This window comes from Aquarana catesbeiana, linkage group LG13, assembly GCF_042186555.1.
Source record: "Aquarana catesbeiana isolate 2022-GZ linkage group LG13, ASM4218655v1, whole genome shotgun sequence".
Lineage (NCBI taxonomy): Eukaryota > Metazoa > Chordata > Amphibia > Anura > Ranidae > Aquarana > Aquarana catesbeiana.
In genome coordinates, this window is record NC_133336.1 from 206379001 (window position 1) to 206451089 (window position 72089).

Genomic DNA, 72089 nt, shown 5'->3' on the forward strand with positions numbered 1-72089 from the left:
GGATCTGAAATTGTGGAATGTGTGCACTGTTAAATCTTGTTTGGATGCTGAAGTCAAGCCAGAAATAACCTTGGTTGTGAAGGGTAAATGGGTAACATTTCTCTGTGATACTGGGGCTTGTATGACCCTAATACACCCGCTGGATATGCCCCCAGGGGTAAAGAAAAAAAGGTGTAGTATATGTAAAATCTGCAAATGGGTTGATGTACCAGGAGGTCGTGTCTGAAGGCCTTACTGTGGAAGATCCACAGACAGGTAAAAAGGCTCAGTGTAAAATTGTAATTTTGACTAAATGTCCTGTAAATTAGTTGGGTAGAGACATGTTGCACGCTCTTGATACTTCTGTCGTACCAGTGGATGGAGGTCTCAAAGCGCATTAGCTGTGTGAAAAACAAATCACAGCCATGGATAATGAGCCCCGATACTGGTACAGCCTGGAATTTGCAAACTGAGGGATTAAATATACCCAAAACCCTGGCAGAAATAATTTACAAAGAGCCTATGAGGAAAAGGTATAAAGTCCAGACAAACCTCTATTGCACCATGTACTACAGAAAGACCTCTGGGCCCGATAAGTCCTATGAGAAACAGTTAATGAGTCTCACTAACACTGAAGTGTTCTTAAAAAGCCTGGACTGTGATAAGGAAGGAAATAGCGTGGCTACTTGTCTCCTACCACAGCCTATTCTCCAAATATACAGGCAGGATACTGTACCTTGTATTTCGGTCACCTGGAACCCCAAGGTATCATGGCATGAGCTAGGAGAACTTATCACAGACTGGGTCCAACTGACAGATGAGAAACTAAAATCCAGAGGGATTCAGAGGTATAAGAAGCATAAGGGCATGTCCTCCTGAACGACCTCTACTCAGAGAACAAGGTATTTTCTGTCATCAATATCAGTAATGCTTCTTTTCCATTCCCTTACACAAAGACAGTCAGCATGGATAGCAAATTATGCTACGGAGGTGGCACCTCTTTCTGATCTCATCTATGGTTCACTAATGTCTGCAAAAAATCCCATCCAGTGGAATGTGCAAGCAGTGGATGCATTTACGAAGGTAAAGCACCTCATTGTGGGTTCCTCTGTGCTTGGCCTTCCCAATTACAGTAAAACATTTTATCAGACTGTAGATTGTAAGGAAGGGTACATAACTTCTGTTCTCACACAGGTTTATGGGGACAAGCACAAACCAATTGCATTCTATTCAACTAAATTAGATCCAGTGGCCCAGAGTTTGCCCCACTGTGTTCAAGCTGTAGTAGCAGCCTCATTGGACATACGGTCCTCTGCACTGATAGTACCGTTCCACCCCCTGGTTCTTAAAGTCTCACATGCCATTTCAGTAATCTTACTACAAGACAAAATCTCCTATTTATCTCCAGCCAGGCATCTATCATGTATGACTACTCTTCTGGGACAGCTGCTCATTACAATCAAGAGGTGTACCACATTGAACTCAGCCACACTGTTACCAACACCTAGTGATGGGGACCCACATGATTGTATAGCTCAAATTGATGAACGGGTACTCCCTAGGAAGGTTCTCACTGATGTTTCCTTTCCAGATGCTGACATTACCTTTTTGTTGATGGGTCTTGTAAAAGGACGTAAAAGCGGTAAATCAGACAGCTAATACGCTTTCTCTACTATACACATATTTGCCCAGCAATGGAAATATAGAGGTATGATCACGTCCACAAGTAAACCAATCTCACATAGAGATCTTATGCTTGCCCTTCTAGAAAATGTACAAAAACCAGCACAAGTGACTATTTGTAAATGTACAGCACACAGAAAGGGAACAGATCCAATGACTCTAGGGAATGCACTAACAGACAAGACCGCAGGGGAAACTGCTACAGGACAGGAAATAACATACATATACTATACAGGTCCCCAAGAAAATGGTGAGGTACAGAAAGCTATTGATAAAACATGGTTATCAGAAATGCAGAAAACATGAGGAATGGGAGGTGAGGACGTGAGAACGTAGCGTCCGTCACGGAAGAGGGGTCCCAGTGTGGCAGCAGGAAGCCGCCTCGAGGAACGCTCTGTGAAGCCGCGGTGTATACATCACAAAGAGAGGAGAACCTCTGCTTGTCAGCAGGGAAGATGACAGCTATATGAAAAGAAAAGATACCGCTGGAGAAACATCCCAGGACATTTAGGAACGGCCGGAGCAATAAGATAAGTGTAAACCGAAAGTGATCTGTGAAACAGCTTGTAAGCCCCGGCATCCCCCCCCTCCTCCTCCCCCTCGTCTCCCCTGTCTTATGAACGGCTGGATGTCTGTGAAATAGCTGTGAGACTCGGCATCCCGTTCCCCCCCTCCTCCCCCTCGTCGCCCCTGTCTCCCAAACAGCTGGCTAGAAGATTTATTGTCTGCAGTAGCCCTCAGCCATTAGCACTGGAGGAATCAAAGGAAGTTTTTCTCTGAGACACAGAACCTGTAAGAGTGGAGAGTGGAGAGGGTGAGAGGTGGATGGATGAGAGAGAACTGATTAACAGCATGAGAAGTGAAAGTCTTAAAGGACAGAAGTCAAGTGTATTCTGGAGATACTGAAGTTGAAACTCTGAGTGAAAATAACTTAACTGAACATCATTGAGAAAGTTGGTAATTGTGATAAAACATCAAGGGACTGCATTTAAAAACGCCAGGGAAGTATAAAAGAATATATGTGATCATCAGCTCATTAATGTTGTCAGCATAAAGTAGCTGAGTTGTGGAGGATGAAGGAATACATACCGGCCTAAGAGATAAATGGTTAAAATCTGTATTAGAGCTGTGGTGGGGGAGGGGTAGAGGAGAGAGGGAGAACTAAGTTCAGGAAGAACCAACAAACCACCAGAAGTATAACATTTAAAAATAAATAAATAAATAAATAAACATAATCAGCTGGGAAAACATCTAAATCACTATAAAACACAACAGGATTGACATATGGGATATCCCTAGATAGAGGTAAACCCTGGAACAGTTCTCTTACCTTTTACCTCTACTACCCAGCCCCATAAACCTCTTTCGGTACCCCCTGCTCCAGTAAGACATTCTGCTCCCCCCTAATTAAGGGAGAGCAGGGAATTAAGGCTGGGTAAACGGATAAGAGAGATAAGAAGGGCAAAGATGAGTAAAAGCACAAATAAAACAACAAGAGGAGGCGCCCCTAAATCTCCAAAAGACAAACCAGGGGTCAGTACATTGAAGCATTACATGACACAAGGAGCCAGCCCAAGAAATATGGAAGCAGAGAAGCAGGGAAAAGCGAAGGTGGAAAATAAAAAAGGGTCAGATAAGAAGGCGGGTGAGACCCCAGAACACTCCAGGGAAGATTTTATATCAGAAGGGGAGTCCGAAAGCAGTAGGATAGAGGGGAGACCATCCGAGTCTCTCCCCCCCACAAAAGGAGAGATGAATGAGATGTTACTGAGACTGGAAAAGTCGATTAAAGCAGACATCAATATGATGAGAGGAGATCTGGGAAGCCTCCTGGATAGGGTAGAAGAAACAGAAAAAATAGTAGAAAATCAAAAGAAAGAACTAGAAACCCTTAAACAGCAAATGAAAATAGCACAACAAACCCAGAAGGAAATTCTCTATAAGCTGGAAGACCAGGAAAATAGAAATAGAAGACAGAATATAAGGTTACGATCAGTCCCAGAAAAAGAAGGAGAAGATCTGAGGAAAATGTGTATAATATTGCTAGGCCCCCTTATAGATAAAAAGGATGAAGAACCCCTAAGAATAGAAAGAATACATCGGATTGGATACCGGCGAAACCCAGAAGAGAGACCACGGGACATTATTATTAGATTTAGATTTTATGAGGATAAAATGGGGATCTGGAGAAAATTAAGAGGAAAACCACCCTTGACATATGAAGGAGCGGAGTTACAGGTGTATGCCGATTTATCCCAAGAAACCCTGACAAGAAGAAGATGCCTCAAACCCCTCTTAGAAAAAATGAGACAACAAAACATCAGATACAGCTGGGGGTTCCCAGCCTGCCTGATAGGATACAAAGAGGGGAGATCAGTGAAATTGCGCTTCCCCGAAGATCTAGAAGAGTTCTGTAGAAAACTGGACTTACAGATACCAGATATACCGGGTTGGATGGGGGGGGGGACTAGGGGGGGGGGGGGGAGAAGGGGAGAAAGGGGAAAAAAAAAAAAAAAAAAAAAGAAATGAGGGGAGAAGCTCTACATGTTTAGGGGAGAGGGGAGGAGGATTATTAAAAATAGAGTGCACAGATCATTAAAAATAGAGGATGGCTGATTAACACCCCTTCAAATTTTCAATCTAACGAAGGGGTGAGAGGCTACACTGGGTCCCACACCTTGGGACAAGTGGGTTTGTCAGACGCCTTGATTTTCAGGGCGCCGGACAAACTAGGGGCTCATATAGGGCCAGGTGGGGAGAGGAGGGGGAAGGTGGATGGGTGGGGATGGAGGGAGGAAGGGGAGGGGGGGAGGGGGGGAGAGGGGATACTGAGCCCCATATTGTGGTACAAACAGGTCTGTTGGTTGCCCTGATGTTCGGGGCATGGAGAAAACTAGGGACCCACTTGGGGCCAGGAGGGGAGGGGGGGGGGAGGGGGGAGGATGGATGGAGGGAGGTGGGGGGAGGAAGGGGAATGGGGAGTAGGGAGGGTAATTTGTGCATATGCATTGATAGAAAAAGGGGTAATTCAAGGTAGGCCAGAGGTACAAAAGATAGCAAACTCAGAAAAATGACAGCATTTAAATTCCTATCCTATAATGTAAAAGGGTTAAACTCAAACTTAAAAAGGCATAAAATTTTGAGGGAACTTAAAACCTATGGAGCAGGGGTGGTGTCCCTGCAGGAGACCCATTTAACACACGAATCAAATATTAGATTAAGATCAAAAGAATTCCCGAATTGGTTCTATGGAGATGCAATATCGAAAAGAGCAAGGGGAGTAGCGATAGGATTGGCCAAAGGAGTACAATTTAAATTAGGAGGTATGATGCAGGACCCAGGAGGGAGATTTTTATTCATCAGAGGAATACTTGGAGAAATAGAATGCACCCTCGCCAACATATACGCCCCTAATAAAAACCCAGTAAGGTTTCTGAAGGACACATTGGAGAAATTAATGGATTTTAGGAAGGGGGAACTTATAGTAATGGGTGACCTCAATATGTGCTTGGAACCAGAGATCGATAGTACGTCCGGGGCACAGGGGATGAATAACGGACAGATGAAGAAGATAAAACAGGAACTACATAAAAATCAACTGGTAGACATTTGGAGGATCATGAATGGTAAAACACGAGACTATACGTTTTACTCCCCTGTGCACCGGACGTACTCTAGGATTGATTACATCTTAGTAGACCATAGACTTTTAGACAGGATAGTAGGCTCAAAAATAGGAATAATCACAACATCAGACCATGCCCCTATTGAGATGGAGATGCAGATATACAGGGCTCAAGGGAGACAATCACTGTGGAGAATAAATGAAGACCTACTGCAAAATGAAGACATCTCCAAAAAAATAGAGAGAGAGCTAAAATTTTATTTTGCAACAAATGAAACAGGAGATACATCGGGATCGGTGACATGGGAAGCACATAAAGCCTACATAAGGGGAATAATAATAAAAGAGGGAGCAAGGAGAAAGAAGGAAAGGAAAAATAGGATGGGAAATGTTATAAAAGAAATTTTTTACTTAGAACAAGAACATAAAAAAAACAGAGGACACCACCAAACAACATACCTTGCACTGATCAATAAACGGGATGAATTAAAAAAGTTGATGGAACAAGAAACAAAGGAAAAATTCAACCAAATAGCTAAAGAAAGATATGTGTGGGGAAATAAGGTGGGAAAACATTTAGCCAGAATGCTCAGGAAAAAAAAAGCCCTAAACTTTATAGGAAAGATACAGGATAAACATGGGAAGATGGTTTATGAAACCAAAGAGATTGGTGAAGTATTTAAAAACTACTACAGTGAACTATATATGGAGGAGATTAATGGAGACCAGATAAGTGAGGAAAATAAAAACAGGAAGATAGAGGAATTCTTAAAATGTGCCAAATTAACCAAGATTACAAAAAATTCTAGAGAGGCCTTGGAGAAACCAATAACAGAGGAGGAGATATACAGAGCAATAGCAGATAGTACACAGGGGAAAAGCCCGGGTCCGGATGGGTTCACCACATATTACTACAAGAAATTTAAAGACATACTAGTCCCGAAAATGTGTAAGTACATGAACGGGGTGGGAAGTGAGTTTGAACTAAGTAGTGAGGCGCTTTTTGCTACAATCACCGTAATCCCCAAAGAGGCCAAAGACGCGACTTTATGCGCTAGTTATAGACCGATATCATTGATTAACGTAGACACAAAAATATATTCAAAGATACTGGCCACGAGGATAAAAGAATTGATGAATGGGGTGATTCATCCGGACCAAGTAGGCTTTATAGCAGGAAGGGAGGGAAGAGACAATGGGGTGAGAACCCTATTGTTGCTTCAGAAGAGAAGGGAGGAGGGACTCCCAGGCCTGCTCTTGTCAAGTGATGCCGAAAAGGCATTTGACAGGGTGGGCTGGGAGTTCCTGTTTAGAACCCTAGAAATAATAGGAATAGGCCCAAAGATGATAGGACGGATCAAAGCACTTCATAGAAAACCCAAGGCGGCCATTAAGATCAATGGAACCCTGTCGTCACCTTTCGAGATGAGGAGAGGGACAAGACAGGGATGCCCCCTGTCCCCCCTTCTCTTCGTGCTGGCCCTAGAACCCCTCCTGGCAACAATTAGAAATAACCCGGACATTGAAGGATTTAAGGTGGGAGAAGAGGAGCACAAATTGGCCGCTTATGCGGACGATGTGCTCTTCTATATAAGTAATCCCGGAAATACATTACCAAGATTGGTTAAAATATTAAAACAATATGGCGAAATAACAAATTTTAAGATCAATATGGGGAAATCGGAAATTCTAAAGATAAACGTGAGTAAAATAGAGGAGGAAAAACTGAAGAGAGATTTCCAATTCTGCTGGAAAAAAGAGATCAAATATCTGGGAATAATGCTCTCGAACTCCCCGGAAAAGATATATAGAAAAAACTATATCCATCTCTTGGATGAAATAAAGAGGGAAGGGAAAAAACTCCAGACAAAACCTCTTTCATGGATGGGGCGTATTAACGCCATAAAAATGGTCCTCTTACCTAAGATCACGTATAAATTTCAAATGTTACCTATTAAACTCCCACAAGAATATACTAGAAAACTGAAGTCAATAATCTCTAATATAATATGGAAAAACAAAAGATCAAGAATATCTCTCAAGACCCTAAAACAAGATAAAGACAAAGGGGGCCTTGCGGTCCCGGATATCCTAAAATATTATAAAGCAATAATTTTATCAAGAGCAATAGAATGGGCTAGGGATAACCAAGAAAAAAGATGGGTGAATATAGAGAATTACTATAGTAAAACACGTTTAGGATCTACTATTTGGAACCCTCCGAATCACAGAACGGTAGATGAGGGAACGCACGGTTTGACAAAAATAGTTTTAAAGACATGGGAGGTAGTATATAAACAGTTAGATAAGATTTATAATTCTCCCCTGATAGAATTAAAGGAGAATGAGTTTTTTGCACCAGGGAAAAGAGATATAGGTGGGAACTGGATAAAAAAAGACAAAGTACAGCTTAGAGAAATACTTAAAAAAGGGAAAATTGTCACAATCACTGAATTGAAACAAAACACTGACACATGGGTGATAGATGAATGGAGGTACATGCAATTAGACCGCTTCGTGAAAAATCTACCTCAACCGATAAGATCCGGAGAAAACTTGACAGCGTTAGAAAAATTATGTTGTTCGGAAAAAACAAAAAACACAGTATCGAAGCTATATAAATTAATATTGAAGGAAGAAGAAGCAGAGGTACCCACATATATCAAAAAATGGGAAAAGGAATTGGGAACACAAAAAGACACGAGCACGATTAATAAAATGTTATTTTTGGCCCATAGCTCAGCGGCGGATATAAAAACGGCCGAGATGAATTATAAATGTATGGCAAGGTGGTATGCAACGCCAGATAGGATAAGTAAGTTCCAACATGGGAAATCGGCAGAGTGTTGGCGGGGCTGCGGAGGGATGGGTACTATGGCTCACTTATGGTGGAGTTGCCCGGTAATTAAAAAATATTGGAAAAAAATCTTGAGATCGATAAAGGAGATTACAAAAATCGAGGTGAAGGAGGATCCGTGGGTGGTTCTCCTCCACGGCATAGAAGGGAATGTGAAACAATATAAAGCATCTCTGGTCCCACATTTATTGAACGCAGCAAAAAGATTAATCCCCAAAAATTGGGGGGGGGGAAGAAAGTCCGGAGATGTGGGACTGGATAAATGCCGTGGAGGAGACCTATACCATGGAACAGTTTTCTTTGTATAAAGAGGAAAAGAGAGAAGTAGATAAATGGAAATGTTGGAAGGAGTTTAAAAAAACATGGAGTTATGCAGAAAAAATCAGGATTTAACTACCCACCAAATAGAACATATGCATTGCACAGGGGTTAGGGGGGGAGAGGGGAGGGAAAAGGGAGGGAGATGGGAGGGAGATGGGAGGGAGAGGGGAGGGAGAGGGGAGGGAGATGGGAGGGAGGGGGGGCTATATATATATGTATGCGGTTTCTTGTTTTTTTTTTTTTTGTTTGTTTGTCTCTTTTTGATATCTGAAACAGAGAGATTTATAAATAAAGATAAAACTTTAGAGAAGGGGAACTAGGGGTTGAGCCTCATCAGGTGAGGGTAGGTTTTATATAACTATTTTTTGTAAACCACTGTTGTGTCCTTCCATTAAAAATAAAATTTATATGCCACAGTGATGAAGAGATGAGAAGAGACATATATGAGCGAGAAAGCTGAATTAGTCTCTCTAGGAATTTTCTGAGGTGGCAAAAAAAAAAAAAAAAAAAGAAAAAAAAAAAAAGAAATGCAGAAAACATCACCGGCAGGTGAAAAACAAAAGTGGTTATCTAAAGGGGCAATGCTGGTCAATGATATTTACACAAGTACAGAAGGTAAACCCATATTACCTACATAACTATTTAGATATGCTGCATTATTGAGCCATGGGCAAGCCCATATCTCAAAAGGAGGGATGGTACAGGTGATCAACAAGGTGTTCACAACATATGGGTTTACGAACTACTCTAGACATTTTTGCGTTACATGTCTGCTTTGTAACAGATACCATGCTCAAGGTGCCCTAAGACTCTTAAGGGCTAATTTTCCACAACCCCCTTATCCCTTTCACACAATATGCATGGATTTTATTGAATAGAACAAATGTGAGAATAAAAAGTTCTGTCTGATTATTGTTGACATGTTTATAAAATGGGTGTAAGCTTTTCCTATGACACACCCAGATGGGCAGTCAGTAGCCAAAGTACTAATCAAAGAGGTGATTCCACATCAAGGAATCCCCTCTGTGATTTACAGTGACAATGGCTCCCATTTTGTAAACTGAACAATACAACAAATTGGTAAATGGTACAATATTGATCTAAAAAAAACACTGTGTCTACCACCCACAATCTGCGGGCACAGTGCAGAGACACAATGGTACCTTTAAGAGTAAACTAAGAAAATTGATAGAGGAAACAGGAAAGAACTGGGTTCCGTGTCTGCCAATGGCATTGTTGAGAACAAGAATTACTCCTACTGCTAAAGGACTAACACTGAATGAACACTGAAATGCTGTATGGTAAACCTTGTTATATTCCACAACAAGCCACTGTTCCTTTCCCTGAAGAGGAAACAGACTTGACTTGTATAAAAATAATGTTTTCAGAAAATATTACTGGGTCGGAATGTGCAAATGAAAAAAAGAGCTACCCTAAGACTAAAATGCACAGTATACACCCATCAGTACAAGCCATACCAGGAAATTTACTTGTTTCTCTAACAATGACATGAACGGTACAAATGTTGGCACCCTATCTCCTGAATACTGTGCAACTACAATCCTTACTACAGACATTAAAGTGGTGTTCCACCCAAAAAAAATGCATGAAAACTCCTAAAAAAATAAAAAAAAACATTTGGAATTTTTTTTTACTCACCTCTAAATGCCTGTTGCTAGGGGGTCCCTCGTAGTCTGCCTCTTTCAGTGCCTGGGCTGGTGACATCACTTCCCCCTCGGCACAGGAAGGGCTCAGCTCTGCTCCCTCCCTCTTGTCAATCATCTGGGACTCATTACAGGTCCCAGGTGACTGAGCGGCCAATCACGGCATGTGGCGCCACTCGCGCATGCGCAGTGGGTGCCCGGCTGTGAAGCCAGCCCGGCACCCACAGTTGCAATGCCGGCGCCACCGAACGGAGGGGCAGATGAGCGGGGCTTTGATCCCCCGCATTGCTGGACCCTGGGACAGGTAAGTGTCCAATTAAAAGTCAGCAGCTGCAGTATTTGTAGCTGCTGACTTTTCATTTTTTTTTTTAATGGGCCCTCCTCTTTAAGTACGAACTAAAATGGTTTCAGGAACAAAAAACTGCAATTGGCTGATGTTTGGTGGCTGTGTGGAGACAGGAGACCAAGGCCCAGACTACCACCTAGATGGGAGGGTAGTTTTGCCCTTACCCGATTGCTGCTTCCCTTTTATATAGTTCCTATGAGTAACAAATCAATGAAACCGCCAGGTAAATACTATTTTAAACAAATTAAGCGAGAAACACCACAAGGATCATTTGACAACCGAGTGTATATAGACGAAATAAGTGTTCCACGAGGAGTTCCAGATGAATTTAAAGTGCAGAATCAAATAACAGCAGGACTCACCTCACTCTTCATATGGGTCAGCCCAATAAGAACATTGACTGGATAAACTACATCCACTACAACCAGCAGAGGTTTGTGAATTACACCAGAGATGCTATCAAAGGCATAGCAGCACAATTGGACGCCACCTCTTTGACAGCGTGGCAGAACTGTATAGCGTTGGATATGTTGCTGGCAGAAAGGGGCTGGGTATGCAAAATGTTTGGCACCTTCTACTGCACTTTTATTCCAAACAATATGGCACCTGATGGAAATATCACCAAGGCCTTACAAAGGTCTACAAATGCTATCTGAAGAATTAGCTGAGAACTCTGGTGTAGAGAACCCCCTAACAGGACTCTTCTAAAAAACATTTTTGTGGATGGTGCTGCATTCCCTGTATTAGGGGAATTCTTCAAAGACTGATTGACACACCTTTAACAAAAACTATGCTCCTCCAGAGTGACACGGAACTATACTCAGAACCTGATGATGAATTTACAACTCTCGCTAAGGACTCATCTGTCTAAATGATAATACCTGGTAAAATAAAAGAACCTGGATATTTGAATTATTGACATTATGAGTATAAAAGGAGGGAGATATTAGAGAAATTATACTTTAAAAGTCCTCTATGAAAACATCATTTGATATGAATATGGCCTTATAGCTCTAGTTATAATATGCTAAGACTTGCATTATTTGAAACATCCTGTTGTTTGCTAATGGGTTAAGGAGTTTTCCAAATTGTGACCATTGTGAATGTATATAAAAAGTCTGTAATGGATATTTCCACCTTTCCTGTTGTGTTCAGAATAAAGTTGAAACACATGTGACTGGGCATTTTTAAAACAGGAAAGGGGGGTGTCCAGGGCCTATAAAAAAGACATGAACTACAATATTCTCTTCAGAAATGAAATGACACCACATGAGCTTGTATGCAAATGTAATTAATTTCTCTTGTATATGCAATAAATGTTATCTTGATTCCTGAGGAACAGGCCCTGCTGTGAAATATTATATCAAGAATTGTAATTACATGCACCTGTTGAACAGGGGCAGAAAAATTGGGCCTTTGGTGGTGGTGCTGGTGCCACAACACTGTAAGTCCTCACAGTTACTCTTGGTGGGTGCAGAAACAGGCCCTGCTGTGAAATATTACATCAAGAATTGTAATTACATGTCCCTGTTGAACAGGGGCAGAAAAATTGGGCCTTAGGCACTGGTGTCACAACACTGCAACCCCTCACAGATACTCTAGTTGGAGCGCAAGAACGAGCCCTCCTGCAAAATATTGCATCAAAAATTGTAATTACACTCCCCTGTTAAACAGGGGCTGAAAAACTGGGCCTTAGGCACTGGTGCTGGTGCCACAACAGTGCAACCCCTCACAGACACTCTAGTTCGAGCGCAGGAACGAGCCCCGCTGCAAAGTATTGCATCAAAAATTGTAATTACACGCACCTGTTAAACAGGGGCTGAAAAATTGGGCCTTAGCCACTGGTGGCGGTGCCCAGAACCAAAAATATTCTTACAAGCTATCAGCATGATCATTGAGAAGGAAGAGGATAGTTACTCAGCATAACAGGGTAGTCACTCAGCATCAGCATAGGCAGTCTTGAAGGGATCTGACATTTAAAAAAAAAATGTTTGGTTACATCAGCATCAGGTGCTTGGTAGCTGGTGGTGATCCAAGACTGATTCATTTTTTATGAAGGTCAGTCAATCGTCAGTGCCAGTGGACAGGTGCACTTTGTGATCGGTTACAAAGCCTCCAGCAGCCCTGAATGTGCGTTCCAAAAGAACGCTGGATGCAGGACAGGACAGTAGCTCAATTGCATACTGTGCAAGCTCTGGCCAGTGATTCATCCTCAAGACCCAGTAACCCAGAGGATTTTCAGTGGGAAAGGTGTCCACGTCAGATATTGCCCCTAGGTATTCCTGCACCATGTAAAACAGACGCTGGCGATGGTTGCTTGAACTGATCATACCTTGGGGCTGCAGACTAAAAATATGTCTGAATGCATCGGTCAGATGGCCACCTTCTCCACCGCTCCTTCTTTGACTGTCCGAAGCCTCAGCAACACATTGTCCAGGAACAGGAGTTTGTAACCACCTAGTCTCTGGGAACGCATTGCATAGACCTTTCTGCAAGGCCCCCTGAAGATGTTTCATCCTCTGCTCCCTCTACGATGGCAAGATAAGGTCCACAACCTTAACCTTTTAACGTGGATCAAGGAGGGTTGCCAGCCAGTATTGATCCCTCTCCTTGATACCACAAATACGAGGATCCTTCCGCAGGCTTGCAGGATCAGGGAGGCCATGCAGCGTAGGTTTGCTGAGGCATTCGGTCCGGAGTTCTCTGGGTCACTAAGGACAACATGATCTGCAGCCACCTCCTCCCAGCCACGTACATGTCCATGGGTTTCTTGGGACTGTAAATGATCCCTTAAAGACTGCTGCTGATGCTGAGTACCAGGCTCCACCTCCATGCTGACACAATCCTCTTCTTCCTCCTCCTCCTCCTAGTCCTCTTACTGTGTGATCGGCGGGCACGCAGGAACACTGTCTGGATAAAGGGGGCCTTGAGAGCTAAGGAAGTCCTCCTCTTCCTGCCTCTGTTCTGCCTCAAGTGCCCTATCCTTGATTCCACGCAGTGTGTGCTCCAACAGGTGGACACGGGGGACAGTGTCACTGATGCATGCACTGTCACTGCTCACCATCCTTGTGACCTCCTCAAATGGTGACAGGACAGTGCATGCATCCCTGATCATGGCCTACTGGCGTGGGGGGAAAAAACAAGCTCCCCTGACCGTGTCCTGGTGCCATAGTCGCACAGGTACTCATTGATGGCCCTCTGCTGTGTGTGCAGCCGCTGCAGCATGGCCAAACTTCCTTTTGGAGGTCAGCCAGCCGAGCACTGGCATTATATGACCTGCTGAAATGCACACAAACTTTCCTGGCCTGACTCAGGACATCCTGTAAGCCCAGGTACCTGCCCAAGAACCACTGCACCACCAAGTTAAGGACGTGAGCCAAACAGGGCACATGGGTCAGTTGTCCCTGTCAGAGGGTGGAGAGGAGGTTGGTGCCATTGTCACAAACCACCATACCTGCCTTAAGCTGGCGTGGTGTCAACCACCTCTGAACCTGCCCCTGCAGAGCTGACAGAATATCTGCTCCAGTGTGGCTCCTGTCCCCCAAGCACACCAGCTCAAGCACCGTATGGCATCTTTTGACCTGCATGCTTGCGTAACCCCTTGAATGCCTACGGAGCACCGCTGGTTCCGAAGACAAATCAGCACAGGAAGAGGCCATGGAGGAAGAAGAAGAGGAAGGGGTGGAGGAGAGAGGTGTGGCAGAATAACCACTAGTAGTATTTTGGAGGCGTGGTGGTTGAACAACATTCAACACTACTGCACCCTGTCCTGCATCCTTCCCAGCTGTCAGAAGAGTCACCCAGTGCGCAGTGAAAGATAGGTAACATCCCTGTCCATGCCTGCTGGACCATGAGTCAGTGGTAATATGCACCTTACCGATGACCACCCAGTCCAGCGAGGCCAAGACATTGCCTTCCACATGCCGGTAGAGAGCCAGAATCGCCTTCATTGAGAAAAAGTGGCGTTTGGGAACCTGCCACTGAGGAACCGCACATTCCACAAACTCACGGAAGGGGGCAGAGTCTACCAACTGAAAAGGCAGCAGTTGAAGTGCTAGCAATTTAGCCAAGCTAGCATTCAACCATTGGGCATGTGGATGGCTGGGAGCAAACTTCTTTCGGCGGTGCAGCAGCTGGGGCAGGGAAATTTGCCTGGTACAATCTGACGTTGGTGTACTGATAGCAGATTCCCCCTAAGTACTTGGCTGTGACACACCTAATTCTACACCTTCATTCCTCTCAGTGCAGGTCTCAGAGAGGACTGAAGGTATAGTGGGGTTGGAGATCCAAGCAAGCTGATGATGATGCATGGTAGGTCAACATATATCTGGTCAAGCATGTGGTGCCCAAGTGGGAGATGTTCTGGCCACGCGAGATACACTTGAGACATATGTTGCAAATAGCAGCGGTGGGATCTAATGCACTCATCTCAAAAGAGGCCCACACCAAAGAACTTTTGGAAAAATGTACAGAGACAGCAGCGCCCTGCACATGCGGAGCTCTGCGGTGTGATGCAGTCAGTGTGCTGCCCTTAAGCTGGCCCCTGGAGGGCATCCTGCCTTGTTGGGGATGTGCCTCCTCCTCCTCTCTCCTATCAGGCACCCACGTGGAGTCAGTGACCTCATCATCCCCTCCCTGCTCATCACTGGAGCAAAGCTGGCAGTATGCTGTAGCTGGGTGAACATGACTGCCACGTTGCTGTCCTTCTTGGGCACCCCCTCTCTCTCTGGGCTCACGTTACTGCCTTCCTCTAGCTGGGTACCATCAATGGAGCCTTCAAAATGCTGGGCATCCTCCTGGAGCATGTACCGAACACTGTGGTCAAACAGTTCGGGAGACTCCTCAGGAGGACATAGTGGGGCTAGGGAAGGAGTGACTGATGCCATTGAGCCAAGGGAAGAGGCCGTGTTGGCAGTTGCTTTGCCAGACAAAGTACCCTGAGCCTGGGTGAGAGAGGATGAGGAGGATAAGGACGGCTTGGTCATCCACCCTACCAAGTCTTCCGCATGTTGCGGCGCAACACAGCCAGCTGCCGAAAAAAAGGACAAGCGTGTCCCACGGCCACGTGCTGATGAGGATGCACCGTCTCCACGACCAGCACTGTTGCCTCTAGACCCTGCTTGCTCTCTTTTATTGACTTGTGACTGTCTGCCTCTCCTTGTTGGCCTTACAAACATACTAATGGCCTACAGTGAGATGTAGCTGCACAAAGCTGGGATGTATACATATATACTGATACTGCAGCTAGCAGAATCAACTGCCTACCTGTAGTAATATTAGTATGAGAACACCAGCAATTGTCTTCAGGTATTGTCTACAGGCTGCCTGCCTGTGGTATTAATAGGAGCAGAACAACAGCAATTGTCTTCAGGTAGCCTTAGGTGCACACTGTGCAGAGGACACAGTACGCTAACTGTAAATACTGTAGCTGCCTGCCTGTTGTATTAATAGGAGCAGAACAACAGCAATTGTCTTCAGGTAGCTTTAGGTGCACACTGTGCAGAGGACACAGTACACTAACTGTAAATACTGTAGCTGCCTGCCTGTGGTATTAATATAGGATCAGAAGCACACCACCAATTTTATTCAGGTAGCTTTAGGTGCACACTGTACAGAGGACACAGTACACTAACTGTAAATACTGTAGCTGCCTGCCTGTGGTATTAATTTGAGCAGAACAACAGCAATTTTCTTCAGATAGCTTTAGGTGCACACTGTGCAGAGGACACAGTACACTAACTGTAAATACTGTAGCTGCCTGCCTGTGGTATTAATATAGGATCAGAAGAACACCACCAATTTTATTCAGGTAGCTTTATGTGCACACTGTACAGAGGACACAATACACTAACTGTAAATACTGTAGCTGCCTGTCTGTGGTATTAATATAGGATAAGAAGAACACCACCAATTTTATTCAGGTAGCTTTAGGTGCACACTGTACAGAGGACACAGTACACTAACTGTAAATACTGTAGCTGCCTGCCTGTGGTATTAATAGGAGCAGAACAACAGCAACTTTCTTCAGGTAGCTTTAGGTGCACACTGTGCAAAGGATGCAGTACACTAACTGTAAATACTGCAGCTGCCTGCCTGTGGTAATAATATAGGATCAGAAGAACACCACCAATTTTATTTAGGTAGCTTTAGGTGCACACTGTGCAGAGGACATGGTACACTAACTGTAAATACTGTAGCTGCCTCCCTGTGTTATTTTTTTGAAAAATGTTTATTGGGTTTTATAGCATACAATAGTATACAACTGAGTGTATCAATGGTTACAAAGCATTTACTATAACAATCTTCAAAGAACAAAGACTTCTCATATCAGTTAAAATAAAGAAAGAAAAAGAAAACAGAAAAAAAAAAGAGGGGGAGGGTAGAGGGAGGGGAGGTCAGGGAAGTTCATGTTTGCCATCTTATTAACACCATTGAGCGTAACTTTGCTCGGAACATGAAATCTTAACATCTAGCAAAAAAAGGGGGGTAAGATAAAAGAACCATAACACTCTGTAATTTAAGTATAATTTGTTGCAGACTGAGGGTTAGGTCCATACAAGTCTGCATTTGATTAGTGACACCTGCTGACACCAATCAATAGCGGGTGTGTTCCTCAGAATTTATGCGGCATATAACAAAAAAGGGGAGAGAAAGTGAATTCATGAGTAAGGAACAGGCAGGAGTCAGTGTGAATTTAAATACTATTTAATGAAAAAAAGGAATCACAATATACACCAATCCAGAAAATATCCTGATAACTCAGGTACCATCACCGTTAAAAAGACCAAACAGTCATGTGCAGACGCAGATGGCCACCTATCACAACCAACCACTCGTAATAAGCATTAAAGGTCATTCACTGTAAATAGACATCCATGATATCAAAACATAGAGTATATATGCAAAACATTGCTGGAAGTCCAAATAGCATGGGGGAAGAACAACAGATGATTGAATGGATGTTGGGTGGTTGTGACAACAAAACTTGATCAACACTGAATGATAATATGGAAGGCAGGACTGGCCGTTAAGAGGGGGGGCAGTGGTGTTGAAGGGCCGTGGTGGAGAGGCCCATGAAGGAATGAATGGATGACACCGCAACCGCTGCAGGGCACAAGTGTATGTGTGCTAGCAGGTCGGAGCCTCTCTAGGCCGGGGATGGCTCACAAGGCTGCAGACCAAGAAGTATGGATGGAACGTGCAGGCAGCTAGAGTAGGAGAGGCAGGATTGATAATAGGCTGACACTGTGGGACGGAAGCCAACTAACACACACAGTGAGTAACTGAAAATAACAGTCCCGAATCAGGGATACAGAAAGGTGGGATCTCACCTGGTGTTGCTTGCCGTCCACGTCAGGAAAGAAGAATTGAAACTGTCACCGTCTCCTGTTTGTGGAGTTCCTTTTAATAGAAGGTCCAATCCAGTGGGGAGTCATCCAAAGTGTGCCTCAGTCGTGAGTAGCAAGTGGGCAGTGAGAGTGAATAGACTCACATAGGTACTGCGCATAAGGTCCAGGCAGCTGAGATAGCAGTCTCCCCCTCGGCTAGTTACTGTGGCAGGATTCAAGCAGCTGCTGGTCTCGCGGGTCAGTGTGATCAAGGCTGATAGGTGGATCTGTTGGTCAGCAGATACGCTATGAGCAGCGTGATGGCGTCATGCTGACGCGTTTCATCCGTAGATCGGATTTCATCAGAGCATGCGCGGTAGCAGACCTCATCAACTTATATAGTATTGAGACGGGATCACGTGGGTTTCGGCGTCTCGTTGCCAGAGCTACCACGCTGTTCACTGACAGCCATACACAAAGAAGAAACATAAAATATGACTAGCAGAGCGAATCCGTAAGAGCAAACAGGGAATAGGAGGGGGAGGAAAGGGGGGAGGGGAGAGATGAGAGAAGGGGACAAAAGAGAGGTGGGGGAGGGGGGGGGAAAGGAACACCATTGGTAACAGAAGAAACTCGCGAGGGAAAGAAAGATGGAAAGAACATGGAAGGAGGGAGGAAAAGGGATGGGTTGAAATGATGGTAGTTTTTAGCAATGGTAATCGAGTGCAGTAAAAGAATGTAAATAGAAATAAAGAGATGGCTAGAATATGGAAAATTTTGATGAAGAACAAGGCCATGGGGTTATCAGTAGGGGCTACAGACAGAAAATTCCAACCATTAGGAGAAGATGTGGACAAGTAACCACCAATATGATTATGGGGTTAGGAATACACCAAGGTTGCACTCATTATTTAACCCATGGGGGTGCATACTGTTGGTGTTGTATATCCACATCTTCTCCTTCTGGTACAGAATCCTGTCGAAGTCACCCCTTCTCAGAGGGAGGTTGAGCCTGTAAATACCTTTAACAGTAAGCCCCTCGGGGTTGCCCCCGTGTGCTTGCAAGAAGTGTAAGGGAATAGGTCGTTCATCGTCCTTGCCCAGGATAGACTGGATATGTTCACTCACTCTTACCCTCAGTGGTCTCTTAGTTTTCCCCACATAGTGTTTCCCACAAGGGCAGGTGAGCATGTAGATCACCCTGGCTGTATTGCAGTTAATAAAATTATTAATTTTGAAAAGTTTTTTGCCCTCAGAATCGGAAAATGTGCTTGTACGTTCAACGTATTTACATACTAAACAGCGACCACACTTAAACATTCCCTTCAGGGGCGGAAGCTGTGTCAGCCAGTTGGGGGTAGGTGATCTTTGGTACTCAGAGTGAATTAAACGGTCTTTTAGATTTTTGGAGCGCCGAGCCATTAGGAGAGGTCTGGTACCTACAATCTTGCCAAGGAAGGGCGACTCAGACAGGATATGCCAGTGTTGATTGAGTATGGACCTAACTTGGTCCCAATGGGCGCCAAATTTGGTGATGATTCTGGGAAACCCCTGGGATTCCAGGGGTTTAGGATCCTTTTTCTTCTTCGCAAGAAGTGTTATCCGATCTGTCTGAGTAGCCCTTCTTCTGGCCTCCCTAATACATGAGTGGGAGTACCCTCTCTCTCTGAATCTATTGTAGAGATCTTTAGACTCAGCGGTGAAGTCATCTGGGTCAGAACAGTTTCTTCGGGCCCTGAGGAATTGGCCTACGGGAATGGCCTTAATCAGAGATTTTGGGTGGTCACTGGATGCTAGAAGTAGGGTATTAGCTGCTGTGGGTTTTCTAAAGGTTTTGGTCTTGATCAGGCCGTTATCGATGTAGATGGTTAGATCAAGAAATGAAAGGGTGTGGGAATGAAAGGTGTAAGTAAGTCTAATGTTTCTGTCATTAGAGTTTAACTCGTTCATGAAGGTGTGTAGCTCATGTTCAGAGCCCCCCCCAGATCATTAGAACATCATCTATGTACCTCAGCCACGTGACACAGTGGCTGAGGTACAATGACGAAGGGTACACCAGATCCTCTTCCCACAAACCAAGATGTAGGCATGCATAAGAGGGCACCCAGGGTGCTCCCATAGAGGTTCCCCTTATCTGCTGGTAGAAGATTCCCAGAAATTGGAAGCAATTATGTTCAAGTAGGAAAGTAAGGATTTCGCCTATGAATTCATTATGCTGTCCATGGGATGGGAACCTACGTTCAAGAAAAAATTGGACTGCACGTAGTCCCCAGGAGTGTGGTATTGAGGTGTACAACGATTCAACATCTATCCCCACTAATAAGGCCCCAGGTGGCATGGTTAGTTTTTTTCATTAAATAGTATTTAAATTCACACTGACTCCTGCCTGTTCCTTACTCATGAATTCACTTTCTCTCCCCTTTTTTGTTATGAAATCTTAACATCTAGATACCTTCAGGAGTGGAGGCAGCGTCTGTACATACCTGGCTGGACATGATATATATTGGTCAGGGTATATTAAATAACCTGAGTAATCTTACTATACCCAGAAATATAGAGTAATAAATGTGGAAGGGTGGATGCTAAGGAGCAAAATGGATTTGTGGATATCATACGGTGGCTTAAAAGTAAAGGAATCTGGGGTGGGGGGTATTTTAAGGCGACCAAGTGAGTTGGTGAGATCTCTTGTTAAGTACCATTTCGAATGGGTGCATTATATCCATTAGTGCCTGTGGAGCAAATGTAGCTTCGATGTATTTTCTCCATCTTTTAAAAAAACGGGAAGTCGATCGAAAATTAAGGGTGACGGTATCCAGTCTCTCTAGATGGAAGAGTGAGGCCAAGGCCTTTTTAAACACTGTTAGAGTAGGTGGAGTCGCTGATATCCAGTGAGACATAATAGTCCTGCGAGCCACTAGAAGACACAGGTGAGCCCATTGTGGAATATTTTGTGGGACCCTCGTTGGCGATGAGGGTGAAGGATGTATGCTAAACAGGCATAAGAGACAGTCCTTAGTCAACTGAATTTTGTGGACCTCGTTGATGTAAGTGATCACCTTATCCCAATAAGCATCAATCTTGGTACAGTCCCAGAGCCTATGTAGCAAGGTGGGGCGAGGTAGGGCACACCAGGAACATTGCGCTTGGGTGGGGTCCGCCTTGTTGAAACAAAATGGAAAATAGGCCCTGTGAATATTCTTGAATTGCGTTTCCCTCCATGTTTCGGAAGTGGTAAGATTGCGGATAGTTTTGTATCCCTCAAGGATCTTTTCTGGCAGTCTCGTCTTCTAATACGTGTGACCATTTTTGAAAGGGTTTGAGAGCATATTTCCGTGTTTGATGTTGTATGAGACAGGAGTAAATATTCGAGATGGAGTAATTATTGCTTTTGAGAAGAGTATCGATGCAGGATGTTTCGAGTGGATTGGAGTTGGGACCAGAACATGATTTGAGATAATTGATGAGTTGGTGATGGAAAAAAACATGAGTTGGTGGTAATGAGTATTCCCGCATCAGGGTTTGAAAGGGTTTAAATTTGCCAGGCTTGTTGAGATAAAAAGACGAGACAGTAGTAAGACCTTTAAGTTTCCATTGGCCAAAAGCTTTATGGATGACAGATGGAAGGAACATAGGGTTGATTTGGATTTTGAGGTAATTGGAGATGCTGGATGGCAGTTTAAGCAGCTTTCTTACTTATCTCCATGCAATGACTGTATCCTTAATAAGTACACTTGTTTTGAGGTGGGGGGTAAAGCATTGGGATTGGAATGGAGGATGGCCGAAAGGTCATATGGGTGCACCATAGCCTCTTCTAGGGATAAGTTAGAATATTTAAAACCTCCAGTTAACCAGTCTAGGCCCTGCCTAAGTAAACATGCCAGGTTGTAGAAGCGCATGTTGGGCCGCCCCGCCCTCACCCTTCGGGAGACATAGTTTCTGCAGCGCTATGCAAGGTTTCTTGCGAGACCATAGGAAGGCAGTTAGGGCCTTCTGAAGTTTTTGGATATCTGAATGTTTTATTAGAAGAGGTATGGTCTGCATTGGGTAAAGCAAGCGTGCAAAAGATACCATTTTAAAAAGGTGGCATCTCACAAAGAGCGAGAGAGGTAGGGTCCCCCAAGCCTCCAACTCCTTTACAATTTTGGTTATTAAAGGGGGGTAGTTCAGTGAGTACAGAGAGGATGGTTCACGCCCTATTTTAATACCTAAGTATGTAATATGTTGGTTGGCTATGGCTAGGGGGGATAGGTGTTTCCATTTAATGGAGAGATGGGGGTGTAATGGTAGGATCTCACTCTTATCAAAATTAATTCTGAATCCCGAGCAAAGTCGGAAGTCTGTGAAGAGTTGTTTAAGTCTGTCAAAGTCTGCTATAGGGTCGGTGGAGAACAATAGTATGTCATCTGCCGAGCGGAGAGTGTGGTTATTTAGAGTGATGCTACTGATTCCATCAACTGAGTTTAATATTCTAGACAAGGGTTCGATTGCTAGGTTGAACAGGAGTGGGGACAGGGGGCAACCCTGTCTCATTCCTTTTGTTAACAGAATCGTGTCAGAAATAAAATCAGGGGTAACAAGACGCGCGGTAGGGCATGCGTACATTTGTAGAAGGAATCGCATAATCTGGCCTGAGAATCCAAACTGTGCCATCACTCTAAAGAGCCATGAGAAACTGATGTTGTCAAAGGCTTTTTCCGCGTCTAAGGACATGATGGCAACGTCTTGGTTAGGGTGAGTTTTAGCATATTCCAGAGCCATTAATACTTTGCGGATGTTTAGGGTAGCTGATCTCCCCGGAACAAAGCCAGATTGGGCTGGGTGTAGTAAAGATGGTAGTAGGAGAGCTAGACGTGACGCAATTATTTTGGATAGGATTTTGACATCGACGTTAATTAACGAGATCGGTCGGTAAGATCCCGGTAATAGGGGATCTTTCCCTTTCTTAGAAATTAGATTGATGTGGGCCTGTGTTCCCATAGGAAGATAGGGCCCTCCGTCCCACATGGCTGCGTATACATGTTTTAAGGTATCGGGAATAAATTCCCCGGTCATTTTATAAAATTCTGCGGTGTATCCGTTGGGTCCCGAGGCTTTGGCCAAGGCCATGGATTTGATCGTAAGTCGGATGTCATCTACCGTAATGGGGGCATTAGGTGTCTCCAATTGTGTGTGGTGGAGTTTAGGCAAGCGTATTTTGTCAAGCAGAGAGTCAGTAGTAGGTAGGTCAGTCGGGTCAGCTTTGTATAGATTAGTGTAGTATTCCACAAGTAGGTTGCTAATCTCAGCGGGGGAAGTGACCAGAGAGCCTGTCGTAGCTCTAAGAGCAGAGATATGGGTAGGATGTCTAGGTCCTAAGCACAACTTGGCCAGGAGCCTGCCAGCCTTGTTGCCGAATCTATGGAAATGTAACTGAGAGTACGACATTTTGGCCGTTTCATGTTGTTCTGCCCAAAGGTCAAAGGTGCTTTTAGCCTGTCTCCATTTCTGTATGTTCTCTATGGTACGGTTTAATGTGAGCTGTTCATGTGCCAAGCGTAAGGCTTCGCTTGACTGACTATATTGTTGTCTGGCTCTTTTTTTGAACTGGGCGGTGTATGAAATTATTTTACCCCGTAAGAAGGCCTTACCTGCTTCCCAGAAAAGGTTAGGGTCCGTGATATGGGCCCCATTAGTGGAGATGTAGTCCTCCCAGGCACCGTATAGTGTATGTTGGAAGTCCTCATTGTCTGCTAGATAAGAGGGGAAGCGCCAAGTAGGGGAGGGGGATGTACGAGCCGTTTGGGATAGGTGTACAACAATTGGGCTGTGGTCTGAAATCACTGTGTCTTGTATGTCTGGGGCATTTATTACGGAGCTTAGAGCTGGGGAGGCAAAAAAATAATCTATTCGTGAAAACGTATTGTGCGGGGGCGAAAAAAAAAGTGTATTCCCGATCCGTCGGGTGCATCAAGCGCCAAACATCAACAAATTGCATGGAGGCGACGGATTGCGCCAAGAGGGTAGATGCAGATGATGGGGGGTACGAGTATGTGATCTATGTGCTGGGGGGCCTGTGCGATCAGATAGGGTGGACATGACTGAATTAAAATCCCCACCCATTAGGTGTAACGTCTCTGGGGTAGTTAGCACCCATTTCACTAAGTCTTGAAAAAAGGAGGCGTCAGGTGAGTTAGGAGCATAGATGTTGGTAAGTGCTACAGGTTTATCATCTATAGTCAGATGTAGGGTTATTTTTCTTCCTTCCGAATCAACCTTAACATCTCTAACAGTGTGTTGTAAATTTTTGTGCAGGAGGATAGCGACACCCGCTTTACGGCCTACTGCCGGTGAACCATAGACAGAACCCACCCACATTCTACGAAGACGTTGCAGATCGTCTGCGGCCAGATGTGTCTCCTGAAGTAGAGCCACATCAGTCCGGAGATGCCGTAGGTGTCTGAGGATGGACATGCGTTTGTTTGGAGAACGCAGCCCCTTAACATTCCACGAGACAAACTTTAGGTGACTCCCATCTGTAGATTGTGACATGACTGGTAATTAAAAGTGTTTTGGTTTAGGGGTTTGTATAAGAACCCCTTTGTAGATGTGGTATCTACCTTTTGGGAGCCACCAAAGCGCCGCAGAACCCCTGAAGACATATGGACTAGGTTGGCAAACATGAACTTAAACTTATCTAAGCAACAGTAAGTTATAAACATTAATAAGGCAGAGTATCGGGTAAGGAAATACAGAACGTGCCATGTGGACTTCTCTTTTTTCCACATGAGATTTCACCTATCTAGCATAGCTCCCATCAACTGCCAGCTCCTCATGAAGGGGCAAGGTATAAGCTATGGGGGGTGGGGGGAGGGAGGGGGTAGGGGGAAGGAAAAGGGGGATAGGGAGGGGGGAGTGGGTATAGGATAGGAAGGGAGGGTAGTCTGGGGGGGATACCCTGAGGAAGCAGTGCAGGTTTAAACAAACAAATGACGAGGTAGGCTAAAGACGGGGGAAGGCCCCTCTCTGGAGATTAAACTAAACAAACCATATAAACATTACAGGCGTCCCTGAAAAGGAATGTCCCCCAGGTAGTGGGAGGCCACCTCAGTTACTGAGATGCAAGACTATATAACTGTAAGTGCATAACTTTTAGCAACAGGCTGGTAAGGGTAGTGCTCCATAGAGAGCAGGCACGGCAGTTTCGAGAGGCATCAAAAGTACCTTTGTCTTAAGGGTAAAAATAAGGAAAGAAAAACATATAAGGTGGGTTAATACTACCCGTTAGTAGATGTCGAGGTGAGAAGGGTGGTGATGTGGAGTCCTTCAACGATTCCCAGAGCGTTCTTCTTGGTTGGTGAAATGGCTGCGTTTATATGGAGGTTTGGTCGGGCTTCGGGGGTGTTTAGGGGGTGCATTTGCGTAAGGTGAAGACGATGATGGTGAGCCCTCTGTAGCGGTACTGTGTTCCATTTCGGAGCTTCTATTGGCTAGGTAGGTTTCCGCCTCTTCAGGTGAATTAAAGGTGAGTTGTTCCCCTTCAGGAGTTTGGACGCGGAGGACAGCTGGATAAGCTAGGGAGAATCGGATTTGATTGTGATGTAGAGTGGAGCATACTGAGGAGAACACTTTGCGTTGTTTCATTACCTCTATGGAATAGTCCGCAAAGAGCAGCAGTTTCGCGCCATCCACCAGTGAGCGCGTGCGACAACATTTTTGCATTATAGCGTTTTTGTCAGCATAGTTCAAGTATTTCACTATCACATGCGTGTCAGAGTATTGACCCATACGGTGCGCCCGCTCAACAGTGGCAGGGTATGCGGAGGCCCAGTTGCTCTGGGATGGTTTTTGCACATATATTTGTAAGGTAGGAGGCCGGGATCGATTCTGGCAAGCCGATTATGCGCAAGTTGTTTCTTCTTGAGCGATTTTCTAAATCGTCCAGCTTGTCCCATATGTCCCTGTGCGAGGCATTGATGCGTGCAAGTGCCGCAGATGAGGCTGTGCAGTCATCTTCAAGTATAGATATCCGCTCCTCCACCTGAGTGATGCATTGGGCCTGAGCCTGGAGCTCTATGTGCAGTTGCTCCAGCCCTCTGTGTACCGCTGCGTCCACAGTGGCTGTTAGGGATGGTCCCAAAAGTGTCACCACAGCCTGGGCAATGTTGGCAGGGGATGTGGGATCCGACTCTGCCATAGCAGAGGCAGGGGGAGGTTGTGGCTGCAGCTGAGGCCGCTCTGCTGTGTGCGGAGCGGCCGCCATCTTGGCTGTGTCGGCCGCTATGTCTCCCGCCAGAGGAGCCGTGGAGGAGGACAAGGACAGCGCCCGTGCATAGGATCACTCCACAAAGCGATCCATGTCTGCCTGATAGAGAGCAGAAGTGATAGGGGTTCCCCCGGAGCTGTGGCCAGATTATATGCCGGTTTAGTGAGGAGCTGTGCGGGAGCTGAAGCTGCTCACCTCCTCCTCATGTGGCGCTGGAACCGGAAGTCTGCCTGTGGTATTAATAGGAGCAGAACAACAGCAATTTTCTTCAGGTAGCTTTAGGTGCACACTGTGCAGAGGACGCAGTACACCAACTGTAAATACTGTAGCTGCCTGCCTGTGGTATTATTATAGGATCGGAAGAACACCACCAATTTAATTCAGGTAGCTTTAGGTGCACACTGTGCAGAGGACACAGTACACTAACTGTAAATACTGTAGCTGACTTCCTGTGGTATTAATAGGAACAGAAGAACACCACTAATTTTCTTCAGGTAGATTTAGGTGCACACTGTGCAGAGGACACAGTACACTAACTGTAAATACTGTAGCTGCCTGCCTGTGGTATTAATAGGAGCGGAACAACAGCAATTGTCTTCAGGTAGCTTTAGGAGCACACTATGCAGAGGACACACTACACTAACTGTAAATACTGCAGCTGCTTGCCTGTGGTACTAATAGGATTAGAACAACAGCAATTGTCTTCAGGTAGCTTTAGGTGCACACTGTGCAGAGGATGCACTACACTAACTATAAATACTGCAGCTGCCTGCGGTACTAATAGGATCAGAAGAACACCACCAATTTACTTCAGGTAGCTTTAGGTGCACACTGTGCAGAGGACGCACTACACTAACTATAAATACTGCAGCTGCCTGCGGTACTAATAGGATCAGAAGAACACCACCAATTTTCTTCAGGTAGCTTTAGGTGCACACTGTGCTGAGGATGCACTACACTAACTGTAAATACTGCAGATGCCTGCGGTACTAATAGGATCAGAATAACACCACCAATTTTCTTCAGGTAGCTTTAGGTGCACACTGTACAGAGGACGCACTACACTAACTGTAAATACTGCAGCTGCCTGCGGTACTAATAAGATCAGAAGAACACCATCAATTTTCTTCAAGTAGCTTTAGGTGCACACTGTGCAGAGGATGCACTACACTAACTGTAAATACTGCAGCTGCCTGCCTGTGGTACTAAAAGGATCAGAAGAAAACCACCAATTTTCTTCAGGTAGCTTTAGGTGCACACTGTACAGAGGACGCACTACACTAACTGTAAATACCGCAGCTTTCGGCCTGCGGTACTAATAAGATCAGAAGAACACCTCCAATTTTCTTCAGGTAGCTTTAGGTGCACACTGTGCAGAGGATGCACTACACTAACTGTAAATACTGCAGCTGCCTGCCTGTGGTACTAATAGGATCAGAAAAACACCACCAATTTTCTTAGGGTAGCTATAGGTGCACACTGTGCAGAGGATGCACTACACTAACTGTAAATACTGATATTATACACAATACATTGTAAGTGCAGCTAACTGACTCGCCTGCCTACTCTATCAAACTTAAATCAAATGACACTGTCTCTCTGTCTATCTTTGCCGCCGCAACACACTACACAAGGCTGCCATGCAGGTGGCCTTATATAGTGTGGGGAGTGTACTAAACCCCTGAGCCATAATTGGCCAAAGCCACCCTGGCTTTGGCTAATTACAGCTCTCTGTACAGACTGCGCTGTGATTGGCCAAGCATGGGGGTCATAGTGCATGCTTGGCCAATCATCAGCCAGCAATGCACTGCAATGCCGCAGTGAATTATGGGCCGTGATGCGCCACTCAAATTTGGCACAAACGGCCCATAACGTTCGAAATTCGATGAACGGTCGAACATGGGTTTGACTCAAACTCGAAGCTCATCCCTACTGCAGACATATTTTAGAACATTAAAGTCAATGATATTAAGGTTCATATGGCAAAAATAGAAACCGAGAGTTCAGTACTCAGTATTAAGTAGAGGGAAAATACATGGGGGTTGAGCTGCACCAGACATTAAAAGATACTATGATGCAGTAATATTAGCACAAATGGTAGAATGGACAAAGACTTATGCCGCGTACACACGGTCGGACTTTTCGTCTACAAAATTTTGACGGACGCCGATGGACTAAAGCTGGCTGACAATCCGATCATGTGTGGGCTTCCCCGGACTTTCAGCGGACTTTTCCAGCCGCAAATCTGACGGACTTTAGATTTGAAACATGCTTCAAATCTTTACGTCGTAACTACGCTGGACCCAGAAATCCGCTCGTCTGTATGCTAGTCCGATGGACAAAAAAACAACGCATGCTCATAAGCAAAAACTAAACGGAAGCACTCGGTCTAGTAAAACTAGTGTTCGTATTGTAGGTAGCACATTTCTCACGCTGCAAATTCGGTGATCGTTGAATGCAGCGCATTAATGTCTTCTTTAATAATGCTATAAGAACGAAGATGTTTTGCTGTTCATATTCAAACAGAGTTCTCCCAAACTGATTTCTGGATTCTTTTTCTCTTTGATCTCATGAATGATATAGTATTATTTTTAAAAACAATGTCTCCATACTAATAATAATTTTTACACTTTTTTTGGGGGGGGAGTCCTCTTTTATTTTAGATTTTCTCCAGATTTTTATTTTATGATTGTTGTCGAACTTATTTTATCTTTATCTACCTTTTTTTGGGGTTTGTAAAGTTACCACAAAGAACCATTTTTTTTTTTTTAGTTTTGTAGTTCTTAAATTGAACACAAAAATACATTTTTCTTTCATTTTTGTTTGTTTTTAATGTTGTTTGTTTTAACTTACCACAAAGAACCATTTTTTTTTGTTTATTGTGATTTTTTAATTTGTATATAAAGTTAACACAAAGAACCTTTTTTGGTTATGTATATTTTTTTTTTTAAGCTACCACTAGAACATTATTATTTTTTTTGTGTGTGTTTTTGCAACCTCAAGGAGATTGTTGTCCCTTGTTAATTTGACATTGTGTCTAAATCAATGATTTAAATTAAAACACATAAAGTCTTTTCATAAACTCAAATATCCATTTATTTATGGTCTAAAGAAAATAAAGAGGAAGTCAACGCTGGAAAAAGTCTGTGGACAAGAAAATTGGGATCTTGAGGAGTCCATATAAGAGGGAGCACAATCTGTTCCAGGAATCCCAGAGATCAACAGCAGAAGCAGATGATATAGATGTCCCCAGACTGTGGTACTACAACAGCCTGCGTCTTCTGTCAGACCAGACTGAACCCAGGTCATCACTTTCTTCTCTTCCCTGCAGCCTTTCCTCCACGCTGCCCTGCACCCTTCCCTGCAGCCTTCTTTGGAGGCTGTGGCTCTGGTGTTTGAGTTGTGGCAGGAGGAGAAGAAGGAGGAGGAGGAGGAGGAGGGAGGCTGCCTCATGTAATTGTGTGTTGCTGGTTAGCTCGCCCTGCAGCCCCTTGTGTATTGTTTCCCCAAACAGTCTCTCACAAATGAGGCGTTGGCCCCACTCCATTTTAAGCAGCCTGCTGGCTAAGTAGCACCCATAGGCCTCTTCAGTTTGGGGGGCTCCTCAAAAAATTGGTGGCCTCTCGCATGAGGCGTGTCACCGTCCCCTTCCTGGCCCTTTTTTTTGGAAGGCGGAGGGGAGGCACTTGCGATTGTGTCAAGCTCCTACTGGGCCCAGCCACCTCCTGTCTGACACTGGGTCCGGCCTCCTCCAGGATGACACTGGGTCCAGCCCCCTCCAGGATGACGCTGGATCCGGCCTCCTCCAGGCTGTCCATGGGCCCGGTCTCCTCCTGTGTGCCACTTTCCCCATGTTCCTCCTGGCTGCCCTCATCCTGTGTATAAAAAAGGGACATAGTTTTAGTTTTTTTTTTTGGGTTCATCAATGACACACAATTTGCTTCTCATGACTTGCAAATTCAATGTGAATACATCTCTTAATAAAAGAGTCTAGAAATCAGACACCATAATTTTTTTAAGCAGGTGACAAACATATTTGGCCACTACTGTCAATTGATATGTATACATCATTTTTAGGAGAAAATTATTTTAATCAATTATAACATCCAGTTAACATCATTAATATTAGTAAATATTTGTGAAACTAATTTACCTGACTCCAGATGGTCACATCCGGTTCTTCCAGCATGGAAGACCCAGCTTGGTCCTCATCAGCCTCTGCTGGGGTGGAGGGAAGGGTGGAGGGAAGGGTTGAAAGTGATGCCCTGGCTTCAGTCTGGTCATCAAGAAACCGTAGTTTATTGTAGTACCACAGCCTGGGTACATATACATCATCTGCTGATGCTCCTGATCTCATGGAATCCTGGATCTTGTTATGCTCCCTCTTATACATGTTCCTCAAGATCCCAATTTTCTTTAACATCTCCATCATTGCTTTTGGGATGGTCGTCTGGACAGATGTCAGAAGTCTCTCCAGCGTTGACTTCCTGACATGCTTCAAATAATATTGAGGGTGTTTGACCTCCCACAGATTCCTCATCTCTCTGTATTTGTCAATGAAAGACGACAAAAATTCTGGCTCTTTAAATTGGGCATTCATAATGTCTGTAAAAGATAAAGACACAAGACAAAAAACACTTATGTTTCTGCTAAACCCTCATCATCTTATCCCTACGTAGGCCTCATCAATCTGTCAAGCCATATAGGCTGCTTGCTACAAAGTTTTGACCAAATTTATAAATTGAAAATTACCTTCGTTTTGTAGCGTCCCGGTCCACTATCACCTACGCACAGAACGTACGTACGACACAATACGTAACAACGTTTTATACACTGCACATGCGTAATACTCCACCTGCTTGGCCCGCCCCTGACGTTCTTTTTCTTTACGCATATACCCCGCCCTTGACTCTACGCACAGAACGTATGTACGTACGACACGTGCGCAAGAACCCTCCTTATACACTGCGCATGTGTGAAACTCCGCCTGCGTCGCCCGCCTCTGACGTTCAATTTTAACTCATATTCTCCGCCCCTTGACTCTACGCACAGAACGTACGTACAACACGTGCGCAAGACCCCTCTTTATACACTGCACATGTGTGAAACTCCGCCTGCGTCGCCCGCCCCTGACATTCAATTTTAACTCATATTCTCCGCTCCTTGACTCTACGCACAGAACGTACATATGACACGTGCGCAAGACCCCTCTTTATACACTGCACATGTGTGAAACTCCGCCTGCGTCGCCCGCCCCTGACGTTCGATTTTAACTCATATTCTCCGCATATTCTTTCTACGGTGCGTAGTGCGATGAATAATGGCGGAGACACATCAGGTGTGTACTACCTCAGGTAGAGACGAAAGCCCGGAGGCCGGAACGTCACGATCTGGGAAGCTGAGATTTAAGGCCTCCAATATGTCCTTAAAGAGATGGTGGAAATGGTGGCAATTCTGAAAAAAAGGACTATGATGGGAAGTATGGACCGTACACCCGGCCAAATTTGAGAAAAGCCAAAATAATGGTGAAGGTGGTGAAGACATTACATCTTTCTTTTGGGGTACAGCGCTCGAAAGATCAGATTCGGAAAAGATGGTCCGACCTCAAACTCCGGGAGCCGGATCAGTACAGACGGATCCGTAAAGTGCTGAAAAAAGTAAGTAAGCAAAAAAGTAAGTACTTGTCGTGTGTTCATCTTCTGTTTATTACCTTGTATACTGCTCCATGTGCTTTTCTTTACTGTACGAGTTTTTCATAGTTTGAAACGATCTTTTAATAAACCTCGTTACATATATACAGATCTATCTATCTATCTATCTATCTATCTATCTATCTATCTATCTATCTATCTATCTATCTATCTATCTATCTATCTATCTATCTATCTATCTATATCTATATATATAGATTATATATATATATATATATATATATATATATATATATATATAGAGAGAGAGAGAGAGAGAGAGAGAGAGAGAGAGAGAGAGAGAGAGAGAGAGAGAGAGAGAGAGAGAGAGAGAGAGAGAGATAGATAGATAGATAGATAGATAGATAGATAGATAGATAGACATATAGATATATATACCTATATAGATCTAAATATATATATATATATATATATATATATATATATATATATATATATATATATATATATATATATTTAGATATTTAGATATTTGTAGATAGATATCGATCGATCTATCTATCTATCTATCTATCTATCTATCTATCTATCTATCTATCTATAATCTATATATATATATAGATATATAGCTATATATATATATATATATATATATATATAGCTATAGATATATATATAGATATATATATAGATAGATAGATAGATAGATAGATAGATAGATAGATAGATAGATAGATAGATAGATAGATAGATAGATAGATAGATAGATCTATATATATATATATATATATATATATATATATATATATATATATATATATAGATAGATATATACCTATATAGATCTAAATTGATAGATTGATAGATATCGATATATCTATCTATCTATCTAGATATGTCTTTATAAAATTTAAAATTTACTAAACTAGGAACTCTACACAAACAGACAATTTGTACACAACTTCACTACAATGTTTGAAGATTACTATGTACTAAAATATCTGTGTGCTAAGTATATTCATTTTTTGGTTCACATAGGGGAAAAAACACTCAGCCAAGATGAACCCAGTCCCCCCCAACCGAAAGAACATACTTGGGAAATTAGCCCAAGCCCCACTGAGGATGTGGAGGAAGGAGAGGTGGGCGACATGGGCACTCCACCAGGTGAGTGTCTGACACACCAGCTTACGGTAATCTATGCATGGCTGCATATTTTTTGATGAAAATTTTTAACTCTATTTTAGGTGATCTGGTTGTGCTTGACTCAAGCAACAGCGCCACCCCCGAGGATGTTTCGGAAGTATGCGACATGGGCACCCCACCAGGTCAGTGTCTGAGACACCAGCTTATGGTAAGGTAAACTATGTATGTCTGCATATTTCTAAACACATCTTTTTTTCATTCAATTTTAGGTCCGAGTGACAATTTCACAACAGACAGTGCCCAACGACTAATTGCTCAAATAATGGCCTGGAATGGGGAGATTGATCAAATGCAGAATCGGCTGGATCGTATGTAGCAGGAAATGAAGGACATGATCGATGTTTTGGGTCGAATCTAAATGCCCTTTTTCAACCCAAAAAACATTGATCATGTTCCTCATTTCCTTGTTTGCTGACCCCATTCTGGGAATTCTCTTTTTTATTTGGTAGAAATTATATACCTGTTTAACAAAAAAAAAAAAAAAAATCTTAAAAAAATGGAGGCCTGTTTTGAAAAAAAAAAAAAAAAAACATAAAAATAGAGGCCTGTTTTCCAAAAAAAAAAATTAAAAAATAGAGGCCTGTTTTTTTTAAAAAAAAATAAATAAATAAATGGCAGAATGTGAGGCCTGTTTTAAAAAAAAACAAAACAAAAAAAAAGGCCTGTTTTTTTTTAAAAAAAAGAGGCCTGTTTTAAAATAAATAAAAAAAAAAGAGGCCTGTTTGTTAAAACCCCCCCAAAAAATTATATTTTAAAATAAAAAAAATGACCTAATTATATTGTTCCAAATTTGTAAATATATAGATATTTTTTTGACTATCAACATTTTTTACTAATGCATAAGTGAATGTATACAGAATATTAAAACATCTGTTTAGTAATTAACTAAATGTGTGGTTTGTTATTTCAATGCTCAGTATCAGTTTGTTTAAATTTAAAATAGTTGTTTACAGTGACAATGGTGCTTATTTAGTCACGGAAAATACACTTGGCACTACAAGTGCTCTACCATAACCTAGGAGAAAGCCAAAAAGAAAGGCAAGCAATAAATATAATTCAATATTTCATCAAGATTTTTAATTTCGATAATTTAAATATCCTGGGGCATTGCAATGGCCCCCCTACCCATAAAATAATTGACATAGTGCTCTCAAACTTGACGGCACTTTGGGGGGCCAAGCCAGTACGGACAGTATCCAGGCCCGTTAAATTGTCACTAATAAGTCCGGCCTCAGGCCCAACTCGCACAATATTATTTGTAGAATGTTTGTTCAAAAAGTTGTGCAGGATGCAGCATGCTAAAATGATGAAATTAAGTTTGTATTCCGCCAAGTTAATGGATGTCTGAAACAGGCGGAACCGACTGGCCAGAATCCCAAAAGCATTCTCAACAACTCTTCTTGCTCTGGCCAGCCGGAAATTAAAAACCCTCCTCTCCGGGGTGAGGGTTCTTTGGGGGAATGGCCTCATGAGGTGCTTGCTCAGAGCGAAGGCTTTATCTGCTATGAAGACAAAGGGGAGTCCTTCCACGTTATCCCCATCAGGTGGCAATCCCAGGCCACCACTGTGGAGACGCTGGCAGAACTCCGTCTGGGCAAATACTCCTCCATCCGACATCCGGCCATTCTTCCCCCTGTCCACATAGAGAAATTCATATTGTGCCGACACCACCACCATTAAGACAATACTATGGAACCCCTTATAATTAAAATAGTATGACCCCGAATGGGGTGGTGGCACGATGTGGACATGTTTCCCATCTATAGCCCCTCCACAATTGGGAAAGACCCAACGGGTGGCAAAATGGGATGCCACAGTCTGCCATTCCTGTGGCGTTGAAGGAAACTGGGGAATCAAACAAGAAAACAAAACTCAGTAATTTAGAAAAGAACATTGCAAAAACATTATACACTTAAAACATTATTGCCCAGCATCAGTATAACATTAAATAATTGAAATCTTCTTGAATAAATAATATGGAAAGGCACACTTATCAGATTGCTCACCCCCTCTGATGGCACATTGTTAGATTTTAGGGGGTGGTGAAATTAGAAATTAAAAGTTTAAGGACACGCAGGGTTTTATTGACTAAAGGCTACAAGACTGTGCAGTTTGAAAAGTGCAGTTGTCGCACTCTGCAAGTGCAGTTGCTCCACAGCTTAGTAAATGAGGTAAGGTAAAAAGGCTTCATGTTGCAAGGAGTACCCAATCACATGCAAGGGCAATTAATCGAAACACTTTGTGGCTTGCACATGATTGGATGATGGAAATCAGCAGAGCTTCTGCTCATTTACTAAAGCCCTGGAGCAAATGCACTTGCAGAGTGCAAATGCATTTTGCAAAGTGCAACATATATTTTTTTTTTTTTTTTTAGTTTGATAATTTTTATTCATGTTTAAACACAGTACAACACATTACTCAATATACAAATTTTCAAGTAGTAGAAAAAAACGCTTAATACCCGATGCGGTGTAAACATTCACACCATAGAGGGTACATTTTTACACCCCCCCCCCATTGCACCATTATATATACCTTGTACCAAGCTCTTTTCCTTGTGTATAACAACAAAACATATTACTACTATTCCTATCTTAAGAACAACATCCTCCCTATCTTCTTCTTACTCTGTTTACTCCGTAGGGTGGGCCACCTTCATCAGCCAGGGATTCCAGATTTTTTTAAATTCTCTTAGGTTTCCTGCCCTTACAAACACTGTCCTTTCTTTCCCTATTGTTTCCGACACTTCTCTACGCCAATCAACTACCGATGGGGGTTTCTCAGCTTGCCATCTCTTGATTATTCCCTTTCTTGCCTGGTATAGGCATCTCCGCACTGCTTTTATTTCATCTCTCCCATTACCCAAATTCCCCCCCACCCCTAGAATACATAGCTTTGGATCAAGTTTAAGACTCACATTAAAAAGCCTATTTATATCCTCAATCACTTCTGTCCAGTAGCGAAATAGTTTAGGACATTTCCATAACATATGTAACAAGTCTCCATTCATTTGGCACCTAGGACACTTAGGATCTACTCTTCTCCCCCATTTAAACAGTTTTTGGGGGGTATAGTATGCCCTATGCAGTAACATTAGATGTGAAAATTTCTGAGCTGGCGAGACTGAGACCTGATGACCCCCCTTCAGCACCTCTCTCCACTGGGCATCTGATATTATCCCCAGGTCTCTTTCCCACTTCTCTCTACATCTAAGTTTATTTGGCCCTTCCCTGCTATTTCTGAAGATATGTTGATAGAGTTCAGCTATTAGTCCTCTTGATCCCTCAAAACTCGCTATCATCTGAGGGATGGGTGATTGGCTCCAGCACGGACCTTGATCCCCGAACTGGGCCTGTAGTGCATGCCTAATTTGAATATAACTAAAATATGACTGCTTCGGGACACCAAATTCTAGACATGTGCAGGATGAAAAAATTTGTTTAGTTTAGTTTCGTTTCGATTCGTTATTTAACTTAATTCGTTTAGTTAAATTCGTTGCATTCATTACATTCGTTTTCGGAATTCGTTTTGTTTCGTATTCGAATTCGAAAAAATTCGACCGCATTCGAAAAAATTCGACCGCATTCGAAAAAATTTGACCGTATTCGAAAAAAACTATCAAATTCGAAAAAAATTCTAACACATTCGAAAAAAACTGTCAAATTCGAAAAAATTCTACCACATTCGAAAAAAACTATCAAATTCGAAAAAAACTATCAAATTCGAAAAAATTCTACCACATTCGAAAAAAACTGTCAAATTCGAAAAAATTCTACCACATTCGAAAAAAACTGTCAAATTCGAAAAAATTCTACCACATTCGAAAAAAACTATCAAATTCAAAAAAAATATTACTACATTTGAAAAAAATATTAAATTCGAAAAAATTCTACCACATTCGAAAAAAACTGTCAAATTCGAAAAATTTCTACCACATTCGAAAAAAACTATAAAATTCGAAAAAAACAATAACTGAATTTGAAAAAGTAAACTATATATAACCATTTTGCGAAATTTGAAATTCGTATAGAATGAAATCGAATTCCAATAGAAAAGATTAGGATAGAATAGAAAGTATAAAAGAATAGCATAGAAAAACAATAGATCAGAATAGAAAAAAATATAATATATTGTATTCTAAGCTTTTCTATTTGAATTCGAATTCATTCTGTACCAAATTCCAATTTTGGAAGATGGTTAAATATATATATTATATTTTTTTTCTATTCTGTTCCATTGTTTTTCTATGCTATTCTTTTCTATTCTATTCTAAACTTTTCTATTCGAATTTGAATTAATTCTATGCGAAATTCGAATTTCGGAAGATGGCTTCTAAAATTAGAATTTCGTATAGAATGAATTCGAATTTGAATAGAAAAGATTAGAATAGAAATAGAATAGACTAGAAAAACAATAGAACAGAAGAGAATAAAATATAATATATATATTTTTTTCTATTCTGTTTCATTGTTTTTCTATGCTATTCTTTTTTATTCTATTCTAAACATTTCTATTCGAATTTGAATTCATTCTATACGAAATTCGAATTTCGGAAGATGGCTTCTGAAATTCGAATTTCGTATAGAATGAATTTGAATTTGAATAGAAAAGAATAGACTAGAAAAACAATAGAACAGAACAGAATAAAATATAATATATATATTATATCTTATTCTATTCTGTTCTATTGTTTTTCTAGTCTATTCTTTCTACTCTATTTTAATCTTTTCTATTCAAATTAATTTTATACAAAATTCGAATTTTGGAAGATGGTTTTATATATATATATATATATATATATATATATATATATATATATATATATATATATATATATATATATATATATATATATATATATATATATATATATATATATATATATATATATAAAATATTTTTTCTATTCTGTTCTATTGTTTTTCTATTATTTTCTATTATATTCTGATCTTTTCTATTTGAATTCAAATTCATTCTATACAAAATTCGAATTTCAGAAAATAGTTATATAGAAATAGAATGAAATCAAATTCTAATAGAAAAGAATAGAATAGAAAAACAATAGAACAGAATAGAAAGAAATATTTTATATATATATAAAAATAAATAAAACCATCTTCCGAAATTGGAATTTGGTACAGAATGAATTAGAATAGAAAAGATTAGAATAGAATATTTTATATTTTTTTCTATTCTGTTCTATTGTTTTTCTATGCTATTCTTTTATATTATTTTCTGTTCTATTCTAATCTTTTCTATTTGAATTCATTCTGTACCAAATTCCAATTTCGGAAGATGTGTGTGTATATATATATATATATATATATATATATATATATATATTTTTTTTTTCTGTTCTATTGTTTTTCTGTTCTAGTCTTTTCTATTAGAATTCGATTTCATTCTATTTCATTCTGTTTCTGTATAACCATTTTCGGAAATTCAAATTTCGTATAGAATGATTTCGCATTCAAATAGAAAAGATTAGAATAAAATAGAAAAGAATAGAAAAGAATAGAAAAACAATAGACCAGCATAGAAAAAAAATAAAAATAAAAAAAATATATATAAATATATATACCGTATTTATCAGGGGAAAATCATTGGTGCGTGTTATACGCCGATCCCTTGCGATCCTGAGCTGACAGATCTTCAAAATCGCCGACCGCGATTTGAAAATGGCGCCGAAATACACAGAGCCGGTCCTCGGCTCTTCTCGGCCACTTTTGGCTTCACTCGAGTGCCGCCCGAACCTAGCCGAGTGTACTCGGCTAGGTTCGGATAGCTCCGCTCACAGTCCCGCCCATCCCGGGCGGGACTACGAGTGGAGCCGAAAGTGAACGAGAGCCGCCGAGAAGAGCCGAGGACCGGCTCTGTGTATTTTGGCACCGGCGGCACCATTTTCAAATCGCGGTCGGCGATTTTGAAGCTCAGGATCGCAGGGGATCACAGGATTTTCAAACTGCGAGCTGCAAGGCTGCACTGGGGCAAGGCTGCACTGGGGCAAGGCTGCACTGGGATAAGGCTGCAATGGACACTGGGAAGGCTGCACTGACAAGGCTGCACTGACAAGGCTGCACTGACAAGGCTGCACTGACATGGCTGCACTGGGGCAAGGCTGCACTGAGAAGGCTGCAATGATGGGCATTTAAATGTAAGTTTTTTTCCCTTAAACTTCCCTCCTAAAAGTTTTTTTTTCCTTAAAATTCCCTCCTAAACTTGGGGTGCGTGTTATACGCCAGTGCGTGTTATACGCCGATAAATACGGTAATTTTTTTGTATTATTCTCTTCTATTGTTTTTTTATGCTTTTCTTTTCTATTATTTTATATTCTATAATAGTCTTTTCGATTCAAATTCATTCTATACGAAATTCGAATTTCGGAACATGGCTTCTGAGGTTTGAATTTCTTATAGAATGAATTCGAATTAGAACAGAAAATAATAGAAAAGAATAGACTAGAAAAACAATAGAACAGAATAGAAGAAAATATAATATATATATATATTATATATTATATTTTCTTCTATTCTGTTCTATTGTTTTTCTAGTCTATTCTTTTCTATTATTTTCTATTCTATTCTAATCTTTTATATTCAAATTTGATTTCGGTCTATATGAAATTCGAATTTTGGAAGATGTTTTATATATATATATATATATATATATATATATATATATATATATATATATATATATATATATAAAATTTTCTATTCTGTTTCATTGTTTTTCTATGCTATTCTTTTCTATTCTATGCTAAACTTTTCTATTCGAATTTGAATTCATTCTATACGAAATTCGAATTTCGGAAGATGGCTTCTGAAAGTGGAATTTCGTATAGAATGAATTCGAATTTGAATAGAAAAGATTAGAATAGAAAATAATAGACTAGACAAACAATAGAACAGAATAAAATATAATATATATAATTTTTTGTATTCTGTTCTATTGTTTTTCTAGTCTTTTCTCTTCTACTCTGTTCTAATCTTTTCTATTCAAATTCGAATTCATTTTATAAGAAATTCAAATTTCGGAAGATGGTTATATATATATATATATATATATATATATATATATATATATATATATTACATATATATATATATGTATAATATATATATACATATATATATATTATACATATACACACACACACACACACACACACACACATATATATATATATATATATATATATATATATATATTATACATATACACACATATATATATATGTGTGTGTATATGTATATATAAAACCATCTTCCGAAATTTGAATTTCTTATAATATGAATTCGAATTTGAATAGAAAAGATTAGAATAGAGTAGAAGTAGAATAGAGTAGAAGAGAAAAGACTAGAAAAACAATAGAACAGAATAGAAGAAATTATATATATTATATTTTATTCTGTTCTGTTCTATTGTTTGTCTAGTCTATTATTTTGACAGAAACAGAATAGAAAATTATATATATATATATATATATATATATATATATATATATATATATATATATATAACATCTTCCAAAATTCGAATTTCATATAGACCGAAATCAAATTTGAATGTAAAAGATTAGAATAGAATAGAAAATAATAGAAAAGAATAGACTAGAAAAACAATAGAACAGAATAGAAGAAAATATAATATATATATTATATTTTCTTCTATTCTGTTCTATTGTTTTTATAGTCTATACTTTTCTATTATTTTCTGTTCTAATCTTTTCTATTCAAATTCGAATTCATTCTATATGAAATTCAAACTTCAGAAGCCATGTTTCGAAATTCGAATTTCGTATAGAATGAATTTGAATTTGAATTGAAAATACTATTATAGAATATAAAATAATAGAAAAGAAAAGCATAAAAAAAAAATATATATATATATATATATATATATATATATATATATATATATACATATTCTATTGCTTTATTATTTTATATTCTACCTTATTGTTTTTTTTAGAAAAACGTTTTCTATTTTTTTTTAATTTGATTATGTTTTCGAATTCGATTCGAATATGTTTTCGAATATGTTTTCGAATTCGATTCGAATATGTTTTCGAATTCGATTCGAATATGTTTTCGAATTCGATTCGAATATGTTTCGAATTCGATTCGAATTCGTTCGTTTTTTTTCGGATTCGTTTAAATTCTTTACTTTTGTCATTCGGAAATTCGGATGCATCCGAATTTCCGAATAATGAAAAATTCGTCCGAATTTCGATTCGGAACGAAACGAAATGCACATGCCTACCAAATTCCTCTTTTAGGGAGGCAAAAGATTTCAGCACACTACCATTATATAATTGCTTTAATTTAGTTATCCCCCTTACCTCCCATGTTTTAATTTTCCCTATTTTTGTTAGTTCTTGAAGATGTTTGTTATCCCAAAGAGGCATATCTCCTAATATTCCCTCCATATCTTTCAGACTTTTAATACTATTCCAGGTTTTTAGCATTAGTTTAACTGTGGGGGTTCTATGTATAAACGAGTTTGCCTCCAACACCTCCAGCGCCCTTCTGTGGGGTGCACCTGTAGTCATTATGCCAAGGTTATTATTACCCATAGGTCCACTACCTGTTCTCAGATGTTGCAACTGGGCTGCTAGAAAGTAGCAACGTGGATGCGGGACCGCCATGCCCCCCTCACCCATTGCAAGCTGTAAGGTCTGCAAACTTATCCTCGGGTGTCCTCCCCTCCACACAAGCCCTCTAAACAACATATCTATTTTTTTGAACCATTTACCATATATCCAAACTGGTGAATTATGTAAGATATACAATAATTGGGGCATCCACAGCATTTTAAACCAAGTTGCACCTTCCAGCTACCGACAAAGGGAGTCCTTTCCATATATCAACCTTTTTTTTAAATTTCTCCAGTAGTGGGGCCATGTTATTGTTTAAGAAGTGGTCTAGATCCTTGTTACCTGGATCCCCAGGTATTTGGTTTTCTCCACTATTTTTAATGGGGTTTCTTCCAGAAAGGTACCTTGTTTGATGGGGTCTATTGGTAGCAAAACAGACTTCTCCCAATTTATAGTGAGACCAGAGACCTCCCCAAAGTCTGCAAAGACTCTCATCACCTGTCTTAATGACCCTTCCGTATTCCCCAGGAAAATAAGGACATCGTCCGCGTATAACGCGATCTTCTCCTCCCTGGTCCTTCTCCAAAATCCCTCCACCATCCTATTTTGTCTTACCGCAGCGGCCACCGGTTCCATAGCTAATGCAAAGATCAGGGGTGATAGGGGACACCCCTGCCTTGTGCCTCTCTCCAACTGAAATTTGCTAGAAAGTACATTGTTAGTTCGGACCCTTGCTATGGGATGTCTATATAGAATTTTCACCCATCTCCTAAATGAGGGGCCAAAGCCATATACCTTCAGAACCTGCCAGATGAATCCCCATTCTAGACTATCAAAAGCCTTCCCTACATCCAGCATCATGACCGCTCTAGTACCCATGTTTTCTGTTGGGATCTGCAGATTCAAAAAAGACCTCCTTATATTTTCGCTTGTTGACCTTTGGGGAATAAAACCTGTTTGATCCGGATGGACTAGGCTATGGATTATTTTTTGAAGCCTGGTGGCCAGAATTTTTGCCAGGATTTTTGCATCTGAACATAATAAGGAGATAGGTCTATACGATCCAGGTTCCAAGGGATCTTTCCCCTCTTTAGGTAACATTATAATTGTGGCCTCCGTCATTGATTCAGGTAGCCTCCCTTCCTGATATGCCCACTCAAACACCTTGAGAAGTTCCGGTAGCAGTGTCTCCCCATATTTTTTATAGATCTCTGCCGGGAGACCATCAGGACCCGGAGATTTCTGATTGGTCAGTTGTTTTGCAGCGATTTTAACCTCTTCTAATGAGATTGGCGCCTCCAAAATCTCGATCTCCAGCTCTGTAAGGGAGGGCAATTCCATTTTCCTAAAGAAACTTTCCATTCTCTCTCCTGCCACCGGCCCCTGGGATTTATATAGTTCTTCATAATACTTCCTGAATGTTTCATTAATTTTATCTGGTTGATATGTAGTCTCACCTTCCCTGGTGCTAATGGCGGGAATTATTGGGGGGGGAGCATCTACTTTAGCAATATGCGCTAATATCTTCCCTATTCTTTCCCCTTCTCCAAACATTATTTGTTTTTGGAATGCTCTTTTGTTTTCAGATTTCCTAGACATTACCGCTTTATATATTGATTGCTTATTTTCCCACCTTTGATAATTATTCGGGGATGGGTTTTCCACAAGCTCCCTTTCTGCTACTAGGACCTCCTCTCTAGCGTTCTCTTCCTCAACCTTTGATGCTCTTTTTACTCTTGAAATCTGCTGGATCAGTATTCCCCTCAGATACGCTTTCAGCGCATCCCACATTAGCCCTCTTACTGCTGAGTCCTCATTAAAGTCTATAAATTCTCTCAGCTTTTTTATGACCTCCTTCGGGTCCTCAAGAATCTCGAGCCACACCGGGTTCAGTTTCCAGGTACCCCATTGTTTTCTGATCCCTATATCCATCATAACTGTCACCGGTGAGTGGTCCGAGATTCCTCTTGGATGATAGGTTATATCACTAACCAATAAAGCGGCCATGTCATTACCTAAAATGAAATCTATTCTTGAGAGTGAGGAGTGGGTACTAGAATGGCACGAAAACTGTTGTACCCCGGGGTTTCTCACCCTCCACAGATCCATCAGCCCAGCTTCTTCAAGAAACTGGCTCATTCGCATCCCACAGGGACTCTGTCCCGCTTTTCCTGGGGGGAATTTATCTAATTCTTTATTTATTACAACATTAAAATCCCCTGCTACAATAACAGGGATCCTCGGTTTGTCTACCACAAACTCCAACAGGCTATATAAAACTTCTAATTTAAAAAGTGGAGGGTTGTAAATATTTGCTATTATACATTCCTGATTCCCTATCGTACAGTACAAAAAAACATATCGGCCCCCTTCATCTATCTTGCTCTGTCTGCAGGAAAACACAGTCTCCCTCCTAATCAGCACCACCACCCCCCTCGAGTAGGAGGTGTGCACCGCATGGTACTGGTTCTGAAACTTTTTGTTTTTGATAGATGTTTTTGTCTCCCTAGTCAGATGTGTCTCCTGCAGGCAGGCAATATCCACTCTAAGTGCGTCTAACAGATCAAATACCTGCGCTCTTTTTGGGGGGGTCCCCAATCCCCTAACATTCCATGAGCCAATTTTAATTCCCATTAGCTATTTCCAAGTAAGATTATCACTGCGAGAAAAGTAATATATAAAAAAAAAAAAAAAAAAAAACAAAACAAACCACCCAGTGATTAAGTATGGAGTGCATAATTCACTGTCAAATCTACCTTGGTGCTTAATTATAATATCAGCTATTTCAATACAAATATCATTATCCATAACCTTTGTGTCTTTATACAACATGACATACCTTATACTTAATGTGTTACTTGGTACCTTATATTGCATTTTAATTTTCCTGTGCTCTTTAACCCCCTCCCCCCCCTCCCAACCCCTCCCCCACCCCACCCTCCCTCCCGAGTGCTAATTTATTTACCCCTCCTTCCTCCCTCCCAACCTTCCCATACCACTCTAGGTTACCCCTCCGGGCTTTTTTAATGGCCGAACCATATCCATCTACCCTTCCGTACCTACCCCCCCCCCACCCCATCCCTTCCCCACACCCTCCCCCACCCTCCCCCCTTATATTCAAGAAAATAGAAAAACCTTGCTATAAACACATTCCTTCTCAAAAACTACTTCCATTTACCGTGTCCCCAAACCGTCCCCACTCCATTTATATAAATATTAATACCGTTGATTCAAATTAAGCCCATTTAATAAATATTAGTTTTCCGCAGTATATCCCCTCTATTTCTTAGGTAATTGATCTTTCTTGTCCTCCAGCCATGCTAGCGCATTAGCAGGAGACTCGAAAAACTGGCTACCCCCTAAAGCATTTATCCGTAACTTAGCTGGGTAAAGAAGGGCATATGAGACGTTATATTTCTGGAGGCTACGCTTGACCCCAAAAACTCAGCTCTGCGATTCTGGAGGTCCGGAGAGAAGTCGGGGAATATTGATATTCTTGCATCTTTATATAGGATCTTCCCCATTTCACGAGCTTTACGTAAAAGTTTTATTTATCCTTGTAGTTTAAAAATTTAATTAGAATCGGTCTTGGCGGGTTTCCTGGTGGGGGGGGCCTAAACGGAACTCTATGTGCCCTTTCTATAGAGAACTGCTGTGTAAATGTTTCGCCTCCAAATACCCCCAACATCCAGTTCTCCAAAAATACAATAGGGTCCGGGCCTTCACTCCCCTCAGGGATTCCCACCACTCTCACATTGTCCCTACGAAGTCTATTTTCTATTTCATCGACTTTCCCTACAAGCTTTTCGATTTTTTCCCTCCAGATCTTTGCTTCTTGTTTCATAGGGGGTAGATCATCCTCTATTAGACTTATTCTCTTTTCTGCCTCTGTCACCCTTTCAGTTGTCCTCTTAAGATCCTGGCGTACTAGGGTCAACTCCTCTTTAATGTCCTTCATTTGCTCTCCCAATGTCCCCAGAGAGTGGTTACATGCGCTTATTGCCAAAAAGATATCTTTTAGGGAGGGTTCTCCTTCCACCATGGAGATTGAGCTGGCAAGGCCTCTGTTTCCCTGCTAACGGTTCCTGAGCCTTTTGTGGTAGGGTTCTTTGTACTGGGGATACTTATGGGTTGCCCCGTATTACCCTGGCTTTTCCTGTCTGTTACTGATTTGGTCTGAGCTTGCTGCCCTCCCTTGCTTGGGGTATGTTCTGCTGCCAGGACCAGTTTCTCTAGTTTAGCGGAAGCTGCCACCACCGCTGCTGTTGCCCCCGCCACAGTAAGATGCGAGCCTTTTTCCTTCTCCTTGTCCTTAGCTGACCGCAAGGATTGGGTTCCCATGTTTTCCTGGTTGGAATGCTCATCTCCCTTTCTTCTCCCTGTCATATTGATTTTCTCCTGGGCTATCTTGTTCTCCTTAAACCTCTTGTATGCTTATGTACTTGTACCGCCAACTGTTGATATTTATTTTAATTGCTCCTTACCACCAGCCTGGCTATTTACTAAATCTCAGGTTTACACAAAATTGCCTAGTAACAGTCCTGGTCTGATCTCCGGCCTCTCACCCCCTCAGCCACAGATATTTAGTAAGGTATTAGTACGTCATACAATGTTCTTGTATATCATATCATATCTGGTCGCCCCTCCAGAGCTCACAGTCCCCCTTTTGTACTGCAGGCCACTTAGGATCCCTTAATGCACCACTTCACAGTTCTTGGTATTAGTATTAACCCAGTAGTAGGAAGTCAGGACAGTCCAAGAGGCAGTATGGGGGGTCAGCTCAGTACCTCCCTTCCACACTACAGGGGGGGGCTTTCAAACTTTAGTCCCAGCTTTTAGACAGGGTTCAACCTAAGGGGAGGCTTCAGGGGCTTTCTTCAGGGTTCCTCTGTTAGTGCTAATGAGTGATCAGATAACAGTCAGCTAACAGTCCAGAGCACAGTACCGACAGGATACTTTATTGTGTACCTGTTGTTTGCATGCTGCGGTCTCTCTGAGGCTCCGTCTCCTCACTCGCGCTAGTGGCCAGACCGAGCTCTCGCTCTCTCTCTCCCCTCTCGCGATGCTTGTACTGTCTCCGCTGCGCTTCGTGTCACTCCTTGACCCCCGCCGACCTCACACCGCCCCGAGCGGCGTCCCGAATAGCACCCCGTCCGCTGCTCCAGCAGCCGCCCCAGTGATCTCAGTAGACAGGGATCCGGGGGCCCACAGAGTATTCCCGGGATCGGGATAGTCCAGCAGAGGGGACAGTGGTTCAATGCAGTGCAGTATTGCAGATGTCTTTGCAGGACTTGCAGGTAATGGGGGGAACGGTTATCTGCAGGGCTTCATGGAGCAGGATGGGTTCACACACTCACTCCATTCCTCTCACCTCCATCCGCTTCCGGCCACGCCAACATATATATACTTTGTATAAATCAACACCACAGAACATTATAGCAAATTATTAGGGGGAGTTTGGAAATCTAGTTAATGACACGCACACTATTTGGATGGAGTTTAGGTGGGGAAGGGGTTTGGAAATCTAGTTAATGACACGCACACTATTTGGATGGAGTTTAGGGGGGGAGGGGTTTGGAAATCTAGTTAATGACACGCACACTATTTGGATGGAGTTTAGGTGGGGGAAGGGGTTTGGAAATCTAGTTAATGACACGCACACTATTTGGATGGAGTTTAGGGGGGAAGGGGTTTGGAAATCTAGTTAATGACACGCACACTATTTGGATGGAGTTTAGGGGGGGTTTGGAAATCTAGTTAATGACACCCACACTATTTGGATGGAGTTTAGGGGGGGTTTGGAAATCTAGTTAATGACACGCACACTATTTGGATGGAGTTTAGGTGGGGGAAGGGGTTTGGAAATCTAGTTAATGACACGCACACTATTTGGATGGTAGTTTAGGGGGGGAGGGGTTTGGAAATCTAGTTAATGACACGCACACTATTTGGATGGAGTTGAGGTGGGGGAAGGGGTTTGGAAATCTAGTTAATGACACGCACACTATTTGGATGAAGTTTAGGGGGGGAGGGGTTTGGAAATCTAGTTAATGACACGCACACTATTTGGATGGAGTTTAGGTGGGGGAAGGGGTTTGGAAATCTAGTTAATGACACGCACACTATTTGGATGGAGTTTAGGGGGGGTTGGAAATCTAGTTAATGACACGCACACTATTTAGATGGAGTTTAGAGAGGGAAGGGGTTTGGAAATCTAGTTAATGACACGCACACTATTTGGATGGAGTTTAGGGGGGGGGAGGGGTTTGGAAATCTAGTTAATGACACGCACACTATTTGGATGCAGTTTAGGTGGGGGAAGGGGTTTGGAAATCTAGTCAATGGCACGCACACTATTTGGATGGAGTTTAGGGGGGAGGGGTTTGGAAATATAGTTAATGACACGCACACTATTTGGATGCAGTTTAAGGGGGGGTTGGAAATCTAGTTAATGACATGCACACTATTTGGATGGAGTTTAGGGGGGAGGGGTTTGGAAATCTAGTTAATGAAACGCACACTATTTGGATGGAGTTTAGGGGGGAGGGGTTTGGAAATCTAGTTAATGACAAGCACACTATTTGGATGGAGTTTAGGTGGGGGAAGGGGTTTGGAAATCTAGTTAATGAAACGCACACTATTTGGATGGAGTTTAGGGGGGGAGGGGTTTGGAAATCTAGTTAATGACACGCACACTATTTGGATGGAGTTTAGGGGGGGAGGGGTTTGGAAATCTAGTTAATGACACGCACACTATTTGGATGGAGTTTAGGTGGGGGAAGGGGTTTGGAAATCTAGTTAATGACACGCACACTATTTGGATGAAGTTTAGGGGGGCAGGGGTTTGGAAATCTAGTTAATGACACGCACACTATTTGGATGGAGTTTAGGGAGGGAAGGGGTTTGGAAATCTAGTTAATGACACCCACACTATTTGGATGGAGTTTAGGGGGGAGGGGTTTGGAAATCTAGTTAATGAAACGCACACTATTTGGATGGAGTTTAGGGGGGAGGGGTTTGGAAATCTAGTTAATGACACGCACACTATTTGGATGGAGTTTAGGTGGGGGAAGGGGTTTGGAAATCTAGTTAATGACTCGCACACTATTTGGATGGAGTTTGGGGGGGAGGGGTTTGGAAATCCAGTTAATGACACGCACACTATTTGGATGGAGTTTAGGGGGGGTTGGAAATCTAGTTAATGACACGCCCACTATTTGGATGGAGTTTAGGGGGGGAGGGGTTTGGAAATCTAGTTAATGACACGCACACTATTTGGATGGAGTTTAGGTGGGGGAAGGGGTTTGGAAATCTAGTTAATGACACGCACACTATTTGGATGGAGTTTAGGGGGGGTTTGGAAATCTAGTTAATGACACGCACACTATTTGGATGGAGTTTTGGGGGGGTTGGAAATCTAGTTAATGACACGCACACTGTTTGGATGGAGTTTAGGGGAAACAAAATACAATGCAGCTGACTAAATACATTGAAACTGAGTAGACTAGGTGGATATGTGCCCAGCATTGTATGCTGGGGAGGTTAGTGAAGGCAAATATACATGCATGACAAAAAAGAACAGGAAAAAATTACAGCATGCATGAGGAGAAAAAGGGGACATTCACACTATATTGCAATAATGGTAAGTAGTGTTTGAGTTAAGAAATACATTACATTATCAAAGATTAAATAAAATAACATGTGATGCTAATAAAAGAAAAAAATCTTACCTTAATATAGTCCTTCTGCATGACCTGAATGATGGCAGAACAGGCCTCTGGGATAATGATCCCCAGAGCCTGGGGGAGATGCCTGTCGAGAACTTCAAGTCCTGCGGGCTTCTCCCTGTTGCCAAGTACCGCAACATGGCAACTAGCCTCTGTTCCGGAGTGATGGCTTGCCTCATGCAGGTATCCTGCCTGCTGATATAGGGGGTCAGCAAAGCCAACAAACGGTCAAAAACAGGGTCTGTCATCCGGAGAAAGTTCCTGAAATCCTCAGGATTATTCTCACGGATCTCACCGAGCAATAGCATGTGACAGAACTGGTCACGCTGGAGCAACCAATTCTTGGTCCATGAACTCCTCCTCGCCCTGTTCATGGACTGGTCTTGGGCTGAAGAATGAACTACAGCACCAAGCACATACAATGCACGAGCTTGACGACGAGTACGTACAGGTAACATGGCTTCAAAATGGTCGGCTGGTCAGAACGCACTTAACAGAACGCACTGAAGAACAGCAAGGCCTGTGAAGAGCGACCTGAAAATCAGGAACGAGCGGACAATAAAACAAAGATTTCTCAATGCCAACTGACCAAATGCACTGAAAAGCAGATACAAACCTCACAAGCACACACTGAACAACAGTTAAAACGAACTGAAAAATACGAGTCTCACAAGCGTGAATCGTCTCTCACCAAACTTCTACTAACATGAGATAAACACAAGATAAACACGAGATTAGCAGAAGGAGCCCAAAGGGTGTCGTACGGGCTATTGAACTTCCGTTTTATAGTCTCGTCGGACTTGGTGTACCTCACCGCGTACTAGGCTGTCAAACTTTTGTGTGATCGTGTGTAGGCAAGTCTGTTCGTTAGAAAGTCTGCCGCAAGTCCGCCAAAAGTCCGCCGAAAGTCTGTCGGACGGGCTGTTGGACTTTTTTAGACGAAAAGTCCGACCGTGTGTATGCGGCATAAGTCCTTATGCACACAATGTGTTTTTACAGTCGCATTTAGCAGCATCAGACATTTTTTTACAGCTTAAAAACGCCTCTCCATGTTATTCTATGGCCTCAAGCACACACAGGCTTTTAGGACCTGTAAGTGGCATAGGCATTTTCAAGCTCTAAAAAAAAACAGAGCCAGCACGTTCTGGAGCAGCAGCGTTAAGCTGTAAAAACGCTTGATGCGGCTAAATGCGTGTTAACGCTGTATACCAAGTCAAGCATTTTTAAGCTGTAGTAATTGGATTTGAGACTGGAAAATAGAAGAGAAAGGCTGCTAAACGCGCATTAATGCCAATGCAAAATGCTTCTAAAAGCATCTTTTTAACAGCTGCTTTTTCCTGGCATCAGAACTGGCTTTGCAGCTCATTTTTTCAAATGCCCTGTGTGCATGAGGACTAAAAGTGATAAAAGGTGGGTGGGGATTGATAACACATTAAGGCACAAAAAAAAAATATTTGGATTCCACAAGGATATAGAAAGTTGGATGTAGATACACATGAATTAACTAAAAATTGCCAAACCCCGCAGGAATAAGGAGGTGGACCTCAGGGGACATGCTATGAGGTCTTCCTCGGCTCCCCCACCACTCATTACAGAGTACTTTGGGCACGGAGCTCTGGCGGGACTACATGAGGCCAAGATGGCACAGGCGCCGGCTCCAGCCCCATCCTCAGCAGCCCTCTTCTCTCCTCCACAGCAGGCCTCCCCGGGACACAGGACACAGGACCAACAGGTATGCCTCTGAGGGGGGACCTCCTGACAGTTCTCCCCCCAGCCCCACCAGCTACCATCCTGATCGATCCCCCCGCTCCCCTGGGGGAAACATGCTGGGAAGCCCGTTCCCTCCTGACTTGTGGTGCCCCCACCTTCAGCATTCACAGACCAGGCATCTCCCTCCTGGGACTCTTCTGCCCTTGATTGGGACCCCCGCTCCCTTCCACAACAATCCCAGGCTTCTAGGGACAGACTCCCCTCTCCTCTCTGTCTCCACAGCACAGAGACTCACACCAGGCCCCAGCACCTCCCCAAGCTCCACAGTCATCAGAGACCCAGGGGGCTTATTCACATACCGAACGAGCAACCAAAGCAATGAAGCTTAAAGCCACTGCTCCCCTACAAACTCCCCAGGGAGGCTATCCCCCATCAATTGCCTACTCAGCCACAATGCAGGACTTTTATGCCCATACTGCAATGGACTCTGATCCTGAACCTGAGGTATGCATGTCTTGGCGAGATTATGTACGCTGTATGCCCACAAAGCAGGATTTCCGCATGCTCATCCAAGAAGTGCACGAAACATGCAGATCTGAGATTAACATGCTACGCAGCGACCTCCACCAGCTATCTACCAAAGTTACATCTCTGGAGGAGGACGCATGCGACACAAAGCTTGAAATCTCGCAAATACAAGAACGCCTGACCTCCCAAGCTTCTGCTCTCAGAGACTTTCAGCGCCACCTCGAATACCTCGACAACAGAGGCGGGCGTAACAATATCAAGGTTTGCAGTCTCCCAAAGGCTAGCCAGGATGAGAATTTGCATGCAACTCTGCAAGCTATTTTCAATAATATACTGGGTCGCCCGGAAAACCAGAGTCAAATTAGATCGAGCTCACCGCGCCCTCCACCCCGGGGACCGGGGCCCAGACCGTGAGATGTTATTTGCAGGGTCCACAACTACGCTCTTAAAGAAGACATAATGAGAAAAACGCGCAATATGCACACCGTTGACTTTGATGGCGCCTCCATACAGCTCTTTCCAGTCGTGGATCACCCTCCAGCAATGACGCTCACTGCAACCACTTCTCACCTCCCTGAGAGACCATGACTTCTGCTACCACTGGATTTTCCCCTTCAGCCTCACAGCAAAGAAAGATGGGAGGTCCACCACCCTACGGTATCCTGAAGACCTCCACTCTTTCTGCAGAGAGCTGGATATCCCGGTTACACCCACCCCTGGCTGGGACCCTCTTCCGGCCCCTCCATCTCGCCCAGATCCCTGGATCCAAGTAAACATAAGAAAACGCCCGAGGTCGCATCCCGCTGGCCCTCCCTCATCATCTTCCCAGAGATAAATCTCTGCTACCTTGAGACCCTTTGCTACATTACGGTTCAGTTACCTGGTTCTTCCCACCCAACACCTTTGAAGGGCTTCTGGAAGGGCCCTGTTAGTCCCCTTACCTAATTGATTGGATGTACCTAACAAGACTGTAAGTTTTTGGTCTCAACTTGTATATTGTTATGATTACACCCACTCGATAGAACTTTTTCAAACTACAAAAGGTATCCCCCATCCATCTTCCCTCCCTACTTCACCCCCTCCTCCCCTTCCCTCCCCTGACGCTGAAAAGCCTTTGATATGCTAAGCTGGCCCTTCCTGTTTGCAACTCTCCACCAGGCTGGTATCGAGGGCTATTTCCTCCGAGCCATCTCCCACTTATATTCATCCCCCTCGGCTTTGGTCCGTACTTCCCAATATCCAACGGGACTCGACAGGGCTGTCCACTCTCCCCTCTTCTTTACGCCCTATATATTGAACCCCTAGCAGCCCATATTAGAAAGAACCCAAACATTCACGGTATTCCAGTTCGTATCAGAGACTTTAAGATTTCCCTATATGCAGACGATGTCCTCTTCACCCTCACACAACCCCATGTCTCTATTCCAAACCTACATGTAGAGCTAGACCGATATAGTGCCCTCTCAGGGTATAAAATTAAAAACTCAAAAATGGAAGCCCTCCCCCTTAATATACCCCACCAGACACTAACGGCCCTCTCGCAAACATTTAACTATTCCTGGAAGACCTCCTTCTTAAAATACCTCGGGGTCCATCTCACTCCCACATACGACACTCTTTATAAAGCTAACTTTCCCCAACTATACACCTCCATCAGAGCCTCCTTGGCCAAGTGGAAGCCCCTAAAGTTATCTCTCTTTGACTGTCTTGCGACCTTAAAGATGACAATTCTACCTCAACTCTTATATCTCTTTGAGACGCTTCCCATCCCCATCCCATCCTCGCGCCTTAAGAGGCTCCAGGGCGACCTGATAAATTTCTTCTGGAACTATAAGAAGCACCGGATCGCTAGATCGGTCCTATAAGCTCCCCGCAACATAGGCGGCCTGGCATTCCCTAACATAGCCAAATATTACTTGGCTGCCCATTTACACCCTGTAGCCTCCTGGTGCACTCTCCATGCCTTCAATCGATGGATGTAAATTGAGAAATTGTGGCTAGCCCCTGTCCACCCGAACTTCATGCTATGGAGCTCTGATGTAGCCACTGACAGTTTACAATTACTAGGACCAATGACCCTCCTGCGATTGCTGTGGCGACGAGCCAAATCAACATATCCGCTTACCACCACCTCTTCTCCAGTCACTTCCTTCCTATTCACACCCAATAGGGATGAGCTTCGAGTTCAAGTCGAACTCATGTTCGACTCGAACATTGGCTGTTCGCCAGTTCACCGAACAGCGAACAATTTGGGGTGTTCGCGGCAAATTCGAATGCCGCGGAACATCCTTTAAAAGTCTATGGGAGAAAGTGCTAATTTTAAAGGCTTATATGCATGGTATTGTCATAAAAAGTGTTTGGGGACCTTGGTCTGCCCCAGAGGACAAGGATCAATGCAAAAAAAACGTTTTAAAGACGGACGTTTTTTCGGGAGCAGTGATTTTAATAATGCTTAAAGTGAAACAATAAAAGTGTAATATCCCTTTAAATTTCGTACCTGGGGGGTGTCTATAGTATGCCTGTAAAGGGGCGCATGTTTCCCGTGTTTAGAACAGTCTGACAGCAAAATGACATTTCAAAGGAAAAAAAGTCACTTAAAACTACTCGCGGCTATTAATGAATTGCCGGTCTGACAATACACATAAAAGTTCATTGATAAAAACAGCATGGTAATTCCCCACAGGGGAACCCCGAACCAAAATTAAAAAAAAAATGATGTGGGGGTCCCCCTAAATTCCATACTCTTCCAGGCCCTTCAGGTCTGGTATGGATATTAAGGGGAACCCCGGCCAAAATTTAAAAAAAATGGCATGGGGTGCCCCCTTAAAATCCATACTAGACCCTTATCTGAGCACGCAACCTGGCAGGCCGCAGGAAAAGAGGGGGATGAGAGAGCTCCCCCCCGAACCCTACCAGGCCACATGCCCTCAACATTGGGAGGGTGCTTTTGGGTAGCCCCCCAAAAAACCTTGTCCCCATGTTGATGGGGACAAGGGCCTCATCCCCACAACCCTTGCCCGGTGGTTGTGGGGGTCTGTGGGTGGGGGGCTTATCGGAATCTGGAAGCCCCCTTTAACAAGGGGACCCCCAGATCCCGGCCCTTCCTCCCTGTGTGAAATGGTAAGGGGGTAGAAAAAGTACCCCTACCATTTCACAAAAAAACTGTCAAAAATGTTAAAAATGACAAGAGACAGTTTTTGACAATTCCTTTATTTAAATGCTTCTTCTTTCTTCTATCTCCTTTCTTCTATCTTCCTTTGATTTCTTCCTCCACCTTCTTCTTCTTCTGGTTCTTCTGGTTCTTCCTCCGGTGTTTTCGTCCGGCATCTCCTTCGTGGCGTCTTCTTATCTTCTTCTCCTCGGGCCGCTCCGCATCCATGATGGCATGGAGGGAGGCTCCCGCTGTGTAACGCTTTTCTCTTCATCTTTTTCTTCATTTTTTCATCTTCATCTTCTTCTCTGCATCTTGTTGTCTTCATCTTCTTTTTGGGCCGCTCCGCATCCATGATGGCATGGAGGAGGGCTCCCACTGTGTGATGCTTCTCCTCTTCTGACGGTTTTTAAATAATGGGGGGGGCACCTGGTGACCCCACCCCCTCTGACGCACGGGGACTTGACGGGGACTTCCCTGTGGCATTCCCCGTGATGTCAGAAGGGGGCAGGGTTACGTAATGGGTGACCCCGCCCCCCTCTGACATGTCATGGGGAATGCCACAGGGAAGTCCCCATCAAGTCCCCATGCATCAGAGGGGGCAGGGTCACCGGGTGGCCCCGCCCCCCGTTATTTAAGAACCGTCAGAAGAGGATAAGTGTCACACAGTGGGAGCCTCCCTCCATGCCATCATGGATGCGGAGCAGCCCGAAAAGAAGATGAAGAGAAGAAGATGAAGAGGAAAAGATGAAGAAAAAGATGAAGAGAGAAGCGTCACACAGCAGGAGCCTCCCTCCATGCCATCATGGAAGCGGAGCGGCCCGAGGAGAAGAAGATAAGAAGAGGCCGCGGAGGAGATGCCGGACGAGAACACCGGAGGAAGAACCAGAAGAAGAAGATGGAGGAAGAAACCAAAGGAAGATAGAAGATAGAAGAAGGAAGATAGAAGATAGAAGAAAGAAGAAGCATTTAAATAAAGGAATTGTCAAAAACTCTCTTGTCATTTTTAACATTTTTGACAGTTATTTTGTGAAATGGTAGGGGTACTTTTTCTACCCCCTTACCATTTCACACAGGGGGAGGGCCGGGATCTGGGGGTCCCCTTGTTAAAGGGGGCTTCCAGATTCCGATAAGCCCCCCGCCCGCAGACCCCCACAACCACCGGGCAAGGGTTGTGGGGATGAGGCCAACATCAACATGGGGACAAGGTGTTTTGGGGGGCTACCCCAAAGCACCCTCCTAATGTTGAGGGCATATGGCCTGGTACGGTTCAGGAGGGGGGAGCTCTCTCGTCCCCCCTCTTTTCCTGTGGCCTGCCAGGTCGCGTGTTTGGATAAGGGTCTGGTATGGATTTTTGGGGGGACCCCCACCGTTTTTTTTATTTTGGCACGGGGTTCCCCTTAAAATCCATACCAGACCTGAGGGGTCTGGTATAGATTTTAAGGGGGGACCCCACAGCATTTTTTTAAAACATTTTGGCCGGGGTTCCCCTTAATATCCATACCAGACCTGAAGGGCCTGGTATGGAATTTAGGGGGACCCACCATGTCATTTTTTTTTTAATTTTGGTTCAGGGTTCCCCTGTGGGGAATTCCCATGCCGTTTTTATTATTGAACTTTTATGTGTATTGTCGGACCGGCAATTCATTAATAGCCGCGAGTAGTTATAAATGACTTTTTTCCTTTGAAATGTCATTTTGCTGTCAGACTGTTCTAAACACGGGAAACATGATATCAATACGATCGGTGAGGAGGAAAGGCCATACCAGACGTCTGCTGACTAAGTGCCTGCTGAGCCATATTGAGAATAACCCCTAGCTAGGAGATTATTATCCCCACATTAGAGGGATTGCTTGGTATCTGGTGGACAGCGGGCTTATCTCAAGGTTACGAAGTGGTGTTTGGTGTCTCCATTCCATGAAAGGCCCCGACCGGGTTAAGGTCGCAAGCTCCCTTATGCTTGCTGTTTGGTAAGCGCGCATTTTTTACCAGTATCACAGTGGTGTGGTGAAGGATTCATCCACTTTTTACATGCAATCTTGTCTCTAGATCGGGGCCTGTGCCTATGTCTCTCCATTTCACCTCACTCATTTGGATTTTGATCACAGATTAGGACTGCCATCAATAATAATGCTAATATGAACTTTTGATATCAACTATTTAATTTTGGTTTTATTTACCTTTTATATATTGGTTCACGTATACCCATATTGGCTTAATCTATAAGCCTATAACACTCACAGCGCTGCTTCCTATATTAATTATTGATGTGTCAAAAGTGTCTGATCTGTCTGCCGCAATGTCACAGTACTGCTAAAAATCGCAGATCACCAGCATTACTAGTAAAAAAAAAAGCCATAAATCTTTCCGATAGTTTGTAGACGCTATAACTATTGCGCAAACCAATCAATATATGCTTATTGTGATTTTTTTAACCAAAAATATGTATAGGAATATGTATGGGCCCAAACTGATGAAGAAATTTGTTTTTTAAAAACTTTGGGGATTTTTTTTATAGCAAAAAGAAAAAAAAATATTTTTTTTAATTTTTGGGGTTTTTTCGTTTATAGCACAAAAAATAAAAACTGCAGAGGTGATCAAATGCCACTAAAAGAAAGCTCTATTTGTGGGAAAAAAAAGGATGTCAATTGTGTTTGGGTACAGCTTCACACGTCCGCGCATTTGTCAGTTAAAGCGACGCAGTGCCAAATCACAAAAAATGGCCCGGTCAGGAGGGGGGTAAATCCTTCTGGTCCTTAAGTGGTTAAACAGTCTTTGAGGCGGCAGAGGAATTGGTTTCTCTCCTATCTGCAGTCCAGCCAGTTTTCTCCTGTGAGGTAATAACTTGTTGCTGTTTGCTCCCCTGCTGTGCTGTGTTACTGGGGGTTAGACAGTCTGACATGTTTTGTCTCAGATTCTGTTTCTCCTATTTGCCCCTGGAAGGCTGCCTGCTGCTGCTTCTAAAGTAAGTGGATGAAAGAAGATGGGTCTTAAAGAGACAAGGTACCTGTTTTTTCTTGGTGACAGAATTATGTTTTTTTTTCCATTTTTTTGCAGATATGAGCTCCCCACACCTGTAAGTAGCAAAGAAGATTAGCAAAGGTATGAGGGGGTTGCATGGGACATGTCTTCAAAAGAGTGCTCAAGGAATGCAAAGTATGGTGTTTTTCATGATTTTAGGAGCAGAAGCCCTAAACGCAAACACTCCAGAAAACATAAGACCCGCCACTGATCATCTGCTGACCAGGACAATCTTCATTCCTCACATTTCCACACAGGGCAGCTTTCATGCTCCTCAAGTAGCTCACGTAGAAATGGCTCACAAGCGTTTAAATCAGCGCAATAGAAAATGCCTTGCCCAGCCCTGGTAGAATGCTACACTGCATGTGCAGTGACGGGAAGTCAATTGGCATTGATTGCCTCAAATGACAATGGATAAGGAAGTGGATGCACAAATTTCAAAGCCGAGAGGCTGTAGCGGAAAGTATGTGACAAATATCTATGTCACAGGTAAGACGCAGGCACAACCATCGCAAACGCATGTAGATATTTCCAAATGTGAAAAGGAAGGACTTTTTTTCCCATAATGACAGAGTTAAAAGCTCATTGATGAAGAATGGGAGAGATGTGACAAGAAGACCAATTTACAGTAAAGGTCTCCAAGCTTTATCCAATGAAGCTGGCTGATACATGTTTAAGCAATGCACTTCCAGGAGTGGACGGGGCCTGCCAGCGTCTGGTGGGAACGTGTCTTTGCCTTTCAATACCTTTAGGGATCCTACAGACTGAAAAGATGACTTAAGGCTGGTTCACACCAGAAACAGTCCAATGCATTATTATTCAAGTCAAAAATGCACGAACAGTGTTTACCATGGATTCCAATGGCCTATGCCACACCAGTGCAGTGTGTTCTAGTACAGTTAACTAAAGGAGAACATGTCACATTTTTTCTCTATGGAACGCATCCATAACATGGGGGCAAAAACGCATTGAAAAAACACCTATACAAATGTGCATGCAGGAAGACCACTTCAACTCAGAAATTGTGGTAAACTGGTCCGCAGACTTTCAGAAAATCTATACTGTGGCAAGTTTTTTGCCTGTTGACTAGCAACAGCGTTAATGTGATGTTGAAAGCAATCAAGCGGAACCTGCAGGAGTGGGCATGGTTCTGGAGGACTTGAACCTGGCTGCTGACTTTTGACCGAGGATTCAATAGATCTAGTTCTAGGGCTACAGCATAAATCCATGAGAGCCTTATGGTGGTGCCACTGGAGGGTTATGAAGATTCCACACAAGCCCTTTGTTACATTCCCCATAATGGAAGGTTGTTGTTTGGCAAAACATTGGATGAAGCGAGTGACAGAATAAATGTCCAGAGTGTGGCCACAGTCTAATAAGAGGAAGCAGCCATCTTTTTTGCTCAAGTCGGTTGATCTGCAGAAGGGTTCAGGAGGCCAAATCTTGTAGGCCAGTCTGAAATTTACCAGATCACAGTGCGGGGGGCTCAATTTCCTGTTTACATGGAATCAAACCCAGAGCAGGTTGCTAGACATGTGGAAAGTCTTTGAAGGTGGGTCCAACCAGTGTCTTCCAGTGGGAGCCAGAATAGCCTCCTTTTTTGGAGGGTTTGGGCGACAAACATCAGAGAGTTAGCTGGGAGTAAAATCACCAAATACTTTCATTTATGACCACCAGATCCAAGAAGACAGAATTACCGCAAGATTACTTATAAGGATTATACTGCAACAAGCCCATAGTTGCCACCAAAAGAACAAATTGGGGGTTTTTCCCCATTCTTTCTAGTAACCAAGGTATCAGGAGCTTTGCCTACTGTCTGGGCTTGAAGAAATTGAATGGGTACATACATAACAAAAGGTTCAAGATGGAGTCCATGCAAACAGTCATGGCGATAGTTCAGCATGAGGACTGGTTAACCACTTGCCGACCGCCTAACGCAGATATACTGCGGCAGAATGGCACGGGCAGGCAAAATCATGTACCTGGTACGTGATTGCCTTCCCGCGGGCGGGGGTCCGATCTGACCCCCCCGGTGCCCGAGGCGGCCGGCTTTGGTCTGGGAGCGTTCAGAGATGAGGGGAGGCCATCCATTCGTGGCCCCCCCCTCGCGATCGCTCCCAGCCAATCAGATCATTTCCCCGCCTCTGTATTGTACACAGAGGCAGAGGAAATTATGTCATCTCTCCTCGGCTCAGCATTTTCCGTTCCGGCGCTGAGGAGAGAAGACTGCAATGTGAGTGCACCAACAGACACACACAGTAGAACATGCCAGGCACAAAATACACCCCCGACCCCCCCCGTCACACTGACACCAAGCAGTTTTTTTTTTTTTCCTGATTACTGCATGGTGTCAGTTTGTGACAGTTAGTGTGGTAGGGCAGTTAGTGTTAGCCCCCTTTAGGTCTAGGATACCCCCCTAACCCCCCCTAATAAAGTTTTAACCCCTTGATCACCCCCCGTTACCAGTGTCACTAAGCGATCATTTTTCTGATCGCTGTATTAGTGTCACTGGTGACACTAGTTAGGGAGGTAAATATTTAGGTTCGCCGTCAGCCTTTTTATAGCGCCAGGGACCCCCATATACTACCTAATAAATGTTTTAACCCCTTGATTGCCCCCTAGTTAACCCTTTCACCACTGATCACCATATAACTGTTACGGGTGACGCTGGTTAGTTAGTTTATTTTTTTTTTTTATTTAAGTTTTTTTTTTAATTATATTTCAAGAAAGAAAATGGGTACAGAACATCGCCAATTGGGCATACCCTGGCGCTATTATGCAAAAATAAACATACAGCAAAAAAACTGATAAGAGATTGCTTATGAGTAGCTGCTAACCAGGTAGATCAAGATTGAAAGTTTAGCCTAATGGGGCATACACATGGTCGGACTTTTCAGCTACAAAAGTCCGACAGCCTGTCCGACAGACTTCCGGCGGACTTTCGGCAGACTTGTGGCAGACTTTCTAACGAACGGACTTGCCTACACACGACCACACAAAAGTTCGACAGCCTAGTACGCGGTGACGTACATCAAGTCCGGCGAGACTATAAAACGGAAGTTCAATAGCCCGTACGACACCCTTTGGGCTCCTTCTGCTAATCTCGTGTTTATCTCGTGTTAGTAGAAGTTTGGTGAGAGACGATTCGCGCTTGTGAGACTCGTATTTTTCAGTTCGTTTTAACTGTTGTTCAGTCTGTGTTTGTGAGGTTTGTATCTGCTTTTCAGTGCGTTTGGTCAGTTGGCATTGAGAAATCTTTGTTTTATTGGCCGCTCGTTCCTGATTTTCAGGTCGTTCTTCACAGGCCTTGCTGTTCTTCAGTGCGTTCTGTTAAGTGCGTTCTGACCAGCCGATCGTTTTGAAGCCATGTTACCTGTACGTACTCGTCGTCGAGCTCGTGCATTGTATGTGTTTGGTGCTGTAGTTTATTCTTCAGACCAAGACCAGTCCATGAACAGGGCGAGGAGGAGTTCATGGACCAAGAATTGGTTGCTCCAGCGTGACCAGTTCTGTCACATGCCATTGCTCCGTGAGATCCGCGAGAATAATCCTGAGGATTTCAGGAACTTTCTCCGGATGACGGACCCCATTTTTGACCGTTTGGTGGCTTTGCTGACCCCCTATATCAGCAGGCAGGATACCTGCATGAGGCAAGCCATCACTCCGGAGCAGAGGCTAGTTGCCACATTGCGGTACTTGGCGACGGGGAGAAGCCTGCAGGACCTCAAGTTCTCGACAGGCATCTCCCCCCAGGCTCTGGGGATCATTATCCCAGAGACCTGTTCTGCCATCATCCAGGTCCTGCAGAAGGACTATATTAAGGTAAGAATTTTTTCTTTTATTAGCATCACATGTTCTTTTATTTAATCTTTGATAATGTAATGTATTTCTTAGCTCAAACACTACTTACCATCATTGCAATATAGTGTGAATATCCCCTTTTTCTTCTCATGCATGCTTGATTTGTTTCATGTTCTTTTTTGTCATGCATGTATATTTGCCTTCAATAACCTCTACAGCATACAATGCTGGTCACATATTCACCTAGTCTACTCAGTTTGAATGTATTTAGTCAGCTGCATTGTATTTTGTTTCCCCTAAACTCCATCCAAATAGTGTGCATGTAATTAACTGGATTTCCCAACCCCCCCCCACACCTAAACTCTATCCAAATAGTGTGCTTATAATTAGCTTGATTTCAAACCCCCCCCTAACAATTTGCTAGAATCTTCTGTGGTGTTGATTTTTAAAAAGCAAATATATGTTGCACTTTGCAAAATGCATGTGCACTCTACAAGTGCATTTGCTCCAGTGCTTTAGTAAATGAGCAGAAGCTCTGCTGATTTCCATCATCAAATCATATGCAAGCCACAAAGTGTTTTCATTAATTGCCCTTGCATGTGATTGTGTACTCCTTGCAACATGAAAGCCTTTTTACCTTACCTCATTTACTTTAAGCTGGGGAGCAACTTCACTTGCAGAGTGGGACAACTGCAGTCTTGTAGCCTTTTTAGTGCATAAATCCCTGTGTGTCCTAAAATTAATATTTTTTTGTAATTTCACCACCCCCTAAAATGTAATCAATGTTCCATCAGAGGGGGTGAGCAATCTGATAAGTGTGCCTTTCCATATTATTTCTTCCAGAAGATTTAAATTATTTAATGTTATACTGATGCTGTGGAATAATGTTTTTAATTGTATAATTTTCTTGCAATGTTATATTCAAAATTACTGATTTTTGTTTTCTTGTTTGATTCCCCAGTTTCCTTCAACGCCACAGGAATGGCAGACTGTGGCATCCCATTTTGCCACCCGTTGGGACTTTCCCAATTGTGGAGGAGCTATAGATGGGAAACATGTCCACATCGTGCCACCACCCCATTCGGGGGTCATACTATTTTAATTATAAGGGGTTCCACAGTATTGTTTTAATGGCGGTGGTGTTGGCACACTATGAATTTCTATATGTGGACGTGGGGAAGAATGGCCGGATGTCGGATGGAGGAGTATTTGCCCAGACGGAGTTCTGCCAGCGTCTCCAGAGTGGTGGCCTGGGATTGCCACCTGTTGCGGATAACGTGGAAAGACTCCCCTTTGTCTTCATTGCTGATGAAGCCTTTGCTCTGAGCAAGCACCTCATGAGGCCATTCCCCCAAAGAACCCTCACCCCGGAGAGGAGGGTTTTTAATTTCCGGCTGGCCAGAGCTAGAAGAGTGGTTGAGAATGCGTTTGGGATTCTGGCCAGCCGGTTCCGCCTGTTTCAAACCTCCATTAATTTGGTGGAATACAAACTTAATTTTATCATTTTATCGTGCTGCATCCTGCACAACTTTTTGCACAAACATTCTCCAAATTATATGGTGCCAGTTGGGCCTGAGGCCAGACTTATCGGTGAGAATCTTACGGGCCTGGATACTGTCCATACTGGCTTGGCCCCCCAAAGTGCCCGTCAAGTTAGACAGCAATATGTTAATTATTTTATGGGTAGGGGGGCCATTGCAATGGGCCAGGATATCTAAAGATTTAAAATAAAAACAATCTTGATGAAATCTTGAATTATATTTATTGCTTGCCTTTCTTTTGGGCTTTCTCCTAGGTTATGGTCGAGCAGTTGTAGTGCCAACTGTATTTTCCTTGTAAATTTCTAAATAAGCTTCATTGCCACTGTAAACAACTTTTTTGAAATTTATAAACAAACTGATACTGAGCATTGAAATAACAAACCACACATTTATTTAATTCTAAGCAAATGTTTTTAATCTTTGGTATCCATTCAGTTATGCATTTAGTATAAAATGTTCCTAGCCAAAAATATAATGATATAATAATAAATTTAGAATAATATAATTAGAGTTAAATATTTTTAGATAATCAAAAATAAAATTTGTTGGGCATTTTGATTTTAGCAAACAGGCCTTTTTTTTTGTGTTTTTTAAAATCCTTTTTTTTTTTTTTTTTTGGTTTTTTTAAAATCCTTTTATTTTTTTATGTTTTTATTTTTTTTTTGAAAAATAGGCCTCCTTTTTTAAATGTTGTTAAACAGGCATATCATTTAACAGAAAATAATAAAGAGAAGGCCCAGAATGGGGTCAGCAAACCAGGAAATGAAGGACATGATCGATGTTTTGGGGTTTCAAAAAGGGCATTTAGATTCGACCCAAAACATCAATCATGTCCTTCATTTCCTGCTGCATACGATCCAGCCGATTCCGCATTTGATCGATCTCCCCATTCCAGGCCATTATTTGAGCAATTAGCCGTTGGGCACTGTCTGTGGTGAAATAGTCACTTGGACCTAAAGTGGAATGAAAAAAAAATGTGTTTAGAAATATGCACACATACATAGTTTACCTTACCATAAAGCTGGTGTCTCAGACACTGACCTGGTGGGGTGCCCATGTCGCATACTTCATGAACATCCTCGGGGGTGGCGCTGTTGCTTGACTCAAGCACAACCAGATCACCTAAAATAGAGTAGAAAAATTACATAAAATAAAAGGCAGCCATGCATAGATTACCGTAAGCTGGTGTGTCAGACACTCACCTGGTGGGGTGCCCATGTCGCCCACCTCTCCTTCCTCCACATCCTCAGTGGGGCTTGGGCTGATTTCCCAAGTATGTTCTTTTGCTTGGGGGGGACTGGGTTCTTCTTGTTGGCTGAGTGTTTTTTCCCCTATGTGAAGCAAAAAATTAATATACTTAGCACACAGATATTTTAGTACATACTAATCTTCAAACATTTGTAGTGAAGTGGTGTACAAATTGTCTGTTTGTGTAGAGTTCCTAGTAGACTTCAAGATTTTAATTTCTAAAGACATATCGAGATAGATAGATATCTCGATATCTAGATATCAATATCAAAATATATCTAAAAATCTTTTATCTCTCTCTATATCTATAACTAAATATAAATCTAAATATCAAACAAAATCTAAATATAAAAATATATATTCATTTAAATTTAAAAAAAAAATTAAATTTCTATATCTATCTATATCTACCTATATATCTATATACATACATATATACATACATACATATGTATATATATATATATATATATATATATATATACACACACATATATATATACACACACATATATATGTGTGTATATATATATATATATATATATATATATATATATATATATACACACATATCTATATATAGATATAGATATGTATATATGTATATATATATATATATATATATATATATATATATATATATATATATGTGTATATATATATATCTATATATATATAGATATATATATGTGTGTATATATATATATATATATATATATATATATATATATATATATATATATATACAGTACCTGACCGCGAGATTGTGTTTCCAGCACGATACCATCGACAGGGTACTGTGCATGTCGCGCTGGCTCACTCATCGGGAAAGGAAAACTTTGTTTTCCTTCCGCGATGAGTGACAGGCAGGGCTGACAGCTGTCTGGTATGAATCCTGAGGCGGGAACACCGCGCCAAATTTTCAATGAAAAACCGGCATGGGTTCCCCCCTCAGGGGCATACCAGGCCCTTGGGTCTGGCATGGATTGTAAGGGGAACCCCCTATGCCGAAAAATCGGCGTTGGGGGCCCCCCCAAATCCATACCGGACCCTTATCCGAGCATGCAGCCCGGCCGGCCAGGAAAGGGGGGGGGACGAGCGAGCGCCCCCCCCTCCTGAGCCGTACCAGGCCGCATGCCCTCAACATGGGGGGTGGGTGCCTTGGGGGAGGGGGGCGCCCTGCGGGCCCCCCCACCCCAAAGCACCTTGTCCCCATGTTGATGAGGACAAGGGCCTCTTCCCGACAACCCTGGCCGTTGGTTGTCGGGGTCTGCGGGCGGGGGGCTTATCGGAATCCGGGAGCCCCCAGATCCCGGCCCCCCACCCTGTGCGAATGAGTATGGGGTACATGGTACCCCTACCCATTCACCTAAGGAAAAGTGTCAATATAAAAAAAAACACAGTACACAGGTTTTAAGAGGAATTTATTAGTCAGCTCCGGGATCTTCTTCCGACTTCGGGGGGTCTCCTTCCGACTTCTCCCGGTGTTCGGCCTCTTCTCCCGGGCCCCGCCGCTATCTTCTTCCAGCTCTATTGCCAGTGAGGGGCCCGGTCTGCTGCCGCTGTCTTATCGCCGCTGTCTCGCCGCCGCTGTCTCGCCGCTTCTTCTCTTCTTCTCTTCTTCCCCGATGTTGACACGATGCTCTCTCCGGCTCCAATGCTGTGTGCGAGCTGCGGAGCCATTTATATAGGCGGTGACCCCGCCCCCTTATGACGTCATGGTCCCAGCATGCGCAGGGACTCTGGGGTCACGCCCCCTTATGACGCCAGAGTCCCTGCGCATGCTGGGAACATGATGTCACAAGGGGGCGGGGTCACAAGGGGGCGGGGTCACCGCCTATATAAATGGCTCCGCAGCTCGCACACAGCATTGGAGCCGGAGAGAGCGTCGTGTCAACATCGGGGAAGAAGAGAAGAAGAGAAGAAGCGGCGAGACAGTGGCGGCGAGACAGCGGCGGCGAGACAGCAGCAACAAGACAGCGGCAGCAGACCGGGCCCCTCGCTGGCAATAGAGCTGGAAGAAGATAGCGGCGGGGCCCGGGAGAAGAGGCCGAACACCGGGAGAAGTCAGAAGGAGACCCCCCGAAGTCGGAAGAAGATCCCGGAGCTGACTAATAAATTCCTCTTAAAACCTGTGTACTGTGTTTTTTTTATATTGACACTTTTCCTTAGGTGAATGGGTAGGGGTACCATGTACCCCATACTCATTCACACAGGGTGGGGGGCCGGAATCTGGGGGCCCCCTTATTAAAAGGGGGCTCCCGGATTCCGATAAGCCCCCCGCCCGCAGACCCCGACAACCAACGGCCAGGGTTGTTGGGAAGAGGCCCTTGTCCTCATCAACATGGGGACAGGGTGCTTTGGGGTGGGGGGGGGCCTGCAGGGCGCCCCCCTCCCCCAAGGCACCCACCCCCCCATGTTAAGGGCATGTGGCCTGGTACGGCTCAGGAGGTGGGGGGCGCTCGCTCGTCCCCACCCCCTTTCCTGGCCGGCCGGGCTGCATGCTCGGATAAGGGTCTGGTATGGATTTGGGGGGGACCCCCACGCCGATTTTTCGGCGTAGGGGGTTCCCCTTACAATCCATGCCAGACCCAAGGGCCTGGTATGCCCCCGAGGGGGGAACCCACGCCGGTTTTTTCATTGAAAATTTGGCGCGGTGTTCCCGCCTCAGGATTCATACCAGACAGCTGTCAGCCCTGCCTGTCACTCATCGCGGAAGGAAAACAAAGTTTTCCTTTCCCGATGAGTGAGCCATCTCGGCGCGGGCTCCTGTGATGGGGCTCGCAGGTGTCAAATCTCGCCGAGAAATGCGGCGAGATTGACACAATATCGCGGTCACCTACTGTATATATAGATATATATGTATATATAAAGATATGTAACGAGGTTTATTAAAAGATCGTTTCAAGCGATGCAAACAATCATATAGGAATGAAAAGCACATGGAGCAGTATACGAGGTAATCAACACAAGATGAAAACACAAGTACTTACTTTTTTTCAGCACTTTACGGATCCGTCTGTACTGATCCGGCTCCCTGAGTTTGAGGTCGGACCATCTTTTTCTAATTTGATCCTTGGAGCGCTGTACCCCAAAATAAGCCTGTAAAGTGTTCACCACCTTCGCCATTATTTTGGCCTTGCGCAAATTTGGCCGGGCGTACGGCCCAAACTTCCCATCATAGTCCTTTTTTTTAAGAATGGCCACCATTTCCACCATCTCTTTAAAGGACATATTGGAGGCCTTAAATCTAGGCCTCACAGATCTTGACGTTCCAGCCTCCGGGCTTTCTTCGCTACCTGAGGTAGTACACACCTGATGTGTCTCTGCCATTATTCACCCCACTACGCGCCGTAAATAAAAATGGGCGGAGAACATGAGTTAAAATCGAACGTCAGGGACGGGCGACGCAGGCGGAGTTTCACACATGCGTAGTGTATAAAGAGGGGCCTTGCGCACGTGTCGTACGTACGTTCTGTGCGTAGAATTAAGGGGCGGAGAACATGAGTTAAAATCGAACGTCAGGGGCGGGCGACACAGGCGGAGTTTCACACATGCGTAGTGTATAAAGAGAGGCCTTGTGCACGTGTCGTACGTACGTTCTGTGCGTAGAGTCAAGGGCGGGTTATATGCATAAACAAAAAGAACGTCAGGGGCGAGCCAAGTAGGCGTAGTATTACGCATGTGCAGTGTATAAAGCGCTGTTACGTATTGTGTCGTACGTACGTTCTGTGCGTAGGTGATAGTGGACCGGGACGCTACTAAACGAAGGTGATTTTAAATTTATACTTTTGGTCAAGACTTTGTAGCAAGCGGCCTATATGGCTTGACAGATTGATGAGGCCTACATAGGGATAAGAAGATGAGGGTTTAGCAGAAACCTAATAAGTGTTTTTTGTCTTGTGACTTTATCTTTTATACAGACATTATGAATCCCCTATTTAAGGATCCAGAGTTCCTTACTGCTTTTATTTCTAAATATAGAGAGATGAGGAATTTGTGGGAGGTGAAACACCCTCAGTATTATGCAAAGCATGTGAGGAAGTCAACGCTGGAGAGACTTCTGTCCTTTGTCCAGGGGACCATCCCGGAAGCAACAATGCAGACATTGCTCAAGAAAATTGGGGTCTTGAGGACCATGTATAAGAGGGAACATAAGAAGATCCAGTAATCAATGAGATCAGGAGCATCAGCAGATGATGTTTATGTACCCAGGCTGTGGTACTACAATCAACTCCGTTTTCTTGATGACCAGACAGAAGCCAGGGCATCACTTTCAACCCTTCCCTCCACCCTTCCCTCCACCCTTCCCTCCACCCCAGCAGAGGCTGATGAGGAGCAAGCTGGGTCTTCCATCCTGGATGAACCGGATATGACCATCTGGAGTCAGGTAAATTATTTTAACAAATATTTACTGTACTAATATTAATGATGTTAACTGGATGTTAGAATTGTCTAAAATAATTTTGCCCTCAAAATTGTGTATACATATCAATTGACAGTAGTGGCTAAATATGTTTGGCACCTGCTTGAAAAAATTAGGGTGTCTGATTAGACTCTTTTATTAAAGAGATGTATTCACATTGAATTTGCTAGTCATGAGAAGCAAACTGTGTGTCATTGATGAACCCAAAAAATATACTAAAACTATGTCCTTTTTTTATACACAGGATGAGTCCATCCAGGAGGAATGTGGGGAAAGTGGCAGGCAGGAGGAGACCGGGCCCATGGACAGCCTGGAGGAGGCCGGATTCACCATCATCCTGGAGGAGGCTGGGCCCAGTGTCAGGCAGGAGGTGGCTGCTCCCAGTGAGGTGGCTGGGCCAAGTGAGATGGCTGGGCCAAGTGAGGTGGCTGGGCCCAGTAGGAGCCTGACCGAATCCCAAGTGCCTCCCCTCCGCCTTCCCAAAAAAAGGGCCAGGAAGGGGACGGTCACACAGGAGGCATCCCTGCGCCTCATGCAAGAGGCCACCCGTTTTTTAAGGAGCCCCCCCAAAGCGGAAGAGTCCTATGGCTGCTACTTAGCCAGCAGACTTCTTCAAATGGATTGGGAGCAGCGCCTCATTTGTGAGCGCCTATTTGGGGAAACAATCCAGAAGGGGCTGCAGGGCACGCTAACATGAAACACCCAACTACATGAGGCAGCCCCTCCTCCTCCTCCTCCTCCTCCTCCTCCTCCTGCCACAACTGAAACACCAGAGCCACAGCCTCGAAAGAAGGCTACAGGGAAGGCTGCAGGGAAGGCTGCAGGGCAGCATGGAGGAAAGGCTACAGGGAAGAGAAGAAAGTGATGACCTGGGTTCAGTCTGGTCTGACAGAAGACGCAGGCTGTTGTAGTACCACAGTCTGGGGACATCTATATCATCTGCTGTTGCTGTTGATCTCTGGGATTCTTGGACCAGATTGTGCTCCCTCTTATATGGACTCCTCAAGATCCCCATTTTCTTGTCCACAGACTTTTTCCAGCGTTGACTTCCTCTTTATTTTATTTAGACCATGAATAAATGGATCTTTTTTGAGTTTATGTTTTTTTATTTTAAATCATTGATTTTAGACACAATATTAAATTAACAAGGGACAACAATCTCATTGAGTTTGCAAAAACACACCAAAAATACATTAAAATAATGTTAATAATGTTCGAGTGGTAAGTCTTTAAAAAAAAAAAGATACATAACCAAAAACGGTTCTTTGGGTTAACTTTATATACAAAAAATAACAAATCACTATAAAAACAAAAATTATAAAGGGTTCTTTGTGGTAACTTTACAAACATAAAAAAATACAATAAAAACATAAAAATAAAAATGGGTTCTTTGTGGTAACTTTACAAACACCAAAAAAAATAAAAAATAAAAAAATAAAAATGGGTTCCCTGTGGTAACTTTACAAAAAAAAAATATATATATATATAGATAAACAGAAAAAAAGTTCCACAACAATCATAAAATAAATATCTGGATAAAATTACAAGAAAAGATGACTCCACCAAAAAAAAAAAAAGTGTAAAAAGTATTATTAGTATGGAAACATTGTTTTTAGAAAGCATACCATGTCATTCATGAGATCAAAGAGAAAAAGAATCCAGAAATCAGTTTGGGAGAACTCTGTTTGAATATGAACAGCAAAACATCTTTGTTCTTTATAGCATTCGTAAAGAAGACATTAAATGCGCTGCATTCAACGATCACAGATTTTGCAGCGTGAGGAATGTGCTATCTACAATACGAACACTAGTTTTACTAGACCGAGTGCTTCCGTTTAGTTTTTGCTTATGAGCATGCGTTGTTTTTTTGTCCGTCGGACTAGCATACAGACGAGCGGATTTCGGGGTCCGTCGTAGTTACGACGTAAAGATTTGAAGCATGTTTCAAATCTAAAGTCCGTCGGACTTGAGGCTGAAAAAGTCCGCTGAAAGTCCGAAGAAGCCCACACACGATCGGATTACCAGCCAGCTTTAGTCCGTCGGCGTCCGTTGGACTTTTGTAGACGAAAAGTCCGACCGTGTGTACGCCCCATTAGATTTAACCTTAGATAAGCATGTGTACAACAAGAACAGAGACAGGTATATCTTAACATTGTATCAATCCGTTGGCCTAGTAAGGAGGGGAACTCCTAAGGGCAATAATGGTGTTGGGATAAACATAAAGGAACCGTATCCAGGTTTTGTAAGATATAGTGACGGGAGAGGTGCCAGATGCGGGAATCACAAGAGGAAATGTTAATAATTGAAGGAAAAGATAACAATTGCTAGGACAGTGGTGAACTTCTTGGGTCAGAGATCCAGGGTTTCCAGGTATTAGTGAATCTATTGACGCACAAGTTGGCTTTTGCAAAGGAAAACTCCATCTGAAAGTGCAGGTTGAGTATTCGAATGGTGTCTTTTAGTAAGGGAGGATCTGTTGCTTTCCATTTTTTCGCGATTGTTAGTCTCGCTGCTATTAGAATATGTGTGACCAGCGTTTGCAAATGTTTCGGCCATTCGGGAATTGAAAGTCACAGGAGCAGGTCCAGTGGAGACATAGATGGGGATGAGACACACAGAGATCCAATCAGTTTCTGTATTTTCCCCCAGAAATTTTTGATAAGGTGACTCTCCCACCTAGTTAGTTTATTTTTTATAGTGTCAAGGCACCCGCCATTTATTACCTAATAAAGGTTTAGCCCCCTGATCGCCCGCCGATGATATGCGTCGCCCCAGGCAGCGTCAGAATAGTAGCGCCAGTAGCACTAACACCCACGCACGCAGCATACGCCTCCCTTAGTGGTATAGTATCTGAACAGATCAATATCTGATCCGATCAGATCTATACTAGCGTCCCCAGCAGTTTAGGGTTCCCAAAAACGCAGTGTTAGCGGGATCAGCCCAGATACCTGCTAGCACCTGCGTTTTGCCCCTCCGCCCGGCCCAGCCCAGCCCACCCAAGTGCAGTATCGATCGATCACTGTCACTTACAAAACACTAAACGCATAACTGCAGCGTTTGCAGAGTCAGGCCTGATCCCTGCGATCGCTAACAGTTTTTTTGGTAGCGTTTTGGTGAACTGGCAAGCACCAGCCCCAGGCAGCGTCAGGTTAGCGCCAGTACCGCTAACACCCACGCACGCACCGTACACCTCCCTTATTGGTATAGTATCTGAACGGATCAATATCTGATCCGATCAGATCTATACTAGCGTCCCGAGCACTTTAGGGTTCCCAAAAACGCAGTGTTAGCGGGATCAGCCCAGATACCTGCTAGCACCTGCGTTTTGCCCCTCCGCCTGGCCCGGCCCAGCCCACCCAAGTGCAGTATCGATCGATCACTGACACTTACAAAACACTAAACGCATAACTGCAGCGTTCGCAGAGTCAGGCCTGATCC